Source organism: Oncorhynchus mykiss, chromosome 16, assembly GCF_013265735.2.
Source record: "Oncorhynchus mykiss isolate Arlee chromosome 16, USDA_OmykA_1.1, whole genome shotgun sequence".
Taxonomy (NCBI): Eukaryota; Metazoa; Chordata; class Actinopteri; order Salmoniformes; family Salmonidae; genus Oncorhynchus; species Oncorhynchus mykiss.
The window spans coordinates 70,152,525-70,224,613 of record NC_048580.1 but is presented as its reverse complement, the minus strand read 5'-3'; the positions used below and the strand labels follow the sequence as shown (position 1 = coordinate 70,224,613).

General features: G+C 43.5%; 2 protein-coding genes and 2 long non-coding RNA genes across 9 annotated transcripts; 2 read left to right on the top strand and 2 right to left on the bottom strand.

Moving 5' to 3' along the window:
* Positions 1-3,061: 3,061 nt before the first annotated feature.
* Positions 3,062-8,076, top strand: LOC110492660 (protein-L-isoaspartate O-methyltransferase domain-containing protein 2). 4 transcript variants are annotated; one of them, XM_036947688.1, is made up of 6 exons: positions 3,062-3,222; positions 4,472-4,819; positions 5,949-6,051; positions 6,206-6,377; positions 7,125-7,248; positions 7,424-8,075. In XM_036947688.1, exons 2-6 carry the CDS (start codon positions 4,513-4,515, stop codon positions 7,888-7,890), a joined length of 1,173 nt encoding a protein of 390 aa, XP_036803583.1. In that variant the 5' UTR covers positions 3,062-3,222; positions 4,472-4,512; the 3' UTR covers positions 7,891-8,075. The 4 variants fall into 4 exon arrangements, with proteins under 4 accessions (XP_036803583.1, XP_036803584.1, XP_036803585.1 ...); XM_036947689.1 differs by lacking the exon at positions 3,062-3,222 and adding an exon at positions 3,325-3,562 and having other exon boundaries at positions 4,508-4,819; positions 7,424-8,076; XM_036947690.1 differs by lacking the exon at positions 3,062-3,222 and adding an exon at positions 3,325-3,562 and having other exon boundaries at positions 6,206-6,341.
* A 3,821-nt stretch (positions 8,077-11,897) lies between these two features.
* Positions 11,898-26,176, bottom strand: LOC110492650 (kinesin-like protein KIF3B). Of its 2 annotated transcripts, none has more exons than XM_021567080.2 (9): positions 26,060-26,176; positions 22,695-24,223; positions 20,992-21,093; positions 20,648-20,770; positions 20,324-20,442; positions 19,882-19,998; positions 19,601-19,706; positions 19,086-19,285; positions 11,898-13,895 (listed from the first exon to the last, which is right to left on the bottom strand). In XM_021567080.2, exons 2-9 carry the CDS (start codon positions 24,111-24,113, stop codon positions 13,775-13,777), a joined length of 2,307 nt encoding a protein of 768 aa, XP_021422755.2. In that variant the 5' UTR covers positions 24,114-24,223; positions 26,060-26,176; the 3' UTR covers positions 11,898-13,774. The 2 variants fall into 2 exon arrangements, with proteins under 2 accessions (XP_021422755.2, XP_036803581.1); XM_036947686.1 differs by having other exon boundaries at positions 22,695-24,166; positions 26,060-26,152.
* Positions 26,177-30,183: 4,007 nt separating this feature from the next.
* On the bottom strand, positions 30,184-32,822 carry LOC110492666. 2 transcript variants are annotated; one of them, XR_002469055.2, is made up of 3 exons: positions 32,682-32,822; positions 31,978-32,253; positions 30,184-31,001 (listed from the first exon to the last, which is right to left on the bottom strand). It is a non-coding gene; the product is annotated as an uncharacterized LOC110492666 (long non-coding RNA). The 2 variants fall into 2 exon arrangements; XR_002469054.2 differs by having other exon boundaries at positions 32,585-32,766.
* A 3,933-nt stretch (positions 32,823-36,755) lies between these two features.
* On the top strand, positions 36,756-39,239 carry LOC118939578. The gene is made up of 3 exons (XR_005036612.1): positions 36,756-37,109; positions 37,350-37,394; positions 39,180-39,239. It is a non-coding gene; the product is annotated as an uncharacterized LOC118939578 (long non-coding RNA).
* Positions 39,240-72,089: the final 32,850 nt, after the last annotated feature.

Here is a 72,089-nt window from a genome sequence, read left to right as displayed (position 1 = left end):
TATTGCAGTTTGTGGTAGGCCAGGGTATACAAAGATGCTTAGTGTCCTCTCTTTAATGACCTTTGCCCTTCCTTCATCAGTTAAAGTGAGGACAGACAGAGTAGAGTACCCTGTAAACATGATAAAAGATAGCCCAAAGCACCCTATTCTGAGATTGGTACTGTACACATCTGAAGGCCCCTGAGATTGGTACTGTACACATCTGAAGGCCCCTGAGAATGGTACTGTACACATCTGAAGGCCCCTGAGAATGGTCCCCTGATTCTGTTCTGTCCAGCAAAGGGAGGTAGCCAATCATTAGGTGCCTATACTTCAAACATTATCATCCAATTTAAAAACACAAAACATAACAAATCAAAGTACATACATACCACACTAACATTTCCAGGAGAAAATCATATCTGGTAGAATGGTAAAAAGGTGTCATTTAGCTAATCAAACCAAAACCAAACTCCCTCTGTAGGTACTGTAGCTTAAAGCTGTGTGCTTTTATCATGTGTGCCTTTCTCTCTCCACTCATTGCAGGCAAAGGTATGTTTACATTTTAAGAAGCTGGCTCAAATCCTGCTCAGGAGGTTGGCAGAGGTGAAGACAACATTTTCAGGGGATCAGGGAGGATTGGGGGGGCTATTTAAAAAAAGAAAAACATATTAAATGTGTCTTTGACAGGCAGTAGAAGATACTATTGCTGTTGCCGTGGTGACACATTCATGTTGTTACAGAGACACAAAACATCAATATGATATAATGATAAGGAAACTGTGATCTAATTACGATGATTCAGGTATCTAACTGTATGGACGATTTCTGTGAAGGAAATATCCAAATGAGCATAACCTTTATTATAGATAATGCATTAGTGTTTAGGGCATTATTTTGAAGAAGAAATGTGTTTTTGTTGAAGTCTCTGTACATATTTGTATTTAAGGAACAATGTTATTGTTGTTGTATTAAAAGAAAATTTGAGAGAGAGAAAAAAAAAGTTTGTGACTAAATGCACAGCCAAGGGTTGTCCTGCTAAGCCCATTTTTACAGAGATGAGCTATTTTTACTGGGGATTTTCTAGGCATTCATATTATTAATACCCTTTTGAAAATTACAAACTTCCAAAATTACAAGCACTTCCACAATGATAGATAGTAAGGATTTTTGTTACTTTTGTAGAGGTGGTTGTTCTTTTGCTACCATTTTGTAAAGCAGGACAGGCCTTGGCTGTGTGGCCTCTGGGTCTCCTGTTTTCTTTTGGAGGTTAACTCTGTAGTTGGGCTGAAATTGTGACTCTGTGTTTTGTGTACTTGTGTACATGTTCCCATGTTCCCGTGTCAGTATTATAAACAGGATAAGAGATGTCAGTTATTGTTGGGGGTATCAACCATGTTATCTATGAAAAACATTAATAAAGAATTATAGACAAGTGCATCGGTCGCTGGCGTTAATTGGTGTGTGTGTGTGTGTGTGTGTGTGTGTGTGTGCGTGTGTGCGTGTATGTGTGTGTGTGTGTGTGTGTGTATGCCATACACTGTAGGCTATGGGTTGCCAGAGAAGAAAATAAAATAAAAAACATCTCTCTTGTTTTGTCGTTTGCCAAAATGGAGGACAACGTTTGATGACAGGCTGCACGTCACATGACATGGTTGACCACTGCCATCTGCGGGGCTACATGAAATAGTGTGCCACAGTCACGTGACATGGTTGACCACTGCCATCTACTGGGCTATAGTGTGCCACAGTCACGTGACATGGTTGACCACTGACCACTGCCATCTGCTGGGCTATAGTGTGCCACAGTCACGTGACATGGTTGACCACTGACCACTGCCATCTGCTGGGCTATAGTGCGCCACAGTCACATGACATGGTTGACCACTGACATCTGCCGGGCTATAGTGTGCCACAGTCACGTGACATGTTTGAGTCAGATATTTGCCAGGTCGTTATAGTAAATAAGAATTTGTTCTTAATTAATTGACCTGTCTAGTGAAATAAAAGTAAAATACATTTTAGTCAGTGAAATCTCCTCAGACTATTTTCTATAACGTGAACAAGCATGAACTACTATAACCTTTTAAAAGGCATGTTGCTGTTTGTGTATACATATAAATATAAATTACTATATGCTATTTAATTTAGACTGCTATAATAGAACAGGCAGCATATATAATTCCGCTCTGATAAAATATGATTTGCGTCATTTAGCTTCATGTCCACATCCTAGTTCAATCCTAACCCTATCCCTAACCTTAACCCTAACCTTAACCCAAACCCTAGCTTCATGTCCACATCCCGGTTAAACCTTAACCCTAACCTCAACCCTAACCCTAACCTCAACCATAACCCTAACCTTAACCCTAACCTCAACCATAACCCTAGCTTCATGTCCACATCCCGGTTCAACCCTAACCCTAACCTTAACCCTAACCTTAACCATAACCCTAACCCTAGCTTCATGTCCACATCCCGGTTCAACCCTAACCCTAACCTTAACCCTAGCTTCATGTCCACATCCCGGTTCAACCCTAACCCTAACCTTAACCCTAACCTCAACCATAACCCTAACCCTAGCTTCATGTCCACATCCCGGGTTCAACCCTAACCTTAACCCTAACCTCAACCATAACCCTAACCTTAACCCTAACCTCAACCATAACCCTAGCTTCATGTCCACATCCCGGTTCAACCCTAACCCTAACCTTAACCCTAACCTCAACCATAACCCTAACCTTAACCCTAGCTTCATGTCCACATTCCAGCTCAAGCCTAATCTTAAAGATAAATATAAAGCTTGCATTCAACAGATTGATGTGCTATATTAATCAAGATTATACATTTTTTTTTTAATCATAGTATTTCTATCCTATTCTGTAAACATATTTTATCTAGCAGCTTGCACCACATTCACTTCGGTGCACATTTACAGGTGGGCTTGTTCAATTACTATATTGTATGTTTAGGCCCATGATTTATTTTATTGTATCAATCAATAGCCAATCAAAATGATAATCAGATCTACATTGCTTTTTCTTACGTATGACGTAAGCGCGTCGACTGGTTGAACGTTTACATCGCAAATCAAAAGGTGTTTGTCATCTGCTCCGAATACAGCAGGCAACCCATTAATAAACCAACAATGCAGTTTTAAGAAAATATAGTTAAGAAAAATATGTAATAAATTAACTTAAGTAAAAAAGTAACACAATAAAAATAACGAGGCTATCGGTACAGGTTAGTTGAGGTCATTTGTACGTCGGTAGGGGTAAAGTGACTGCATAGATAATAAACAGCGAGTAGCAGCAGTGTACAAAACTCTTAAAATATTTTTTTTAAACTGAAAGGTGGGGGGGGGGTTCAATGCAAATAGTCTGGGTAGCCATTTGATTGTTCAGCAGTTTTATGGCTTGGGGGTAGAAGCTGTACCGTTTTGGGGGTAGAAGCTGTAACGTTAGCGCCTAGCTAGCACTAGCTGTGAACTATCTGAGCGCTACCGAACAAAAGCCTTAAAACAAGCTGATTTGCAGCGGCCATCGATATTTTAACACGGACAATTTTTATTATCAAGTTCTAGGTAATTATATTTTCCAATTAACGTTATGTTAGCGTGTGTCTGTCGACCTTGCCTAACGTTAGTCCCGAATCTTTGTTCTGCTTGCGTGGAAGACCCAGATTACGATTGGCTTTTTTTCTTCTTCACATTTCCAATGTGTCAACCACTTAAAAACCATTTAGATGCTAACTAAACTACTTAATTGACATGATCTGACACGTTTGCATATTTGTTGTGGATATTTTGCGCACAAATAGTAACTGCAACGTGTCTCGCGAAGGTCATCGGATGCATGTGGGGTAACGTTATTGTAGTTTTTACATTTCTTGCTAAATCATATACTGTTTTTAGCATGGTGTGGTTGTTTTTCAAGGTTTGTGTTAGAAAACGCAGCGTTCTTTTACAGGAAATAGTGTACTTTTCTCTTAAAACAAGGCAAAGGTCCAAGTCCCACAGCGCCATCTTTTGGTCGTGTATTTGTAATCGCTGTTGAAAAATAAATTCATAATGTTATTCAGAAATATTCACTACCATCGAGGATTTTCTCAAATAATTTATTGTGCATAAATTAGTCATTTTGCAATCAAACACAATGGCTGTTTTAGGCATCAAAGGAACCAAGCATCATTAAAGTGGCCAGGCTCCTTTGTTTTCTATTGCTTTATGACACAGCAGGCCAACTCAACATTTGGCTTGTCATCTCCCCATTGGCATTGTTCGCAGGGGCAGGCCACAGGAACAGCACTCACACCTAATGTGCTGAGGAAGTCTTTTCACAAAGCACTTTCAGTATGTCATTGGAAGGCAAAAAATGGGGATTGTTTACTCTGAAATGTACAAAATGTGAAGTGGAGGATTATGTTTTGTTAGTGGTGGCAATGCAACAAACTCTTTCAATTCAATTGCACACAACCTGTTTCTGTTCTTCAGATAAAGGCTCAGAAGTTTCCCCTTCTCTCTCGCCAGTCAAGATGGGAGGAGCTGTGAGCGCTGGCGAGGATAATGACGAGTTGATTGACAACCTGAAGGAGGCACACTACATCCATTCAGACCTGGTGGAGCGGGCCTTCAGGGCCATCGACCGGGCCGACTACTACCTGGAGGAGTACCGTGACAGTGCCTACAAGGACCTGGCCTGGAGGCACGGCAACATCCACCTATCAGCCCCCTGTATCTACTCTGAGGTGATGGAGGCCCTGGACCTGCACCCTGGCCTGTCCTTCCTCAACCTGGGCAGTGGGACGGGGTACCTCAGCACTATGGTGGGACTCATACTGGGTGAGTTGTTGTAACTGGTTTAGCCAGCAGCATACCACCCTGCATCCCACTGCCCGCTTGGTTCTGAAGCTAAGCAGGGTTGGTCCTGGTCGGTCCCTAGATGGGAGACCAGATGCTGCTGGAAGTGGTGTTGGGGGGGCCATTTGGAGGCACTCTTTCCTCGAGTCAAAAAAAAAAATATCCCAATACCCCAGGGCAGTGATTGGGGACTTTGCCCTCTGTAGGGTGCTGTCTTTCTGATGGGACGTTAAACGTGTGTCCTGACTCTCTGGTCACTAAAGATCCCATGGCACTCGTCGTAAGCGTAGGGGTGTTAACTCTGGTGTCCTGGCTAAATTCCCAAGCTGTCCCTCATACTGTCACCTAATCATCCCCAGCTTACAATTCATCTCATTCATCCCCCCTCCTCTCCCCTGTAACTATTCCCCAGGTTGTTGCTGTAAATGAGAATGTGTTCTCAGTCAACTTACCTGGTAAAATAAACACTCTGGGCCTGGGTGAGTTACTGTAGCAAACAGTACAACCACTCTGGGCCTGGGTGAGTTACTGTAGCAAACAGTACAACCACTCTGGGCCTGGGTGAGTTACTGTAGCAGACAGTACAACCACTCTGGGCCTGGGTGAGTTACTGTAGCAGACATTACAACCACTCTGGGCCTGGGTGAGTTACTGTAGCAGACAGTACAACCACTCTGGGCCTGGGTGAGTTACTGTAGCAAACAGTACAACCACTCTGGGCCTGGGTGAGTTACTGTAGCAAACAGTACAACCACTCTGGGCCTGGGTGAGTTACTGTAGCAGACAGTACAACCACTCCGGGCCTGGGTGAGTTACTGTAGCAGACAGTACAACCACTCTGGGCCTGGGTGAGTTACTGTAGCAGACAGTACAACCACTCCGGGCCTGGCTGAGTTACTGTAGCAGACAGTACAACCACTCCGGGCCTGGCTGAGTTACTGTAGCAGACAGTACAACCACTCCGGGCCTGGGTGAGTTACTGTAGCTGGACAGTACAACCACTCTGGGTCTTGTTGGAGTTGGAAAGGGGGAAATCAGCAGGCCAACTGATTGGAAAAGTTGATTGAAATGCATTGTGGATGTTATTTTTCTGTTGTAATCCTGGTTCCAGGTCCATTTGGTGTGAACCATGGGGTGGAGTTATATGCTGATGTGATTGAGTATGCCTATCAGAAGCTAGACTACTTCATCAAAACCAGCGAAAGCTTTGACAAGTGAGACTCTACCTCTGATTGCCTTTCCAGTCTACATCAGCCTTGAAGTTCTCTCTTGTCAGTAGACATCGTGGCTAGTTGAATATCAGGTGGGAGTGTGTAGCCTGTAAAATCTATTGTTTTTGTTTATACTATATTTGTGGGTTTTTTTTAGGTTTGAGTTCTGCGAACCTTCGTTTGTGGCGGGGAACTGCCTGGAGATCCCCCCTGAGAGCAGGCAGTATGACAGGGTGTACTGTGGCGCGGGAGTGCAGAGAGACCATGAAGAATACATGAAGAACCTGCTGAAGGTGGGGGGTATTCTGGTACTGCCTCTGGAGGAGAAGGTGTGTATACTCACACTAACTAGGTTTCCATCCAACCTTTTTATGCTTGTACTTGTCGGATAGAAAATGTCAATTTGTCGGTAAACTCAGCAAAATGTCGACAAAATAAAATACGCTAGAGGTGGTGTGATCTTTTCGTCTGTAAAATGTACTATGCGATAAATGGTGGCGGAAACGCCTTTATGCGCAAATATTGATATAATAACCATTGAATTGGAGTACATTTGGAGTCACACCATGATATGCTGTGTGGTCCTCCCACTACGACTCAGGCATGCGGTTTATTAGGCTACAGATGGAATAAGTGGTGATGAACTTCACAGCGTGGTCAACGTGCACGGTGATGAGCTTAAAGATAATGTGAAGGAAACCCATTGTATTTTTTTTATTCGTGGGAATTGAACAGCAAAATTATTATTATTTTTTTTAATGTGCAATACGTCATCATTGGATGGAAACACCCCTCTGATGAGAAAAATGTGCATATTTTAAAATATAATGCATGAAAATCTGTAGCCAATAGGATGGAGACCTAGCTACTGAAATACATGTAATTATGTCCCTTACACAAATAGGATGTGCTCTAATGCAGGGCTTCCCAAACTCGGTCCTGCCCCCCCACCCTGGGTGCATTGTTTTGACCTAACACTACACAGCTGGTTCAAATAACCATCTCATCATGGGGGGGGGCAGGACCGAGTTTGGGAAGCCCTGCCCTAATGTACCCTATTCTTGTACTCTTCCTAGCTGACCAAGATCAGGCGTACAGGCCAGAGCAGCTGGGAGACCAAAAAGATCATTGCTGTGTCCTTCGCTCCACTGGCACTGCCCCAACATAACACCAATGGTGAACCCAAGACAGTCCCACTACGTGAGTAACCTTGTCAGTTTGGGATTTTCTAACATAAAAGTCAGAAGAGATGAGTGAAAAACGCTAGAACCCCCCCCCCCCCCCCCCCCCCCCAGACATTTTGATCACCATCCAAAGCATACTAACGTTCTCTTAATTCTCTCTCCTTGCTGATCTCTGGTGACCCACGGAGCAGCCACGTTTGAGGTGCGGACGCTGCAAGAGCTGGCTCGTATAGCCATCCGCCACACCCTGAGAGTGACCACGGACAACGGGGGGGGTCAGCCACGGGGTCGGGGCTCTTTTGGAGGAGGCAGGGGCCTGGGGGTCAGTGGGCTCCACAAGTACGGCCCGCGTTTTAAACGCCGGCGAGTTCACCACCGCCGCCACTGCACCTCTGTAGTACTGGCACACAAGCCTGTGGTGAGCAATGCTGACCCCACCCCTGCTCCCCTGGACAACAACAACAATAACCACGGGGGGCAGGAGGATGGGCAGCGAAGGGCAGCCCGGGAGGAGGAGGAGGAGGAGGAGGAAGCAGAAAAGGAGACAGGGGAGCTACTCCCAGCAGAGCCACCTATAAACATCCTGAGAGAAAGGATTCTCGTTTTGCCCCTCCCGGAGCCTCTGAAGATGTACCTGCTGTACTGCCGGGAGAAATGACTTTTCCACAGATGCAGCACCCAGCAGAAACCAACAACCCCTGACTGGGTCTCTGTCTCTGACTGGGTCTCTGTCTCTGACTGGGTTTCTGTCTCTGACTGGGTCTCTGTCTCTGACTGGGTCTCTGTTACTGACTGGGTCTCTGTTACTGACTGGGTCTCTGTTACTGACTGGGTCTCTGTTACTGACTGGGTCTCTGTCACTGACTGGGTCTCTGACTGGGTCTCTGTCTCTGACTGGGTCTCTGTCTCTGACTGGGTCTCTGTCTCTGACTGGGTCTCTGTCTCTGACTGGGTCTCTGTCTCTGACTGGGTCTCATTTTCTGACCCCTGAATGGGTCTCTGTCTCTGACTGGGTCTCTGTCTCTGACTGGGTCTCTGTCTCTGACTGGGTCTCTGTCTCTGACTGGGTCTCTGTTACTGACTGGGTCTCTGTTTCTGACTGGGTCTCTGTTTCTGACTGGGTCTCTGTTTCTGACCCCTGACTGGGTCTCTGTTTCTGACCCCTGACTGGGTCTCTGTTTCTGACTGGGTCTCTGTCTCTGACTGGGTCTCTGTCTCTGACTGGGTCTCTGTCTCTGACTGGGTCTCTGTCTCTGACTGGGTCTCTGTCTCTGACTGGGTCTCATTTTCTGACCCCTGAATGGGTCTCATTTTCTGACCCCTGAATGGGTCTCTGTCTCTGACTGGGTCTCTGTCTCTGACTGGGTCTCTGTCTCTGACTGGGTCTCTGACTGGGTCTCTGTCTCTGACTGGGTCTCTGTCTCTGACTGGGTCTCTGTCTCTGACTGGGTCTCTGTTACTGACTGGGTCTCTGTTACTGACTGGGTCTCTGTTTCTGACTGGGTCTCTGTTTCTGACTGGGTCTCTGTTTCTGACTGGGTCTCTGTTTCTGACTGGGTCTCTGTTTCTGACTGGGTCTCTGTTTCTGACTGGGTCTCTGTTTCTGACCCCTGACTGGGTCTCTGTTTCTGACTGGGTCTCTGTTTCTGACTGGGTCTCTGTTTCTGATCCCTGACTGGGTCTCTGTCTCTGACTGGGTCTCTGTCTCTGACTGGGTCTCTGTTACTGTTTCTTACTCAATTCCTTTCCTGTCACTGTAAGGAGGAGACATATTTGACCAGTATGGGAAGGGTTTCACCTTGGATAGAAAGGTGTCTCTAGGCGCTCTGGTACTCAGTAACTTAGCTTTCTCAATGTTGAGGATGTTTAGACAGCCAAACAGATCAATTATGTGAATGGATTTTATTTTTTTGCAGTAGTTGGGAAGGGAGGATCTTTGTGATTTAACTTTTTCACTCAACCCAACAGAAGTTGTTTCCCTCTTAAGCTGTGTGTGAGAATGGGATCCATATATTCTGTGCTGAGTGAGCCCTAGACCTATGCAGGTGTCTGTTATCTGGTTGGAAGACCAAACTCTACTTATTGGACATCACCTGCAGCCACATGTGGACCAACGTGCTCTGGGACATCTTCTGTACCACGAGAGACTGGAAGAACCATCTGAGATTGCTATCGAGCCTTGTGCTTCATAAATGGAAGGAGAAGATGGGATAGTGTCAGAGTGGAGGAGAAAGTTTGTCATTTCAGTAGTGTCCAGAAGCCAGAGAGATGTTTGACCTCTGAAGAGAGGTGGTGTAGAGGTTGTCTGTTGATGAGGTGGTGTGGAGCTGGTAGCATGATGCCTGTGGTTTAGAGACACTTAAAGCGATATTATTGTTTGACTCTATTTTGTTAGCAGACTGGCAGTGGATATTAGGTGTTGTTTTGAGTTAACTTTCTTGAGAATAAATGCAGGAGACACTATGATGCCATGATCATGTCCAGCAGTCGTTTCAGTTTGAACATGACAGACTAGGGTTGACCATGCTTCTTCCATTGTTATGATGGATTCTGCTCAAATTCTCTTATATTTGTAAATGTTTACTTTTCCCTCTAAAATGGTTCAGTTCCATTTTTAATTCAGTCAATTCTGGAAAATAATTGACGTTTGATTCATAGGTAGATAAAAAAAAAAAAAAACTGGGATTTTTTTCACAATGAATTTCATTACCTTCTGAATTCATTTAAGATCAAATTAACGCCAAACTTGACATGTACATTTATCCAAAGCTGGTATTTTGGTTTACTCTGTAATCAATAGTGAAAGAAAGTTAGTTTACAGGGGATCATGTTTTTTTTTCTACATAAACTGTATATACAAAAGTATGTGGACACCCCTTCAAATTTGTGGATTCAGCTATTTCAGCCACACCAATCTCCATAGACAAACAGTCAGTAGAATGGCCTTACTGAAGTGCTGACGTCTGTGCCACCGTCATAGGATGCCACCTTTCCAACAAGTCAGTTCGTCAAATTTCTGTCCCGCTAGAGCTGCCCCGGTCAACTGTAAGTGCTGTTATTGCGAAGTGGAAATGTCTAGAAGCAACAACGGCTCAGCCGCGTAGGGGTAGGCCACACAAACTCCCAGAACGGGACTGATGAGTGCTGAAGCGTGTAAAAGTTGTCTGTTCCCGAGTGTAACACTCACTACCAAGTTACAAACTGCCTCTGGAAGGAACGTCAGCACAAGAACTGTTCATCGGGAGCTTCATGAAGTGGGTTTCCATGGCCATGCAGCCGCGCACACAAGCCTAAGATCACCACCATGCACAATGCCAAGCATTGGCTGGAGTGGTGTAAAGCTCGCCACCATTGGACTCTGGAGCAGTGGAAACGTGTTCTCTGGAGGGATGAATCACCCTTCACCATCTGGCAGCCCGGTGGACAAATCTGGGTTTGTAGCACTACCTGCCCGAATGTATAGTGGCAACTGTAAAGTTTGGTGGATGTGGAATAATGGTCTGGGGCTGTTTTATATGGTTCGGGCTAGGCCCCTTAGTTCTAGTGAAGGGAAATCTTAACGCTACAGCATACATTGATATTCTAGGTGATTTTGTGGCAGCAGTTTGGGGAAGGCCCTTTCCTGTTATAACATGACAATGCCCCCGTGCACAAAGCCAGGTTCATACAGAAATGGTTTGTCGAGATCGGTGTGGAAGCACTTGACTGGCCTGCAACAGAGCCCTGACCTCAATCTCATCGAACACCTTCGGGATGAATTGGAACGCCGATTGCGAGGCCAGGCCTAATCGCCCAACATCAGTGCCCCATCTCACTAATGCTCTTGTGGCTGAATGGAAGCAAGTCCCCACAGTAATGTTCCAACTTCTAGTGGAAAGCCTTCCCAGAAGAGTGGAGGCTGTTACAGCAGCAAAGGGGGGGGGGGGGGGGGGGGGGGACGACGACCATCTCCATATTAATACCCATGATTTTGGAATGAGATGTTTGACGAGCGGGTGTCCACATACTTTTGGCTGTGTAGTGTATCATGCCACTGCTGTAAACCTGTGAGAAGACAGGACAGGAAATGCATGTAGCTGTGTGCTGTCAAAACAGCAGAGAGAAAATGAAACCTTTAATTTCTGACTTATGAAGGTTTAGTTATACATTACGTGTGGTCTTCTGCATATAAATACAATTTTATATATATAGATATATATATTCTTTAGCTCATACTTGCTACAGATACCTTACAGACTGGATGTTAACTTATAGTCAGCCTCCAGTGTCACACCTACAGTATGTCACATGAAATTGGCATAATGGTCAAAATTATTCTGATTTGTCCTTTTAATATAACGCTTTCACATTGATTTCAAATGTTAAGTGATACATCTTTACTCCCTTGGCCAGGCAGATTGTGTTGTGATTTTTTTTTAAATATTTCAGTACTGTGGTAGAATATGAGCAATTAAAGGTATTTCCCAGTTTGCTTTTATACTGTAGAACCATTCCTTAAGTTCTGACAAATGTGTGTTGTGTTTACGGATGTTATTTTGGAATTTGAGCTGTACTTTTGACTGCTGTTAATAAAAGTCCATTTTATGCAAAAGTTGAATGTTTGATGTGAGATCATACACTTTAACTCCACCACACATCAGTTTCACTCATTTAAATTAAAATAGATCAATGTGTAATTAGGTCATCTTTATTAAAACTTTTTTTTTTTTTTTTACAAAAAGAACAGTTGACTTCTGCATTGCCAGTCACACCGATAGTAGTGCATCTGCATAATTTTAACATTTGGCAAAAACAATATCTGAATCATCTTATACATAAAGTTTAGATACGGTGACATGACAACGGGATAAATGTAGGGATTAATTTTAAATGCCGAATTCTATGGCTTGGTGACGTAAGAATTTTCTAGAAATCATGCTTAATTAACCCTATGGTCAGAAGTATTTAAAAAAAAATAGGGGCTAACCATTGTACAAAGATAACCATCTCATGCCAAATGCATACAAGTCTCAACACACAGAATCTGAGTGAACATCACATTTTAGGATAGAACGCATCCTTCCCATAAAACATCGTGCAACAGTTGATCCGACCTTAAAACAAACTCAAACACTAAAGCCATTTGAAATGCACGTAACAGAAAATTAAAGTGCACTTAAAATGATACAAATCCAAAAATAGTCCATTTCAAAGAAAACATTGTGTTTAAAAAAAAAAAAAATGGTATCTACATATGTATAAAAATGAAATAAAAGTTAACCTTTTTCAGTATTACATTTTTTTACAACTGCAAAAGGTGATATAGGACTTTCTATATCATAGTATACGCATATACTGTCACAGGGTAGTATAACCCTGCAGTAGCAGAGAGGGAGTGGGGGCAACGCTCAGATGCAGGTGTAAAAACAGTGAATTAAGACTGCATATTTATCCAAAACATACAAGAAAAACTACCTTCATTTTTTTCAGACCAAGTCCCATTTTGATCGAGGCCTCTTGACATAAACTTTCTACCTAAGGTACAACAAATCAGTTGATTCCAAGGAACACTCAGAGCCAGATCGAGAGGTCGGTAAAGATGAGGTTGAGGCAACACACAGCTCCCTGCCCCTCCTTTAGCCAGCCGCTGTAGGTCTGTAGAGTCTAGAGAATCTAAGGCACCTCAGAACCCTGATAGATGATTTGGCTTGTGTTGACCTCTAGTTCCCCTCTTCCATATCCCCGTCACCATATGTGCTCCAGGAAGAACAGCATGTTGTGATTCCAGCAGCGACCGGCCACATCGCGTGACGTGACAGACGTGTTGCAGCGTGCTTCACCCTCCGGCCTGTACAGTTAGTTCACCATGCAGTACAAACAAAACACTCCCCTACTTATTGAAGACAACAGAGACTTAAAGCACAACTGTGTACAGACAGACCTGGATAACAGCTTGTAAACCTAAAGTAGGGACATTGACAACCACAAACACTTCTGGGCAGACAAACCCCCCCCCCCACACAGCAAAGCATTTAGATCTGTCCTTTCCGATGCCAGCCCCTACCATGTCCCACATCTCCTCCCATCACACTGTAGACCTAGGAGGGGCCCAGGAGGACACATGCATAGTAGTGAACTAGAGCTCAAAAAATAATTGGTCTAGAGGACACCATCCTTATCTGTTAACATTAAGAACATGTGTGGGCCCCATAAGGGAAGGTAGTATTCAACCGCTTGTCTCTGGAACATCACGCACAGATGGCATAGTATTGTACTGCAGTAACCATGTGGGTTGGAAATTTAGATACAAATCTCTTTAAAAAAATGATAAGAGCTATGGTCTCAGGTAAAATAAAAATATATTTAAAAAAATAATTTTACAAAAAGTGCTTGAATCAGTCTGGAGTCTCTGTCACTTTCCCATGCTGACAGCAAAATCAGTCTGGAGTCTCTGTCACTTTCCCTTGCTGACAGCAAAATCAGTCTGCAAGACTCAGTAGAAAAACAAAACAAAAAGCAGTCTTCTCAATTTTGGGTCCAAAAACAGGAAATGTGTGGAGTTATCACTTGGGCACTAGCCCGCGGGATTGTGGGTATAAAGGATGTCCTGGGCTGGAGGGGCTGTATGGAGAGTTGGGGGTGCGAGAGGTAGGGGTACCAGTCTTCTTACCCGTTTTAGGTCGGCTGGTTGGAAGAGAAGAAGATAACGTTTTTTGTGTGTGTGTGTGTGTGTGTGTGGGGGGGGGAAGACATCGATGTGGAAACATCATTGGATGGCTTCTAAATTTGCTTATGATTATTGCTTTATAAACCCTGTGGTATCGAGTAGACCTGTTATACTAAACAGGAAGAAACCCTCCCTACTGAAATAACTAAGGACAAAACCCAGAATGGCACTGGAGGGAAGTGACCATTTTATAGCTCCTGACCAATTATGCTATTTTTTTTGCGCTGATCGTAACTTTTCTTTGCACATAATGTTGCCGTCATTGTTTCTTATGACAGAAAAGAGCTTCTGGACATCAGAACAGCGATCACTAACCTCGATTAAGAACGAAGATTTCTACTTCGAATGAGTCGGAGGTGAAAGACATTGGTTATATTTCAACCACATAAAATATGCATCCGGCCCAAACTGAACTCTTTTTTTCAGAAACATTGGGTCGTTTTCACAGCTTTCTACTTCCATACAAAACAGTTAAACTGATGTCGTTTGGACATTAGTTTTGTTTCTATTATTGTCTTTTATCCCCGGTCCCTAAACGTCTTTGCTCCACAAATGAAGATGACATCTATGAAGTTTCTGTCAACTAGATTGAAGCATTCATTCTATAAAATGTATGACATTCTGTTGAGTAATGGTTTATTTAATCTTCTAGGTCAACATACGATGTCAGAAAAGAAGCTGCACGGATCTAATTATAGACAAGTTGACTAACAAAATAGCCTACAGAAAATGTTGGAAATTACAAGCAGAAACATATCTAAAAATAAATAAATTAATAAATACATTTTAAAAAATCTGGGAAATTAAAAAAAATATTCTCCACCCCATCAAATATTAGTTCCACCGACTTGACTGTAGCCTGCAGTGCATTTTCTATATTAGCAGGACAGGGTTTGGTGTGGGCCTTAGGTTTTCACATGTAGTCAGGCGGTTGCGGATGGGTTATTAGCAATTGTGGGTGGGTGCAGCTAAATAAACAGCTGACCCACGCACCACATTATTTACCGAAAGATTTTCTTTCTTTTTAGTAGCTGTCCATTTACCACCACTAAGACCACACTCAAAGAGCGGTATAGGGCCATAAGAAAATGCTCACCCAGAGGAGGCGCTCCTAGCGGCCAGTGACTAATGCAGGGAAACTGAAAACCATTGACCTAATTTCTACCAGCATGTCACCTGTGCAACTAGAGGCGGGGGGGGGGGGGGGGGGGGGGGGGAACGGACGTACATATCCCAACCAGAAGCCATGGATTACAGACAACATCCGCACTGAGCTAAAGGCTAGAGCTGCCGCTTTCAAAGAGCGGGACACTAATCCGGACGCTTATAAGAAATTATTCTACGCCCTCCAACGAACCATCAAACTGGCAAAACGTAAATATAGGACCAAGATCAAAACCTATTACACCGGCGCGGACGCTCAGAGGTGGCAGGGCAACCAACACTGGCAAGCAACACAGCACCAGCTGTTCCGGACAACTGTGTGATCACGCTCTCCGTAGCCGATGTGAGGAAGACCTTTAAACACGTTAAACCTTCACAAGTCTGCAGGACCAGATGGATTACCAGAACTCAGAATGCACTGACCAGCTGGCAAGTGTCTTCACTGACATTTTCAACATCTCCCTGACTCAGTTGGTAATACTTACATGTTTCAAGCAGACCACCAAAGTCTCTGTGCCCAAGAACGCCAAGGTAACATGTCTAAATGACTATGGCCGCGTAGCACTCACATTTTTTAGCCATGAAAAGCTTTGAAAGGCTGGTCATGGTTCACAGCCTGGACCCACTCCAATTCGCATTCCGCCCCAATAGATCCATAGATGATACAATCTCGATTGCACTCCACACTTCCATTTCCCTTTTGGACAAAAAGGAACACGTTGGAATGCTGTTTATTGAAGGCTGAGCTGAGGTCAACACCATTGTCCATTCCTCTCCAAGCTCAGCACTAGCTAAGGACCCTGGGATTAAAATACCTAATCACTAAGGAATTATCATGGTCCACACACACCAACAGTTGTCAGGAGGCTGAAAAGATTTGGCATGGGCCCTCTGCAGCTGGGCCTTCCGAGTGGCGCAGCAGTGCTAGAGGCTTCACTATAGCCCCGGGTTCGATCCCAGGCTGTGTCACAGTCTGCCATCACCAGGAGACCCATGAGACGGTGCACAATTTGCCCAGCATCGTCCGGGTTATGGGAGGTTTTGACCGGCCGGGATTTTCTTGTATCATCGCGCTCTAGCGACTCCTTGTGGCGGGGCTGTGCGCCTGTAAGCTGACTTCGGTCGCCAGCTGTACACCGTTTCCTCTGACATTGGTGCGGCTGAAGAAATAAAAGCTGAAATAAAATCAATCATTCTCTCTACTATTATTCTAACATTTCACATTCTTAAAATAAAGTGGTGAGCCTAACTGACCTAAAAACAGGACATTTTTACTAGGATTAAATGTCAGGAATTGTGAAAAACTGAGTTTAAATGTAGTTGGCTAAGGTGTATGTAAACTTCCGACTTCTACTGTACATCAGAATGCTGTTCATTGACTATAGCTCAGCCTTCAACAACATAGTACCCTCAAAGCTCATCATTAAGCTCGAGGCCCTGGGTCTGAACCCCGCCCTGTGCAACTTGGTCCTGGACTTCGTGACGGGCCGCCCCCAGGTGGTAAAAGTAGGAAACACCACTGCTGATCCTCAACACAGGGGCCCCATAAGGGTGCGTGCTCCACCCCCTAATGTACTCCCTGTTCACCCATGACTGCATGGCCACGCCTCCAACTCAGTCATCAACTTTGAAGACGACAACAGTAGTAGGTCTGATTACCAATAATGACGAGACAGCCTATAGGGAGGAGGTGAGGGCCCTGTGGCAGTGTGGTGCCAGGAAAATAACCTCTCCCTCAATGTCAACAAAATGAAGGAGCTGATCGTTGAAAAAAGTGGAGGGGGCACGCCCCGATCCACATCAACAGGACCGCAGTGGAGAAGGTGGAAAGCTTCAAGTTTCTCTGTGTAAACGTAATTGACGATCTGAAATGGTCCACCTACACAGACAGTGTGGTGAAGAAGGCTCAGTGCCTCTTCAACCTCAGGAGGCTGAAGAAATTCGTCTCGGCCCTTAAGACCCTCAGAAACTTTTACAGATGCACAATTGAGAGCATCCTGTCAGGCTGTATCAACGCCTGGTACGGCAACTGCTCCGCCCACAACCGTAAGGCTCTCCAGAGGATAGTGAGGTCTGCACAACGCATCACCGGGGGCAAACTACCTGCCCTCCAGGACACCTACAGCACCTGATGTCACAGGAAAGCATAAAAGATCATCAAGGACAACAACCACCCAAGCCGCTGCCTGTTCACCCCGCTATCATCCAGACGGCGAGGTCAGTACAGGTGAATCAATACTGGAACAGAGAGCCTGAAAAACAGCTTCTATCTCAAGGCCATCAGACTTAAATAGCCATCACTAGCCAGCTACCACTCAGTTACTCAACCCGGCACCTTAGAGGCTGCTGCCCTATATACACATTGATTCCATGTCTAAGGCCACTTCCATAATGGAACACTAGTCACTTTAATAAGATTTACATACTGCTCTAATAATTTAATGTGTATATACTGTATTTTAGTCAATGCCACTCTGACATTACTCATCCTAATATTTATATATTTCTTTATTCTATTTTACATTTGTGTATTGTTAAGATACTACTGCACTGTTGGAGCTAGGAACACAAGCATTTCACTACACCCACAATAACACTTGCTAAGAATGTATGTATGTATGTGACCAATAAAGTTTGATTTGAATAGTTAGTCCGGGTAGTTATTTGGTTATCTGCATTAACCCTTTTTGCACCAAATCTTTTGACTCATCACATACGATGTGGTTAATGTTTATCATCTCTCCTGCTGCCTACTCACTTTATTCACTACATTAGTAAAAGTATGTAGACACCTGCTCGTCAAACATCTCATTCCAAAACCATTCATATGAAGTTGCTGCGGGGACTTCCTTCCATTCAGCCACAAGAGCATTACTGTGGTCGGGCAATGATGTTGGGCGATTAAGGCTGGCTCGCAGTAAGCGTTCCTATTCATCCCAAAAGGTGTTCGATGGGGTGGAGGTCAGCGCTCTGTGCAGACCAGTCAAGTTCTTCCAAACCGATCGACCAACAGGAAAGGGCCTTCCCCAAACCGTTGCCACAATGTTGGAAGCACAGAATAAATCTTGAATGCCATTGTAGGGTGTAGCGTTAAGATTTCCATTCACTGGAACTAAGGGGCCTAGCCCAAACCATGAAAAACAGCCCCAGACCATTATTCCTCTTCCACCAAACTTTACAGCTGGAACTATGCATTGGGGCAGGTAGCATTCTCCTGGTATTAGCCAAACCCAGATTTGTCAGTGGGACTGCCATCACTCCAGAGAACCGTTGGACTCTGGAGCAGTGGAAACGCGGTGGAGAGCTTTACACCACCCCCAGTCCACGCTTGGCTGCTCGGCCATTGAAAACAATTTCATACAGCTCCCGATGAACAGTTCTTGTGCAGATGTTGCTTCCAGAGGCAGTTTGGAACTCGGTAGTGAGTGTTGCAATCGGCGGCCCGTTCTTTGAGCTTGTGTTGCCTACCACTTTGCAGCAGAGCCGTTGTTGCTCCTAGACCTTTCTACTTCACAGCACTTAGCTCACGTGGACAGTCTAGCAGAAATTTGACAAACTGACTTGTTGGAAAGGTGGCATCCTATGACAGCAGTGCCACGTTGAAAGTCACAGATCTTCAGTAAGGCCATTATAATGCCAGTGTTTGTCTGTGGAGATTGCATGGCTATGTGCTCGATTTTATGCACCTGTCAGCAACGGTTGTGGCTGAAATAGCCAAATACACTTATTTGAAGGGGTGTCCACATACTTTTGTGTGTATATAAGTACATATCTACCTCAATTATCTTGTACATCCATTCAGGACTAGTACCCTGTGTATATAGCCAAGTGATCATTACTCATTGTGTATTTATTCCTTGTGTTACTTTTTTCTACTATTTCTCTATTTACATTTTATCCCCCCCTTTTCACTTTTAGTCTACACTTGTTGTTTAAAAAGCCTGTGACAAATACAATTTGTACAGAATGGGACAGAGCCTTACCCAGACTTTGGTTTCTTGACTGCCCCAGTGCTGGTGTGCTCGAGGCTGCTGTGGAACCTGGAGGCATCCACCTGGATTGCATCCTCTTCCCGCAGAGCATCCTCCAACGCTGCTGCTACCGTGGGCGCTATGACTGGCCCCTCGTACTCCTTAGTGGTCCGAGCGGGAAGGTCCATCTCCAGCATCAGGATATTCTCAGACTGGGGAAACAGACAGAGAGGAGGGGGACTGCTACCACTCAGAGGACAAGGCGTGAGTCACAGTCACCAGGGACAGAGAGCAGCGGGAGAGGAGAGAAGACAGAGGGACGGGAGAGAGAGCAGAGGGACGGGAGAGAGAGCAGAGGGACGTGAGAGAGAGCAGAGGGAGAGCAGAGGGATGGGAGAGGAGAAGACAGAGGGACGGGAGAGAGAGCAGAGGGACGGGAGAGAGAGCAGAGGGACGGGAGGAGAGCAGAGGGACGGGAGGAGAGCAGAGGGACGGGAGGAGAGCAGAGGGAATAAAGAAGATCATACCTTGTATCTGACGTCAGCCATCATCACCATGGACGTGCGGGCGTGCTGACTCAGGGGTCTTCTGTAGCCCACCGCTGACACTGGCCTGGTCATCATCTGCTGGTCACTGAGAGTTATCAAAAAAGACAGCCATACAATTTGTATGTGTTCCTTCCTACACGAGGGATTTGCCAACCACTTAGGTCAAACCCTGTGCATGTATGCATTACTGCAGCGTGTTTTGTACACATATTTGACCATGTGCATGTCTAACTACTACTGCATAATTCATGTGCACATACTCCTCTATGCGTGTGATGGGACGCATCTTCCAGTGGTCGTCTTCCTCGTCGAACAACGCCCTGTTCACAATCTTATTCTTCTCCACCATGGGGATGAAATTCTCAATGATGAGATGCCTGGCAGACAGAATAACAAGGTCAGGGGGACCTCCTAACAGCCTGAGGATACTATTACTGATAATAGGACGAAGCCTAGGCAGTCATGGGACGGGGGGAACCAACCGCAGTACAAAACCTCATCTAGAACAACTCTCCTTGTTACTTCCTGATATTCAAGGAAAAATCCAGGTCAAAGCTAATCACTCATGTTTATTCCAGGAATGTACTCATTGTCAGAGGGGAACAACTAAAATAGACTACATTGATTTTTTATTTTAATTATTTTAATAGGGTGTGTGAAATGAGAGATGTGTGCTGGTTGGTGGCCTGACAGGGTCCATACTTGAGTTTGAGGTCCCTGGTCAACTCGTTCTGGGTCTGTTCCAGCTCCTGCCTCTCCTTGATGTGGAACTCCTGGACCTCATAGATCTCAGTTTTCACTGCCTGCAGCTTCGCAAACAACTGGAGAAAAATCAGAGGGATAATGAGACCGAGCACAACAGGAGACGAAAACACCATAGTTTCAGTGTAAACAAACAAATGTTCCAGGGAAAACTGAACACGTTGTGCATGTCACAATCTAATTTGAACTCTAGTGAACTGACAACGTAAAGGACAGTTTTCTATGGAATCAAAAGGTGCTATTTTGCTACAGTTCCTGATCGACCTTTTTCAGCTTCTTGGTCTTGATGTCTACTTCCTGTTGTAGAGAGCTGTACGTCTCCTTTAACTCCAGGGTCTCCTCGTCACGATTCTCCACCTGCTGTTTCATCTCCCTCTCTCTGCGTTTCTACACGCACACCACACACACACACGCACACACACACACACACACGCACGCACGCGCACGCACGCACACGCACACACAGTAAGGGCAAGGATGTGTAATCCCACAAAGAACACTACTCACATAAATCATTTAACTCTTCCGATCAGATGGCAAATGAATACTATACAATTGAATGTTCAATTGTCTCCATCAATAAAAGTCCATCCATACACACATATCACCTGTTCAGCAATTTCCTGTCTCTTCTGTTCCAGGATCCTTTGTTGTTCGTTGGTGTGGTCCACAATGTTCTTCCCACCCATCAGAAGCTTACTCTCCATTGCCTGGGTGAGGACACAATCATGAGGTGTGAGGGGAAACACACAAAATAGCAGTGAAACGTTTGGACACACCTACTCATTCAAGGGTTTTTGTTATTTTAACCATTGTCTACATTGTAGAATAATAGTGAAGACAAACTATGAATTAAACACATGGAATCATGTAGTAAACAAAACAAAACAACAAAATAAGTGTTAGACATTCTTCTAAGTAGCCAACCTTTGCCTTGATTACAGCTTTGCACACTCTTGGCATTCTCTCAAACAGCTTCACCTGGAATGCTTTTTCCCCACATATGCCGAGCACTTGTTGCCTGCTCTTCCTTCACTCTGTAGTCCAACTCATACCAAAGCATCTCAATTGGGTTGAGGGCTGGTGATTGTGGAGGCCAGGTCATCTGATGCAGCACTCCATCACTCTCCTTCTTGGTCATATAGCCATTACACAGCCTGGATGCATGTTAGATCATAGTCTTGTTGAAAAACAAATGATAGTGGGACTAAGCGTGAACCAGATGGGATGACGTATCGCTGCAGAATGCTGTGGTAGCCATGCTGGTTAAGTGTGTCTTGAAATCTAAATAAAATCACAGACCGTGTCACCAGCAAAGCACCCCCACACCATCACACCTCCTCCATGCTTCGCTGTGGGAACCACACAAGCGGAGATCATCTATTCACCTACTCTGCATCTCAAAGACACGGCGTTTGGACCCAAAATCTCAAATTTGGACTCATCAGACGAAAGGACAGATTTCCACCGGTCTATAATGTCCATTGCTTGTGTTTCTTGGCCCAAGCATGTCTCTTCTTATTGATGTCCTTTAGTAGTGGTTTCTTTGCAGCAATTCGACCACGAAGGCCTGATTCATGCAGTCTCCTCTGAACAGTTGATGTTGAGACGTGTCTGTTACGAGAACTGTGAAGCATTTACGCAATTTCTGAGACTGGCATCTCTAATGAACTTATCCTCTGCAGCAGAAGTAACTCTGAGTCTTTCTTTCCTGTGGTGGTCCTCATGAGAGCCAGTTTCATCACAGCGCTTGATGGTTTTTGCGACTACACTTGAAGAAACGTTCAAAGTTCTTGAAATTTTCCGTATTGACTGACCTTCATGTCTTAAAGTAATGATGGACTATCATTTCTCTTTGCTTATTTGAGCTGTTCTTGCCATAATATGGACTTGGGCTTTCTTCTATATACCACCCCTACCTTGTCACAACACAACTGATTGACTCAAATGCAATTAGGGAAAAATAAATTCCACAAATTAACTTTTAACAAGGCACACCTGTTAATTGAAATGCATTCCAGGCGACTACATCATGAAGCTGGTTGAGAGAACGCCAAGAGTGTGCAAAGCTGTCATAAAGGCAAAGGGTGGCTACTTTGAATATCATTTTTATTTAATTTGTTTAACACTTTGTTGGTTACTACATGATTCCATAGTTTTGAGGTCCCCACTATTATTCAGCAACGTAGAAAATAGTACAAATAAAGAAAAACCCTTGAATGAGTAGATGTGTCCAAACGTTTGCCGTGTACTGTATAGAATAAAAAAAGAGAATGTTGGGGTGAAAAGGACCAGAATGTAGTCTCCTCACCTTGACTTTGGCAGTAAGCATCTCGCCTGCTTCCTGCTCCTTTTTCAGGGCGTCCATCTTCCTCTCCTTCTCCTTTAACAGCCTCTGTTTCTCCTCCGCCACCAGACTGTGATCCTCCATGATGGCCTTCCTCTCCCTCTCCAACTTCTCCTGCTGTACACGCCAATAATCTGCACCCACTTTATCAGCTGGTTCTACACCATCATCATCATCCTCCTCCTCCTCCTCCTCTCCATCCTCTATGTCCTCTTCTAGTTCATCCCCAGCTTCTCCAAACCCCCTTCTCCTCCTCCTCTTCTTCCCTGAGCGTTTCCCTAACTGTTCTTTGAGCCGAGCAATCTCTTCCTGGAACTCTCTGAGCAGAGCATCTTTAGGGTCCTCGTTGACGCGGGGCTTGTTCTTAATGTTCTTGGCCCGGTTTGAGTAGCGTAACGTGGTCAATGTCTCCTCCACGTTGTAAGATGCTGGTCCGATGTTAGCCACCATGACTGTGTGGGCATTGCCCCCCAGGGAGTCCTGTAGCAGGCGGGTGAGCTTGGAGTCGCGGTAGGGGATGTGGGTGCTCCTGCCATCCACCAGGGCAGAGATGACATTCCCCAAGGCTGACAGGGACAGGTTAATCTTGGTGGCTTCCTTCAGGCGCTCTCCTTGGGCTCCTGTCTTGGTCTGCCTCTCACTGCCAGCCAGGTCCACCAGGTTCAGTTTGCCCACTCGAATGTGGTTCTCTCCGTCGACGCCCAGCTCGCTGCACTCGATGGTAATGACAAAAATGGCATGTGACCGGGAACTGTGCTCATTCATATTGGTGGAGCCCACTGAGCGGTTCTGGTTCCCCACGTTCATCACGTGCTCTATTTCTCGTACACTCTTAGTGACGAAGGAGGACAGGTCCTTGACATATACACCCGTGTCTGGCCTCTCTTTCAGCTCCAGCCGGCGGGACTGGTCCTTGGACAGCAGGTCCCTGATCTCCTCCTGGTAGATCTCCAGGTACGAGGCCCTCACCAGGTACTGCTGGTTCTGGGAGCGGGAGATGTGTGTGAAGACGTGCTCAAAGGAATTGGGGATTACACCCCTTCTCTCTGGGTCATTGCGCACCCCCTCCATAGTGTAGGTCTTTCCTGTACCCGTCTGGCCGTACGCAAATATGGTACCATTGAAACCAAGTAAGACAGAGTCCACCAGGGGCCTGAAGGTTTCATCATAGAGATCCACCTGTTTGGAGTTCCAGTCGTACACAGAGTCAAATGTAAAGACCTTGGGGTGTTCGTGGGCTGCAGCCCCCCGGGGGTTTCGCACGGCCACCTGGCCCAGCTTTACATCCACCTGCACCACCCTCTCAAAGTTAGCAGCCCGCTCCTTCTCATTCATGGGTCGACAGCGAACCACCACCTTCACCGACTCTCTGGTCTTAGACATCGTGACTGGTCCCCAGGCAAACTGGCCTTGTCCCACTGGCTTGTGTTTCTTTCCTTCAAGTATTGTACAGAGTCAAGAGTTCACAATATCAGAGATGCCAACATCAGAATCTGTAAGAAAATATATATTTTTAAACACATATGATTATTTTCAAATAGCTATTGCCAACACGATTAGTTCATGTTTTCTTTTGTGATTATGAAGAACTTTCTGCACTGTGCATCAAACTTGCTTCCTGGCTACAACGTTTTCAGACAGATAGTTAGCAGCTACAAAACATGGCTAAGAGTACGTGGACACCTGCTTGTCGAACTTCTCATTCCAAAATCATGGTCATTAATATGGAGTTGGCCTCCCCTTTGCTGCTATAACAGCCTCCACTCTTCTGGGAAGGCTTTCCACCAGATGTTGGAACATTGCTGCGAGGATGTGCTTCCATTCAGCCACAATACCATTTGTGAGGTCAGGCACTGATTGGTTGGGGGATTATAGGCCTGGCTTGCAGTCAGCGTTCCAATTAATTCCAAAGGTGTTCGATGGGGTTGAGGTCAGGACTCTGCAGGACAGTCAAGTTCTTCCACACCAATCTCGACAAACATGGACCTTGCTTTATCTACAGAGGGATTGTTATTGTGCTGATTTAGCTTCCAGAGGCAGTTTAGAACTTGGTAGTGAGTGTTGCAACTGAGGACAGACTATTTTTTAGCTTGTGTGAGCTTGTGTGGCCTACCACTTTGAGGCTGAGCCGTTGTTGCTCCTAAACATTTCCACTTCACAATAACAACACTGACAGTTGATCGGGGCAGCTCTAGCAGGGCAGAAATTTGACAAAGTGACTTGTTGGATAGGTGGCATCCTATGAAGGTGACACATTGAAAGTCACTGAGCTCTTCAGTAAAGCCAGTCCACTGCCAACGTTTGTCTATGGCTGTGTGCTCGATTTTATACACTAGCCAGCAACGTTTTTTTATTTTATTTAACTAGGCAAGTCAGTTAAGAAAATGGTCATAATTTACGATGACGGCCTACCCCGGCTAAACCATAACGACACTGGGCAAATTGTGCACTGCCCTATGGGACTCCCAATCACAGCCCGTTGTGATACAGCCTGGAATCAAACCAGGGACGCCTCTAGCACTGAGATGCAGTGCCTTAGACCGCTGCGCCCCTCGGGAGCTGAAATAGCCGAATCCACTTATTTGAAAGGGTGTCCACATACTTTTGACAATGTAGTGTAGTTAGCAAGCTAACAAAACAACACAGTACCAGCTTGACCTTTCAGTGACATTGCTAGCTAGCTGGTTAATAAAACTAACTAGGCAAGAACACAACATAATTAGGTTAGCTAAACTAGCTACTGTAGTTAACGTTAAGTAATTTCGCTAGCAAAACTTTGAAAAAAGCATTAGTTATTGGCACACACACAAAGTCACGTTAGATTGGCAAACTAACTTGATAGTTATCGGTCAGTGCTCCTTAGTGAAAGCGTCGGAATATAATCAACTCTGGTACTTCCTATGCTAGCTAGCTAACGTTAGTTGATTTACGGTAACAAGCTAGCTAGCCAGTTCATCGCTGTGCACAGGCTAAAATAACAAAAATAGTCAAAGCTTTACGCTTATGATAATTATGGCAATTATAGCAACAATACGATATCTAGCTAACAAAATTGGAGAACATGTACACATCATCCGGAAACAAATTAGAAAATGTGATTTTGCTAGCCAACTCGTTTACAAAAGAATCGGGACAGCACCCCTAACAACCCTCGATCGGACGGCCTAGCAACGGAAAACGAACACATCCTTTCTCAGGAAAGGACAGTTTGATGATGAGAGGCATCTCCATGTACGAGAACAAGCACACAATTAAGGTGAAACTCAGTGACATTGTTCACTAGCTATAATGCAAAATTCACGACAGCATTAACATTGTCCGCTAGTTACCAGTCAATCCAGTGCTTCCACCCAGTCAGCCATTAGAGCAGCCGTTCCTTTGCATCCCAGAAAACTGTCCCGGATGGAGAGGTGCCGGTTATGGCTTTTAACATCGCAGCCAATCGGAGTCTTTGTCTTGTTATGTAACAGCTAAAGACCTCTCCTCATAATAAATTGGAACAAATGTATTTTACAAAATCGTGTCAATATAACTTGGGATATTTTTATATAAAAAAAAATGCATAGAAAATTTGAACATCTAAAAAGTGAGAACGTGCATTAATTAGTTTAGGCTACAGACATGTATCACCAGTGAAGCCTGAATCTTTTCCCTGTATCTGCACTGTGCACACGCAGGAAGCTCAGTCATCACCACATTTCAGGGTTACTTGCATAAATGCCACGTTACAAGTAATTTTCATCGAAGAGCAATAATACAACTAGTTGGTAGGTACAAAGCTTAAAAACATCAGAAACAGACACAGTAATCATGTTGTACACAAGTATAGTAAACATTTACTGTTGGCCTTATTAGTAATATCACATTACAAGAACGTATGAGGAAGACTGTCAACCTCCCACTATAACTAGTATCTGCAGGATCCGTTACTGCACTCCTGAGAGGTTTATTTTACACCCTCATCCACCAGGTCCAATTTACACAGTATTAAAGAAGAAAAGTAAGACAGGGACATTACACTGGAAGTCTTCTCCACCCAGGGTTCAACAGGGTGAACTGTTGGGGGTGGCAGGTAGCCTAGTGGTTAGAGCGTCGGGCAAGTAACCCGAAAGGTTGCGAGATTGAATCCCATTGCTGACAAGGTAAAAAATCTGTCGTTCTGAACCACCCACTGTTCCTAGGCTGTCATTGTGAATTTGTTCTCCCAAAATAATAGAAACGCTTGAGTAAATGAGGGATACAAAGTATATTGAAAGCAGGTGCGGTGCCTGAGTAATTAACATATATAAATCATTTATAAAAAATACTGGGTGGGCCATTGTTTTGGCTACGCCCCCATAGGATGACAATGGAGCATGAGTGGTTTGATGTAAATGTAAACCATATGCCAGGGCCATCCATCTCAGTCACCAGATCTCAACCCAATTGAACACTTATGGTCGATTCTGGATCGGTGCCTGAGACAGCGTTTTCCACCATCATCAACAAAACACCAAATGATGGGAAAATGGTGTCACATACCTTCAATAGAGTTCCAGAGACTTGTAGAATCTACGCTTCAATTGAAGCTGTTCTGACTCATGCCTGTATTAAGAAGTTGTTGGTGTTTCCTGTATTTTGGCAGTGACTTGTTTATAGCTGTGGCTATAAATAAAATACATTTTTATTGGTCACATACACATGGTTAGCAGATGTTAATGTGAGTGTAGCGAAATGTTTGTGCTTCTAGTTCCGACCTAGCAGTAATATCTAACAATTTCACAACTACTTTATACACACAAGTGTACATTAATGAATAAGAATATGTACATATAAATATATGGGTGAGCGATTTATTTTATTTATTTATTTATTTTACCTTTATTTAACCAGGTAGGCAAGTTGAGAACAAGTTCTCATTTACAATTGCGACCTGGCCAAGATAAAGCAAAGCAGTTCGACAGATACAACAACACAGAGTTACACATGGAGTAAAACAAACATACAGTCAATAATAAAGTATAAACAAGTCTATATACAATGTGAGCAAATGAGGTGAGAAGGGAGGTAAAGGCAAAAAAAGGCCTTGGTGGCAAGGTAAATACAATATAGCAAGTAAAACACTGGAATGGTAGTTTTGCAATGGAAGAATGTGCAAAGTAGAAATAAAAATAATGGGGTGCAAAGGAGCAAAATAAATAAATAAATTAAATACAGTTGGGAAAGAGGTAGTTGATAGGGCTAAATTATATGTGGGCTATGTACAGGTGCAGTAATCTGTGAGCTGCTCTGACAGTTGGTGCTTAAAGCTAGTGAGGGAGATAAGTGTTTCCAGTTTCAGAGATTTTTGTAGTTCGTTCCAGTCATTGGCAGCAGAGAACTGGAAAGAGAGGCGGCCAAAGAAAGAATTGGTTTTGGGGGTGACTAGAGAGATATACCTGCTGGAGCGTGTGCTACAGGTGGGAGATGCTATGGTGACCAGCGAGCTGAGATAAGGGGGGACTTTACCTAGCAGGGTCTTGTAGATGACGTGGAGCCAGTGGGTTTGGCGACGAGTATGAAGCGAGGGCCAGCCAACGAGAGCGTACAGGTCGCAATGGTGGGTAGTGTATGGGGCTTTGGTGACAAAACGGATTGCACTGTGATAGACTGCATCCAGTTTGTTGAGTAGGGTATTGGAGGCTATTTTGTAAATTACATCGCCAAAGTCGAGGATTGGTAGGATGGTCAGTTTTACAAGGGTATGTTTGGCAGCATGAGTGAAGGATGCTTTGTTGCGAAATAGGAAGCCAATTCTAGATTTAACTTTGGATTGGAGATGTTTGATATGGGTCTGGAAGGAGAGTTTACAGTCTAACCAGACACCTAAGTATTTGTAGTTGTCCACGTATTCTAAGTCAGAGCCGTCCAGAGTAGTGATGTTGGACAGGCGGGTAGGTGCAGGTAGTGATCGGTTGAAGAGCATGCATTTAGTTTTACTTGTATTTAAGAGCAGTTGGAGGCCACGGAAGGAGAGTTGTATGGCATTGAAGCTTGCCTGGAGGGTAGTTAACACAGTGTCCAAAGAAGGGCCGGAAGTATACAGAATGGTGTCGTCTGCGTAGAGGTGGATCAGAGACTCACCAGCAGCAAGAGCGACCTCATTGATGTATACAGAGAAGAGAGTCGGTCCAAGAATTGAACCCTGTGGCACCCCCATAGAGACTGCCAGAGGTCCGGACAACAGACCCTCAGATTTGACACACTGAACTCTATCAGAGAAGTAGTTGGTGAACCAGGCGAGGCAATCATTTGAGAAACCAAGGCTGTTGAGTCTGCCGATGAGGATGTGGTGATTGACAGAGTCGAAAGCCTTGGCCAGATCAATGAATACGGCTGCACAGTAATGTTTCTTATCGATGGCGGTTAAGATATCGTTTAGGACCTTGAGCGTGGCTGAGGTGCACCCATGACCAGCTCTGAAACCAGATTGCATAGCAGAGAAGGTATGGTGAGATTCAAAATGGTCGGTAATCTGTTTGTTGACTTGGCTTTCGAAGACCTTAGAAAGGCATGGTAGGATAGATATAGGTCTGTAGCAGTTTGGGTCAAGAGTGTCCCCCCCTTTGAAGAGGGGGATGACCGCAGCTGCTTTCCAATCTTTGGGAATCTCAGACGACACGAAAGAGAGGTTGAACAGGCTAGTAATAGGGGTGGCAACAATTTCGGCAGATAATTTTAGAAAGAAAGGGTCCAGATTGTCTAGCCCGGCTGATTTGTAGGGGTCCAGATTTTGCAGCTCTTTCAGAACATCAGCTGAATGGATTTGGGAGAAGGAGAAATGGGGAAGGCTTGGGCGAGTTGCTGTTGGGGGTGCAGTGCTGTTGACAGGGGTAGGAGTAGCCAGGTGGAAAGCATGGCCAGCAGTAGAAAAATGCTTATTGAAATTTTCAATTATGGTGGATTTATCAGTGGTGACAGTGTTTCCTATCTTCAGTGCAGTGGGCAGCTGGGAGGAGGTGTTCTTATTCTCCATGGACTTTACAGTGTCCCAGAACTTTTTTGAGTTAGTGTTGCAAGAAGCAAATTTCTGCTTGAAAAAGCTAGCCTTGGCTTTTCTAACTGCCTGTGTATAATGGTTTCTAGCTTCCCTGAACAGCTGCATATCACGGGGGCTGTTCGATGCTAATGCGATGGCCGAACGGCATTGGCAATAGATGGTATAGAGTACAGTATGAAATGAGTAATGTATGGTATGTAAACATTATATAGTGGCATTGTTTAAAGTGACTAGTGATACATTTATTACATCCAATTTTTAATTGTTAAAGTGGCTAGAGATTTGAGTCAGTATGTTGGCAGCAGTCACTCAATGTTAGTGAGGGCTGTTTAACAGTCTGATGGCCTTGAGATAGAAGCTGTTTTTCAGGCTCTCGGTCCCAGCTTAGATGCACCTGTATTGACCTCGCCTTCTGGATGATAGCGGGGTGAACAGGCAGTGGCTCGGGTGGTTGTTGTCCTTGATGATCTTTATGGCCTTCCTGTGACATCGGGTGGTGTAGGTGTCCTGGAGGGCAGGTAGTTTGCCCCCGGTGATGCGTTGTGCAGCATAGAAGTTATTGCGGAAATTGAACTTTTTTTTTTATTGAACCTCTATTTAACTAGGAAAATCAGTTAAGAACAAATTCTTATTTACAATGACGGCCTACCCTGGCAAACCCCAGGCGACGCTGGGCCAATTGGGCGCCGCCCTATGGGACTACCAATCATTGCCGGATGTGATGCAGCCTGGATTGTTGATGCTATGAAGAGTATAATAATGTCATGTATACAGCGTGTGTAATGATGCTACTGCTTGTTTAATAGCAGTGGTGTTGTGGAGGGTAAACACACATGCATTATTTTGCGTAAGGGTTTAGAGGAAACAAAATGGGAGCTTTACTTTATTTACCGCGAGCGGTGATCAGAGTTGACTAAAAAACATTTTTATCACTACATCACTGTAATAGTGAGTATGGATCACATTCCTACACTGCAATGTCCTCCTCCTCACCCAAGATTAAAAAGCCATTCTAAAAGCAATTTGTCATGGACTCCCCAGGAAGGGCAAAATCTTCACAGCTCGTCTTGCTTGTTACATTTTCCAGCTTAGTCCCTTCCCGAAGAAAGACGACGGCCGGGCATGGACATCACGGTCTTGTTTGACAAAAGCAGGAAGGAGGAGGACACACGATCCCCAACGAAGTGGTCAGGCTGGCTTATGATGTACAAGTCCATCTGGGCCAAGTCTGGCTTGAAGCTCACCACCTTCACCTGGGCTTGGACAGAAACAATGATACACTGAATATAGCAGTATACAAAGCATGTTAACCAACAGCTCAACACCTGTGAAAAATGGATGTACTGGGTATTTGTATTTATTTTTACTGTGAAGGGAGTCGTACACAGCCTTCATTTCCCAGAACAAGAATAGACTGACAGGTTTCAGAAGGCAATTTTGGTAATTTTTGGTAATTTTGAGCCTATAATTGAACCCACAAATGCTGACGCTCCAGATACTGAACTAGTCCAAAGGCCAGTTTTATTGCTTCTTTAAATCAGAACAACAGTTTTCAGCTGTGCTAACATAATTGCAAAAGGGTTTTTCTAATGATCTATTATCCCTTTTCAAATGATAAACTTGGATTAGCTAACACAACGTGCCATTGGAACACAGGAGTGATGGTTTGCTGATAATGGGCCACTGTACGCCTATGTAGATATTACATTTTTTGTCATCTGATGTTTCCAGCTACAATAGTCATTTACAACATTCATGTCTAAAGGAAATTTCCCCAAACTTTTGAACGGTAGTGTATGTAAACTCATTTGAGAACTAAATTTGAGAGAAATGTTTTTTCTTGTGCTTACGGATCATATCTGGTTTCTTTTATTTCAGCTCATGAAACATGGGACAAACACTTTCCATATTGCAATTATATTTTTGTTTAGTGTAGATGGTATGTGAGAGATGTGTGGGTAAATACAGTTATAGTAACAGTCCACCAGGGGGCAGTGTTTAACTGTGCCATGGCATTCTTTTCATAGGCATGAACACCACCAAATCAATGAATTAGTTACAAGAAGGGAATTTAAATTTGATATAAAAAGACAGACTGTCTGAATGCTAGGTCATGGAACAATCTCTCTGACCAGTTTCAAAGTGTATTTTTTTGGTAACTAGGCTCAATACCTAAACAACAGTCCTCAGTAATCATCTCTGACTCTACACCTCAATCACAACACTCACCTTCATGGGGCAGGACTTCTTGTCTTTACACTCCTCTGTGCAGCTGACTAAGTAGGCTGCCCTTAGGCCAGTGTTGGGGCCAGTTGCTTCATCAAGTCATCTAGGCTTACCACGCAGTGGGAGTGAGTCAGGGCCTCTAGCTGGAAGAACTAACTAACTAACTAACTACATTTGATTCTGGAGGAGCGTGGTGGCGGCACACTGCCATTGTGCAACTCAGCATTTTTGCGAATGTCAAAGACCCCAGAAAGTAGTCGGCTTGGTTTCCAAATCGACCTGAGGAACCAAATTGGCATTAGCAATTCATTATTTGAATTGGCTAGGCTATAGTTACACCAACTTCAACTATGAAGTTACCTGGTTTAATCACAATTTATATTTGTAAAATAAAAAGCTAGATAGCAATAAATACATTAATCTGCATGAATAAATCAAAGTTAAATAAACTTGACGTTGTAGGCCGTCACTGTAAATGAGAATTTGTTCTTAACTGACGTGCCTAGTTAAATAAATACAACCATAGCCTTACACATCACCAGACCATTATTCAAAAGACACCGGAGTAGCAAACGTTAATGTTTACAAGGACAGTTAAAACAGTTATTACCCATGCAAGGACAATATAAAATGTTGTCGTCACACGTTAACTCTGTAGCAAACGTTAGACTAATTTGTAGCAATATTGCTGTAAGGAAATAACAGACCACAAAAAAAGTTGCAAGTGATTCAGTTTCGCCGCCATTGCGCTTCATTCTCACATCCCAGAATGCATTGGATACTGAAAAAAAGTTTAACCCCCGAGGTGCTGATCTCCTTGTTCAGCTGCATCACTAAAACTTAAATTGATGTGGAATTGGAAATTCATATGATCTTCGATGGTATTTGGAATCTTTAGACACATGTGTGAAAGAGAGAGAGAGAGAGGGGGGGGGGGGGGTACTTTGGTAAAAACGTTTGATGAGATTATCACAGGATTTGTATGTGTAAGGTAAAACCAACCCATACCCATAGACTAGTAACACTTTGTTTGGGTGTGGCCTCAAACCACATTACATAAACTCTTAGAAAAAAAACGGTTCCAAAAGGATTCTTCAGCTGTCCCAATAGAAGAACCCTTTTCCTGTTCCACGTAGAATCTTTTTGGGGTTCCATGTAGAATCCTTTGTGGAAAGGGTTCTTCAAAGGGTTCTCCTATGGGGACAGCTGAATAACCCTTTCGGGTTCTAGATAGCACTTTTTCTAAGAGTGTAGTGCTGTGTGTGTGTTTAAGAGAGAAAGAGTCTGCCTGAATATTTGTGCATTGTATGGGGCATTAAAAACCCTCCCTGTCAATACTGCTGTCAATGAAGACATATGATCTAATTGGGTGATAATCTAATCTTGTTTTATAATTATTGTAATTTAGAAGACAGCAGAAGTTACTGAGGTGTCTTTAGCTTTAAATGTTACACTGAACAAAAATATAAACGCAACATGCAACAATTTCCACTATTTCGCTGAGTTACAGTTCATAAAAGAAGATCAGTCAATTGAAATGAATAAATTAGGCCCTAATCTATGGATTTCATGTGATTGGGTAGGGGTGCAGCCATGGGTGGGCCTGAGAGGGCATAGGCCCACCCACAGCCAATCAGAATGAGTTTTTCCCCACAAAAGGGCTTTATTACAGACTGAAATACTCCTGTTTCATCAGCTGTCCGGGTGGCTGGTCTCAGATGATCCCGCAGGTGAAGAAGCTGGATGTGGAGGCCCTGGGCTGGTGTGGTTACCTGTGATCTGTGGTTGTGAGGCCGGCTGGATGTACTGGCAGATTCTCTAAAACGATGTTGGACACTGCTTATGGTAGAAAAATGAACATTCAATGCTCTGGCAACAGCTCTGGTAGACATTCCTGCAGTCAGAATGCCAATTGCATGCTCCCTCAAAATTTGAGACATCTATGGCATTGTGTTGTGTGACACAACTGCTCATTTTAGAGTGGCATTTTATTGTTCAAGGTGCACCTGTGTACTGATCATGATGTTTAATCAGCTTCTTGATATGCCACACCTGTCAGGTGGATGGATTATCTTGGCAAATGAGAAATGCTCACTAACAGGTACTGTATGTAAACAAATTTCTGCACAAAATTTGAGAGAAATGCACTTTTTGTGCATAATGGAACATTTCTGAGATCTTTTTTTTTTTCAGCTCATGAAACATGGGACCGAGACTTTACATGTTGCGTTTACATTTTTTGTTCAGTATAATAGACAGACTAACCGTGAGCAGTTGATATGTTCAGTGGTGAAATCTCCCAACCCCCTTCTTCCGCAACCATGTGCAGATATGCCTACTCAAGCAGACCAGATACACACACGCACACACACACAGATATGCGTACTCATGCAGACCAGATACACACACACAGATATGCGTACTCATGCAGACCAGATACACACACACAGATATGTGTACTCATGCAGACCAGATACACACACACAGATATGCGTACTCATGCAGACCAGATACACACACACAGATATGCATACTCATGCAGACCAGATACACACACGCAGATATGCATACTCATGCAGACCAGATACACACACACACGCACACACACACAGATATGCCTACTCAAGCAGACCAGATACACACACACACGCACACACACACAGATATGCCTACTCAAGCAGACCAGATACACACACACACACGCACACACACACAGATATGCGTACTCATGCAGACCAGATACACACACGCACACACACACAGATATGCCTACTCATGCAGACCAGATACACACACACAGATATGCATACTCATGCAGACCAGATACACACACACAGATATGCGTACTCATGCAGACCAGATACACACACACACAGACATGCGTACTCATGCAGACCAGATACACACACACAGATATGCCTACTCATGCAGACCAGATACACACACACAGATATGCCTACTAATGCAGACCAGATACACACACACACACAGATATGCGTACTCATGCAGACCAGATACACACACACACACAGACATGCGTACTCATGCAGACCAGATACACACACACACACACACACAGATATGTGTACTCATGCAGACCAGATACACACACACACACAGACATGCATACTCATGCAGACCAGATACACACACACACACACAGATATGTGTACTCATGCAGACCAGATACACACACACAGATATGCGTACTCATGCTGACCAGATACACACACACAGATATGCGTACTCATGCAGACCAGATACACACACACACACAGACATGCGTACTCATGCAGACCAGATACACACACACAGATATGCCTACTCATGCAGACCAGATACACACACACAGACATGCGTACTCATGCAGACCAGATACACACACACAGATATGCCTACTCATGCAGACCAGATACACAGATATGCGTACTCATGCAGACCAGATACACACACACAGATATGTAGGTACAGACTTTCCTCAAAATCCTTCTGCCGTTCTATATGTATGTGAACCTTTCTTACTCTGAATGTAGTTCACTCATTGAGGTCCATGACATGTATGTGACCGTGCAGAATACCAAATGAAATATGTGCTGTAATGAGCTCTGGTCAATCGCTACCAGGTTGTGGAACTTGATGGATTGGCTGTTCGTCCCATTACTTGAGAGGAAACTGCTCAAAGCCCACTCTTACAGGTTCAAATTCAGTCATCGCAATTCAAGGTATTTTCTCAGTCTCTCTTTCATGTGTTTTCTTCTGTCTCTTCGCGGCCTCTTTCTCTGTCTTTCTCCGCTCCACCCCCATCTCTTGAACACACACTGTTTTTCATTGTTAGAGATGACAGTGATGATAAGAATGCAGAGAGACACAACTCCCCACCCTGAGACCTCCTTCAGATGGATAACTGAAATAGATTAACAGACGACGGGCGGCGTATGTTTGTTATTTATATTTATGTCTCTTGTCTCTTTTAGCCTCACTATTTCTCTATTTTAGCTTCATAAATGAGAGATTTACAAATGCTAGGTATGGGAACTTTAAGCCACAGGAAAGGTTGCAGAGCACCGATAAGACAAAAACATTTCCATAATCTGCAAACCTCTATGTATCTATTTGCATTAAAAAAATACATTTTATGTGGATGTCTTTCCATCTGTTTCTATGCTTACTATTGTCTTATCTACCCATCCCCCTCTCTCTACCTTGTCTCTATGTAGTCCCCCTCTCTCTACCTTGTCTCTATGTATCCCCCTCTCTCTACCTTGTCTCTATAAAGTCCCCTCTCTGCCTTGTCTCTATGTAGTCCCCCTCTCTCTACCTTGTCTCTATGTATCCCCCTCTCTCTACCTTGTCTCTATGTAGTCCCCCTCTCTCTACCTTGTCTCTATGTATCCCCCTCTCTCTACCTTGTCTCTATGTAGTCCCCTCTCTCTACCTTGTCTCTATGTAGTCCCCTCTCTCTACCTTGTCTCTATGTAGTCCCCTCTCTCTACCTTGTCTCTATGTAGCCCCCTCTCTCTACCTTGTCTCTATGTAGTCCCCTCTCTCTACTTTGTCTCTATGTAGCCACCTCTCTCTACCTTGTCTCTATGTAGTCCCCCTCTCTCTACCTTGTCTCTATGTAGTCCACCTCTCTCTACCTTGTCTCTATGTAGCCACCTCTCTCTACCTTGTCTCTATGTAGTCCCCCTCTCTCTACCTTGTCTCTATGTAGTCCACCTCTCTCTACCTTGTCTCTATGTAGTCCCCCTCTCTCTACCTTGTCTCTATGTAGTCCCCCTCTCTCTACCTTGTCTATATGTAGTCCCCTCTCTCTACCTTGTCTCTATGTAGTCCCCTCTCTCTACCTTGTCTCTATGAAGCCACCTCTCTCTACCTTGTCTCTATGAAGCTCCTGTCTCTCTCCAACAGAGTCTTATGTCCTCCTGCGTATATGGAAGAGGTGGTTGACCTTTGACCTTTCCTCCCCGTCGACTAGCAGTGATGTCACACCGTCCTTGCTTTATTAACACTCCCCAGAGGACCAAAGAGGACAGCATGTAGACTGAATACTTTTTTAAAGCTATACTTGTGTGCTCAACACACAACACACTACATTGCTAGCATGGAAAGAGACTGAGCGATAAGGAAACCAGGTAGATCAAAGATATTTATCTTATTTCAGTGTTGTACTTTACTGACATCAGGATTGGTTTCCCCTCTTGCGGCATGACAAGGTTATGATGTATTTCTGGTTTGACAGGCAATACTGGGTCCACCCTTTTGCCTTATCAACCTACCGCAGACTGCTGGTGTAGACCGTCTCTTGATGATACCACACCTCATCAAAAGTACTCAGTCACTATTAACCTCTCTCACGATACCTCCCTACCTAGGTCATTACCAAGCCAACTCAACAAATGTAGGGGTATGTTGTCATTGTGAGTAACTATTACTTGTTACCATACTACCACTACGTTATTACATATTTATTCTGCCTTGTAATATAAAGTGTGCACTTCCACAGAAAGTAACATTCATTCAATCTGACATCAAAACAAGGTCTCAAACCCTGTTTAACAGTCACTCCTAAAGCAAGGTCTCAAACCCTGTTTAACAGTCACTCCTAAAACAAGGTCTCAAACCCTGTTTAACAGTCACTCCTAAAACAAGGTCTCAAACCCTGTTTAACAGTCACTCCTAAAACAAGGTCTCAAACCCTGTTTAACAGTCACTCCTAAAACAAGGTCTCAAACCCTGTTTTACAGTCACTCCTAAAACAAGGTCTCAAACCCCGTTTAACAGTCACTCCTAAAACAAGGTCTCAAACCCTGTTTAACAGTCACTCCTAAAGCAAGGTCTCAAACCCTGTTTAACAGTCACTCCTAAAACAAGGTCTCAAACCCTGTTTAACAGTCACTCCTAAAACAAGGTCTCAAACCCTGTTTAACAGTCACTCCTAAAACAAGGGCTCAAACCCTGTTTAACAGTCACTCCTAAAACAAGGTCTCAAACCCTGTTTAACAGTCACTCCTAAAGCAAGGTCTCAAACCCTGTTTAACAGTCACTCCTAAAACAAGGTCTCAAACCCTGTTTAACAGTCACTCCTAAAACTAGGTCTCAAACCCTGTTTAACAGTCACTCCTAAAACAAGGTCTCAAACCCTGTTTAACAGTCACTCCTAAAGCAAGGTCTCAAACCCTGTTTAACAGTCACTCCTAAAGGGATTTAGGAAGTTATTTCGCCACCTCTCCTGAGTGTAACCAAATATGTTTTGTGAAGAGACCTGCAGCTGAACTGCTATAATTTCCTTTGTGTCTCCCTTAGTGGCTTACAAAGTGTATGTGGCTCTATTGTATTGGTTGGTGTTACTCAAAAGGGCTTGTGTGTGTGTGTGTGTGTGTGTGTGTGTGTGTGTGTGTGTGTGTGTGTGTGTGTGTGTGTGTGTGTGTGTGTGTGTGTGTGTGTGTGTGTGTTTGAAGTCTGAATTCATGCACAAGTACAGTTGCTAGTGTTCCACTGTTGCTAATTACAGCTTTAGCCTAACTTGTGTGTCTGTTGAATATTGTTAACACTGAATGAAAGTGATTTTGGGGGGTGGAGTGACGCGTTCCCTATAGAATCACAGATAAATGAGCCAACATGCTACTGTCCTGTCACTGGAAAACCATTGTCTAAACACAATTCTGGGAACTAGTGTCACGGTCGTGTGTAGAAACGGACCAAGGCGCAGCGGATGTTGTGCTCCACATGATTTATTATAGTGAAACTTAGCACAAAACAATATCCCACAAACACAGGTGGGAAAAACAGCTACTTAAATATGATCCCCAATTAGAGACAACGATTACCAGCTGCCTCTAATTGGGAATCATACAAAAATAAACTAGAACACCACATAGAAATAAATAAACTAGATCACTCCCATTCATGTCCTGACCTACTTCACCATAGAGAAACAATGGCTCTCTATGGTCAGGGCGTGACAACCAGATACAGGTGATTGAGGGAGGGTTGGGAGAAAAGGGTGAGGGGAAAGAAATTCATCAGTGTCTCCTGACCCCTCCTGTCTCAGCCTCCAGTATTTATGCTGCAGTAGTTTATGTGTCGGGGGGCTAGGGTCAGTTTGTTATATCTGGAGTACTTCTCCTGTCCTATTCGGTGTCCTGTGTGAATCTATGTGTGCGTTCTCTAATTCTCTCCTTCTCTCTTTCTCTCTCTCGGAGGACCTGAGCCCTAGGACCATGCCTCAGGACTACCTGACATGATGACTCCTTGCTGTCCCCAGTCCACCTGGCCGTGCTGCTGCTCCAGTTTCAACTGTTCTGCCTTCTTATTATTGGACCATGCTGGTCATTTATGAACATTTGAACATCTTGGCCATGTTCTGTTATAATCTCCACCCGGCACAGCCAGAAGAGGACTGGCCACCCCACATAGCCTGGTTCCTCTCTAGGTTTCTTCCTAGGTTTAGGCCTTTCTAGGGAGTTTTTCCTAGCCACCGTGCTTCTACACCTGCATTGCTTGCTGTTTGGGGTTTTAGGCTGGGTTTCTGTACAGCACTTTGAGATATCAGCTGATGTACGAAGGGCTATATAAATAAATTTGATTTGATTTGATTTGATCAAAATCTGTTTATTTTGCTCTCTCTGAAAGTGTAACACAATGTCTTCATTCTTACTGTACATTACGTAGTGTACATTATCTTACTGTACATGACCACAACCATGATTACCGAGCATTAGAATTCTACGAAAACATAGCAATCAAACACATATGAATATGAGCTGGGGAAATACGTTTCTCACATCCATTGAAGCATAAGCAAGGCTGGGAACACATTTACTCAAAATGTGGGATAGAACAACCAGGGCAAATGGCAGATCCTTCTTGCATTGTACATGGACAGAGAGCCAAACACTTTCCCTCTCACCGTATCCTAACATCTCTGGCGCTGGCAGGCGGTGATGGCTCTTTTGGTGGTTATGCTATGCGTCTAAGCTGTTCATCGCCAGCCTCTGGTAACATAAACCACCCGTCTGTTTTAATACCAAACACATAAAAAATTAAATAAAAAGCCAAACTAATTTCCCAACAATCGAGTACTCTGGGCCTAAACGAAGGGATGGTTGAGTATTCCACTGTTGAGGAAATACACTCCAGATGGGAACAAATCGTCCCCTACTAATTGCCATTGTATTCATTGATGCCTGTTTTTCTGGCTTTTTATTCTGAGATGGCAAGGGGGCCTGGGAAGGGAACACCACCAGTTTGGGATGTGGCTGATGTTTAGAAAGAAGCTCAAAGTAGAATGTGAGGAAGAGGTAAATTGGGATAACACTAGAAACCGTTTGGGATTAGACTACTGCATGGCTACTGATCTTTACAGATTGGGATTAGACTACTGCATGCATACTGATCCTTACAGTTTGGGATTAGACTACTGCATGGCTACTGATCCTTATAGTTTGGGATTAGACTACTGCATGGCTACTGATCCTTACAGTTTGGGATTAGACTACTGCATGGCTACTGATCCTTACAGTTTGGGATTAGACTACTGCATGGCTACTGATCCTTACAGTTTGGGATTAGACTACTGCATGGCTACTGATCCTTATAGTTTGGGATTAGACTACTGCATGCATACTGATCCTTACAGTTTGGGATTAGACTACTGCATGGCTACTGATCCTTATAGTTTGGGATTAGACTACTGCATGGCTACTGATCCTTATAGTTTGGGATTAGACTACTGCATGGCTACTGATCCTTACAGTTTGGGATTAGACTACTGCATGACTACTGATCCTTACAGTTTGGGATTAGACTACTGCATGGCTACTGATCCTTATAGTTTGGGATTAGACTACTGCATGACTACTGATCCTTGCAGTTTGGGATTAGACTACTGCATGGCTACTGATCCTTACAGTTTGGGATTAGACTACTGCATGGCTACTGATCCTTACAGTTTGGGATTAGACTACTGCATGGCTACTGATCCTTACAGTCAGTTTGAGATTAGACTACTGCATGGCTACTGATCCTTACAGTTTGGGATTAGACTACTGCATGGCTACTGATCCTTACAGTCAGTTTGGGATTAGACTACTGCATGGTTACTGATCCTTACAGTCAGTTTGGGATTAGACTACTGCATAGTTACTGATCCTTACAGTCAGTTTGGGATTAGACTACTGCATGGCTTCTTATCCATAAACACATCCATATGTTCCCAATGCCCCACAACTCTATTGGGTTTATTTAGGCAGGTCCCTTTCTTGTCTCTTGTCATCATTGCATCTGAAAGCCCAAAATGCTGGCGTCCCAGACCCAACATTTTATCAGAGTTAATTAGGTGTGTGGTATAGGCTGGGCTGAGACTGGGGAGTGCCTGCCCTGCTTTGAAACTCACTCTACTCTTGTTGTTCATGGTGGTTTGTATGAGCAGTTTTGGGATGGAGAGAGTAGGGAGGAAGAGGAGCTAGCTACCATGGCAGGCACTATGTGGCGTTCCATAGGGTAATTTAAAATCGATCTACAACTCTAAATGACAGACCACCACTCAACAGCAATCAACCTGAATGTGGCCCAACCCCACAGTAAGAAATAACCAGTCACATAATGAAAGCAGACATGTTCTGCTGGGAAATCGTTTCTCTCTTCCTCCTCTCCCCACTCTCTCTCTCATGTATTCTTATAGGCTACACTTTCTATTCGGTATTTAGAGTCTTCAAGGGGAAAGTAGCACAAACATTTTCACTAAGTAATGTGGGAACCTTTATGTAAAACAGCAGCAGCAGCAGGGGATAAATTAGTTTGATACACAAACAGACTTGTTTCTGTCTACACGCTTAGAAATCAAAGAGTGCTATGTGGCACCACTTGTCCCTGTAGGAAAACCCTTGAAGTCTTTTCGGGTCAGATAGAACCCGAGGTTCCAAATAGAAACTTTTCAGAGGATTTCCCTACATGGACAAGCGGTGTCAGACAGCACTCTGTTTTTTAAATGTGTTATTTTCTGAGAGTGTAATGTGTGTGTGATACTCACCCATCTCCCACGTCAGTCTCTCAAAATCTTCCTGTCAAAAGTTGTGCTGCGGGATAGATTTTCTATTGTCCTCTTCTTTAACTACAAGTATCAGAACATATTAACTGTTGGAATCACTTTACTGGGATATTAATATCCTACATTCACATGTTTATGTTACTGTAACATATGTTTAGCATAAAGCGATTTGTCACTATGGAATTTCTTATAATTGATTTGAGAAGTTTAATTGTTTGAATTAGAAGAGTTTTGGAATCTAAAACCTCTCTTGGTGTGGTTTTAGTTTGTTATATACTATTCTATTACTTTTTAAGGTTTAAAAGGCTAAAGGTAAGGTGTGAATTTCTTCATCCACACTGTAATCTCACTATAAACTCCTCCATAATATAATCTCATGTTGAAGTTGGTAAACTCCATTTTAAACATTGTAAAATAATAATTAATAGCCTATAGGTGTTTGATTACTAAATAAAATACAAATGGATCACAAAAGGGACCTCTCAAATGAATAAAATATCAATACATTACTGAAATGAAACAGATTTTTATTATAGTTATTATCAAAATTGTTATGTCATTATGATTTGTCAGTTACATCAATTCAGTGAATGACAGGGAATCATAAATAGTTCCTGTATGGTACATCCCATGATTCCACGTTCCAAATTCTATCCAACCAGTTTAACCTAGATCCAAATATTTTAAGGGTTAAGAATCCCAATATTTAATGGGAAACATGAACATCAGAGATATTCATCATATTAGTACTGCAACGACTTTAATCACACAGAGTACAAAGAAATAGATTCCCTACCACAGTACTTCTTTCTTAATCTTACCTTTAATACAAAAATACTCAGCTCATTTGAAAACATTTTTTTTTCCTAACAGGTAACTTTGTACAAGACATACAAGGAACAAATTACTGTAAAACGTCATTTCTATAAAGCCATGAGAAGGTATGAAGATCGTGTTGCACAATTCACATTCTACTTGTTGAAAGATGATTTAGAATAGGCTATTAGTTGGTTTGAGTTGGAAATAAGTATGGGCTATTTGTTACAAAAATATGTTTCTATCGATACTTTCAAAACTTAATCCAAATACATGTATATTTGCATAAATTACGAATTCGTTTAGGCTACAGTAGACTATTCATGATGCTGTGTATTTATCCAGATCTGCCACTAGTGTGGTTCGTGACTACAAACTATACATTTTAGTTTTCCAAAAGCTCATAAATACGCAAAAGTTAGTTAAAAGTGATTTAAAGTCGTTTGACATAGTTATTCCGAACATTTCTTCCAATCACAACACATATCAACACCACCTTTTCAACATAAGCCTATTTTGTCCCAACAAACCCCCGACTATTTGGTGTCCAACTATCAGATGTTTTTATCAGTCCAAATTATGAATCGTTGTCTTGATACTTTTTAATTTGCCTTTGGACAAGACATTGCAATGTATTATCTTGTTATCCATATTAGTGAACACTGTTGGAACAGGTAAGCTAATATGGTTAGGAGGTATTTCCTTGGCTACCAACAAAAATGTGTTTTCCTCCACTCCATTGAACCAAAGGCTTATTGAAGACTTGCTCCCCCACCCCCTACTCTCTCTCTCTTATACACAAACACATCCATCCGCGGTTTGGAAGCGTATGGGGAGGGGGGTTGGGGTGATGAGGAAACGGGTTGATATGCCCTGGAAGTAATTCTTTCGCCCCAAAACACAAGGTGAAATGGGACCACCAGAGCATCGCACGTGGGACCCGCACTACACATTCCAGAGCTGATGGCATTTGAGTGAAGAGCTGAACTTCTCGCACTTCTGTGTGTGGTGTTATTTTTGTAGCAGTGAATTTAAGTCCCCTAAAATATGAAAAGTTGCTGGAGAATAATACATGTTTAGATGTGTTCATTATGTTAAAAAAATATACATCATAATTTAGCTACTCAATTTAGTACAATGTCTGATGGTGTGCATGCACAGTTAATTAATGAGTTACTTATGAAATTACATGAGACGAGATGTCATACCCTTAAACATTTTAATAAGCTTTTTTTTTATTTTTACAATTTTAAAACATCTATAGGCCACTTCAAATTATATTTCGAAGAGTTACTTAATGAAATTACATTAATTATGAATAATTCCACAAACTTTAAACTCTATATATATTTCTAAATGATTCGTTCAGTATTATAAAACATAAACATAAACGAATAAACAGACCAATATGAATAAAGCAATGAGTGTGATTACTTGCAAAGCACAGAAGTAGGCTATTAGTTAGTCAAACATAGGCTACCTACAGGCCTATACACTTTCCTCTGGATATAATCCATGTGTAATGGTTGATTAAGCAATATTGTCCAAATATTTGAGATAGGTGTTTTGACATAAAACACGTCTTTATTCAATACATATGCCTCACTTATCATATTCACCACAAACAATTCCAAATCAATAGGCTATAATAAAATTGACATCGAAAATAACATTAATATTCTTCAAACATATAGGCCTAGTGATCAGAATAATATATAGACTATAATTATTATACATGTGAAATTGTAATATAAATGCTTATTTATCTTGCTTTGTTTACCAATTTATTTATTATCATATTAAGTCTGTCTAAAGTTTAAATATCTCTGTTAGTTATGTAGGGTAGACTGCAGTTGAATCAATTATATATTGCCATAACAGTTATTGGGGAAAAACCAGTCAATCTAGCGACAAAAAGAGTAATCTGCATGTCCCTAGTAAAAAAAAGTTTGCGAAAGTGGCCTGACGTCACACTCCCACAATGCTCGCGCCCCTTAACTCTGCTGCAGCCTCAGAGCGAGACAGACAAACTCAGGCCCAGAATATAGAAAAATTATTGAAAAATTTTGAAAAAAATAATAAAACAACAGATCGAGGGGAGAAAGACCGTGAAAGGTGGCGTGGGGTCTCCCACCGTAGGTTTGCGAAAAGTCGGTGATGGAATGTTACCGGGGTTCCATGAGAAATTGACTAATGCGGCGCTGGAAACTTTTTGGTGGGTAACTGCTCGTTTTTTTTGTAAGATCTCATAATGTGGCTGCACGTTCTGATGTGTGCATGTTTTGTTTAATAAGATTTCAGATTATTAAAGCAACTTTCTTCAATGATAATCGATAGATTGACGTTCACGACATTTTAATTAACACGGATCTGTTGTAGATGTTCTGCAATCGGACATGTTTTAATTTAGCTTATTTTGTGGAAGTATGTAAGCGTCGGGGTATTTAATTTTTAATTACCCGATCGTCTCTTCGCTCGAAGCTGTGTCGATAAATGTGTTACAAATGTAAATCATTTAAGTTGTAAACATTATGCATTGTGTCAATGATGGCTTTGGGAATGATGATTGATGTTCGGTGCAAGTTTTCTGCGTATGGCAGAATTTTAAACAATTTCCGAATATTTATGGTGGTGAGCATGCTACTGCAGAAGAGCGAGTGAGATAGAAGAGGGGACGTCCCTGTTGTATTTGAAAGAGTAAACAACTCTGAAAAAAAGTACCTACACATGTCACTTTCGATGTATCCTTATTCGTGGAAGTTGTTGCTTGATTTCTAGGCGCTCAAAAGGCGTCACATTATAGAAGTGAAGAACTATTTCAGTGTTTTCCTTCGACTGTTCGTCCATGCTGTAATGGCTTGTGTCATTTGTTTTTGTCGCTGATCGGATGTTTCTGGCGGATTGAGGGGCTATGCGACTTTTGTGTCTCTTGCCTTGTATGTTCCTTGTAAGGGCTACATAATATCCCTTTGGAAGGGGGCAGGGTTATGTTATGGATGTGGGGGCTCAGCTCATTTAATTTCATATGCACACTAATACATTTGTGATTGTTTTTGCTGTTTTGTTGTTCTGTTGTTGAACTTTGCTATTTCGTTTCTAACTGTTTCGTCAAACAACATTAGGCTCTAAGAAAAAAAACACATTCTGAGAAGCAGAATGTCAGCAATGTCATCTATTTAAATAGTTTGAATATTTTAGACATTAGGCCTACTTTTGTATTTGGAAGTGTTTTAGATCACTTTCGTGTTTTGATGTAGCCTACATTATACACGCAAACATAAGACTTCCTGTAATTATTATGTCAAGGATCAAAATATTAGTCTAATATTACGTGCATTACGTTGTAAAAACAGAGAACGTAGTGTGCTGATAGATACGCTGTTTGATTAGTTGTCATCAATTGGACCAACCCATGTTGCAATAACAGAATGGAGCCTGAAACATTGAGCAACATGTCAAAACTCCTGTGACTTAGTGCCTGTTTGGAAACTCCAGTTTACTTTTAGTATTTCCAGTAATTTTGACGTTACTAAACTAGTCTACTTTATTATTAGGCTGCTAACTGCTTATTGAGTGTTCGACGACCTATACAGGCTATGCGTTCCGCGTGAAAGTAAGGCTAACATACTTGCTTTAAAGTAAGCCTTTAGTTACAATGTTACTTCATTTGGCAACAGTGTTGCTTCATTTGGCAACATTGTATGCTAAATAAACAACACGCGTCCTTGAAAAATGAAACAGCCTACTGTAGGCTACATTTATGGTTAGTTAGCCCAATGTCTAGCCCAGCCTTCCTACTAATCACCACCAAGTCTTGGAGGCAACAACAAAAAATCCTCCTCGCCGCCATGGCAGGTCTGACACGAGCATGCTCCCTCCGTCAAGGCCTCACTTCCACTGCCTCGAGACACATAATAAGGAAATGGAAGTGAGAACGTCACGAGACAATGCTTTTGTTATTGACAATAACAGTACAAGTACAAGTTGAGACGCATATGTAGTTTGTTGTTTTTCCACATTATTTCTGTGTGAGTATACCCCCCAAAAAAGACCCAAATTCTTGACAGCAAGACTTAGATCAAACTAAAGTTTTTTTTAAACTACAACAACAACAAAAAAAACGTGTTAACATGATGCACGTGTATGCTACAAAGTCATATGGAATAGATACATATATTGTGGCTATAGTCTACTTCTGCAAAAGTATATTTGTAACTCCACAACAGATTAACTATGTTTTTTCCCCCCCTCTCTCCAATAGTCAAAACTAACCATTGTGACTAGGACAATTTGAACAGAAATGTTTATTTACACATTTCAAAGTTAACAGCTTTTAGAAGCACATGTTCTTTGTGGAAAATACAGTTTATGACTTACAAATAACTTGGTAATATCATATTACATTTGACTCAATATATTGTTTTTTTTCTCACCCTTGTTTATGTAGATAAAGATAACTACGTTTTCTTTAGCAGTAGTGAAGTTGTCATGGATAAACATTTGGAAACACTATAGTCAAACATCTTCTTCTGATTACCTTACACATGAATTTAGCCCGTGTGGTTGGAAGGCAACAATCTACATGTTTGCCTTGGTGATCGAGAAATGTGTTTGCGTGTATGTGTGTGGTGGAGGGAGGGAGGTCTCCTCTCTTCCTCTGGAAATGTCCCACAATCCCCTTCATCTCTGTGGGTATGAGGCTGATTTCCATGAGAAAAGGTTAATGGGAAGGAGAGGGCACATGGCAGTTAATAACCAGAGGAGAACAGGAACATCTCTGATACTATTCTTTGTATTTCTTCACCTTCTGGGGAGGTGAAGGGGATTGTGGGACATATCCAGAGGAGTGGCGAGGAGTGGGGACAGTGGGTTCATGTGAGAATGGATGTTAGCATCAGGGCGGCAACAAGATTGTTCTATTTGTTATTTTCTCAGCATGAGAACAACACTCAGATTGGGAGCCTGAGAACTGCTGCGGATCATGGGTATCAGTGGCAGTCTGTCCCTCAAAATGTGTGCGCGTGCGCGTCAACCCGAGAAGGCAAAGATTATTTATTTGTGTTACGCAACGTTTCGCACACAGTAGCCGGGCTGACTGTTGAACCCTGTGGTTGTTTAGGTCACTCCAACTCAGCCCATAAAACTGGAAAAGGATGAAGAGGGTGAGGGAGACGGAGATAACATCAGAGCCATGTTCACAGGGCTAATATCACTCCCCAACAGATCCCCTGTGAGAGCTGCTGAACAGTCCACCAACATAGAGATAGATACCCATCTGTCAGGGTCAAAACGTAGCGATGGGCAACATGATTCATCACACAAACAATTCTGTTGTGTTTATTTCATCAATGTAGTTATGGAATCATCTTATTCTAAGATTCAGTTAAGATGTGACGTTTTTAATGTTTGGATAGCACAGTTTTATTTTCCTAAAGCGTTTGTCACTCCCCTGATTCTTCTGTCAGCTTTGTTTCTGATTCCAAGCTGTTCAATACCTGTTATTGTAACCTTTTAGTTATGGGTAAGCTACTGCCTGTTATTTCATTTTGGCGAAGACAAGAGTTGGTGAAACATGAGAACGCTCTCAGAATGAATGCCGTTGCTGCCCTCAGGACATGATCCAGCCAGTTTTCCTTCAATTCTCAAAGAGGTTTTAGAACATTCTTTCATGGCATTGCCATGGCAGAGAGAAGAGTGATGCTGTCTGTCTGGATTAAAGACTGACAGGAAGCAGAACTCCTGTAAGCATATGAGAACACACGTGTATACAGGCACGACGCTCACATGCAAGCACACGCACACACACACACGGACACGCGCCACGCAAGGACACACACATCACGCAAGGACACACACTCATATGTAAGCATGTGTTCTTACATACAAGTGTCGGATCTTAATTTGAGCCAGTTTGCTACAGCAGGAAAGTAATCCTGCAGCAACATGATATAATAATTATTATGTGAATTATAATTAATGGACATTCTTGTAGGGGTTGATACATTTTTTCTTCAGGGCATATCAAGACTAACATTTTAAAGTGGAAATGACAAACTTCAGAAGCCTTTTTTAACCTGGAATACACTAGAAGTTTGCATTTCCTGCTGTGCAGTAAAATTCTCAGCAACAAAAGAGTGATCAAATTAGAATCCTACATCTGTACACTCATAAACACATGACACACTCGGCCACATACACATTTACTCACATACAATACATGCAGAGTGGTAGACGTTTCTTTGGGCCCTTGCAGTGTGCCTGAAACGGTAAGAGGACGCTACATGCTTGAACCACATACTGCCACTTTTCCTTGTGGAACTTTTTCTGGGAAGAACGGGGCAGCTGTGGCTTTTCAGGACCTAGTTCCATCCATCATAAAGCACCCATGGTTTACACACACTTACACCCCTCCTTTCCCCCTGTCTCTTGGTCTCTCTGTCTCTCAGTCTGTCTGTCTGTCTGTCTGTCTCTTTGTCTCTCTCTCTCTCTCTCTATCTCTCTCTCTCTCTCTGTCCTCCTCCATCCATCTCATCCAAAGACTGGGGCTTACACCCCTCCTTTCCCTCTGTCTCTCTGTCTCCCTCTCTCTCTCTCTCTGTCCTCCTCCATCCATCTCATCCAAAGACTGGGGCTTACACCCCTCCTTTCCCTCTGTCTCTCTCCGTCCTCCTCCATCCATCTCATCCAAAGACTGGGGCTTACACCCTTCCTTTCCCTCTGTCTCTCTCCCTCTCTCCGTCCTCCTCCATCCATCTCATCCAAAGACTGGGGCTTACACCTCTCCTTTCCCTCTGTCTCTCTCCCTCTCTCCGTCCTCCTCCATCCATCTCATCCAAAGACTGGAGCTTACACCCCTCCTTTCCCTCTGTCTCTCTCCGTCCTCCTCCATCCATCTCATCCAAAGACTGGGGCTTACACCCCTCAGGGCCACTTCCTCCATGGTCTCTTATCTAGATTTATTGCCTGTCTTTTCTTTCTGCAGTAAACACATTGTTGGTTTTAGGGGGCTTCGCTGTAAGTCCATTGTTTGAATAAGAGTTTAAACCTCAAAACACACTGGAGCGTCTCAAGGTTCTTTCCAAACATAATGATGATGAGAGCAGTTCATTTACAACTGGTATCTGAGGTTCCAAGTTGGTAATTGATTAAGCTGATGTACAGTTCTAGTCAAAAGTTTGGACACACCTGCTCATTCAAGGGTTTTTATTTATTTGGACTATTTTCTACATTGTAGAATAATAGTGAAGACACCAAAACTATGAAATAACACATATGGAATCATGTAGTAACCAAAAAAAGTGTTAAACAAATCAAAATATATTTTATATTCTTCAAAGTAGCCACCCTTTGCCTTGATGACAGCTTTGCACACTCTTGACATTCTCTCAACCAGCTTCATCTGGAATGCTTTTCCAACAGTCTTGAAGTTCCCACATATGCTGAGCACTTGTGGTTAAGTGTGGCTTGACAGTGTCACCAGCAAAGCACCATCACACATCCATGCTTCCATGCTTCATGGTGGGAACCATCCGTTCAACTACTCTGCATCTCACAAGGATGCGGTTGGAACCAAAACTCTCAAATTTGGACTCATCAGACCAAAGGACACATTTCCACCAGTCTATTGTCCATTGCTCATGTTTCTTGGCCCAAACAAGTCTCTTCTTCTTATTGGTGTACTTTAGTAGTCATTTCTTTGCAGCATTCGACCATGAAGGCCTGATTCACACAGTCTCCAATGAACAGTTGATGTTGAGATGTGTCTGTTACTTGAACTCTGTGAAGCATTTATTTGGGCTGCAATCTGAGGTGCAGTTAATTTGAGTTAACGTATCCTCTGCAGCAGAGGTAACTCTGGGTCTTCCTTTCCTGTGGTGGTCCTCATGAGAGCCAGTTTCATCACAGCGCTTGATGGGTTTTGAGACTGCACTTGAAGTAACGTTAAAGGTTCTTGAAATTTTCCACATTGACTGGCCTTCATGTCTTAAAGTAATGATGGACTCTCATTTCTCTTTGCTTATTTGAGCTGTTCTTGCCATAATATGTACTTGGTCTTTTACCAAATAGGACTATCTTCTGTATACCACCCCTACCATGTCACAACACAACTGATTGGCTCAAACACATTAAGATTGTCATGTACTGTCATGTTGTGTCTTGTTTCTGTCCTTTCCCTTCACCCTGTCTCCCTCTGCTGGTCGTTGTTAGGTTACCTTTTCTCCCCCTCTTTCCCCCAGCTGTGCCTTGTCTCCTCCTAACTACCTCGTCACCCCTTTTCCCACCTGTTCCCTTTTTCCCTCTGATTAGTCCTCTATATCTCTCTCTGTTTCTGCTCCTGTCTTTGTCGGATTCTTGTTTGTGTTGTTCATGCCTGAACCAGACTATCGTCATGTTTGCTGCAACCTTGTCCTGTCCTGTCGGAACCTGCCGGTCCATCTGAGCCTACGTTTTGTTTTGTTATTAAAGAAGCTCTGTTTACGTTAATTCGCTTTTGGGTCCTCATTCACGCACCGTAACAAAGATGGAAAGAAATTCTACAAATGTACTTTTAACAAGGCACACCTGTTAAATGAAATGATTTCCAGCATTCAAGCTGGTTGAGAGAACGCCAAGAGTGTGCAAAGCTGTCATCAAGGCAAAGGGTGGCTACTTTGAAGAATCTCAAATATAAAATATATTTTGATTTGTTTAACACTTTTTTGGTTACTACCTGATTCCATATGTCTTATTTCATAGTTTTGATGTCTTCACTATTATTCTACAATGTATAAAATAATTTAATAAATAAAAACCCTTGAATGAGTAGGCGTGTCCAAACTTTTGACTGGTACTGTATATATAGATAGATAGACATTAGGACTCAGCTCATTTAGTCGACTGGGTCCATTGTTTGGACAATAGGCTGTTGGTCGACCAATATTTGTTTTAGTCGAGCAGTTGCAAAAAAATAAATGCAATTATGACAGACTTGATGCCTGTCTCAGTGGACTAATCCATTGTAGAGGACTGGCTCAGTGGACTAATCCATTGTAGAGGTCTGTCTCAGTGGACTAATCCATTGTAGAGGTCTGTCTCAGTGGACTAATCCATTGTGGAGGTCTGTCTCAGTGGACTATTCCTTTGTGGAGGTCTGTCTCAGTGGACTATTCCATTATGGAGTCCTGTCTCAGTGGACTAATCCATTGCGGAGGCCTGTCTCAGTGGACTATTCCATTGTGGAGGTCTGTCTCAGTGGACTATTCCATTGTGGAGGCCTGTCTCAGTGGACTAATCCATTGCGGAGGCCTGTCTCAGTGGACTAATCCATTGCGGAGGCCTGTCTCAGTGGACTATTCCATTACGGAGGCCTGTCTCAGTGGACTAATCCATTGCGGAGGCCTGTCTCAGTGGACTAATCCATTGCGGAGGCCTGTCTCAGTGGACTATTCTATTGTGGAGGCCTGTCTCAGTGGACTAATCCATTGTGGAGGCCTGTCTCAGTGGACTAATCCATTGCGGAGGCCTGTCTCAGTGGACTAATCCATTGTGGAGGTCTGTCTCAGTGGACTAATCCATTGCGGAGGTCTGTCTCAGTGGACTAATCCATTGCGGAGGCCTGTCTCTGAGGACTAATCCATTGTAGAGGACTGGCTCAGTGGACTAATCCATTGTAGAGGCCTGTCTCAGTGGACTAATCCATTGTAGAGGACTGGCTCAGTGGACTAATCCGTTGTGGAGGCCTTTCTCAGTGGACTAATCCATTGTAGAGGACTGGTTCAGTGGACTAATCCATTGTAGAGGCCTGTCTCAGTGGACTAATCCATTACGGAGGCCTGTCTCAGTGGACTAATCCATTATGGAGGCCTGTCTCTGAGGACTAATCTATTGCGCAGGCCTGTCTCAGTGGACTAATCCATTGCGGAGGCCTGTCTCTGTGGACTAATCCATTGCGGAGGCCTGTCTCAGTGGACTAATCCATTGCGGAGGCCTGTCTCAGTGGACTAATCTATTGTAGAGGACTGGCTCAGTGGACTAATCCATTGTAGAGGACTGGCTCAGTGGACTAATCCATTGTGGAGGCCTGTCTCAGTGGACTAATCAATTGCGGAGGACTGGCTCAGTGGACTAATCCATTGCGGAGGCCTGTCTCAGTGGACTAATCCATTGCGGAGGCCTGTCTCAGTGGACTAATCCATTGCGGAGGCCTGGCTCAGTGGACTAATCCATTGTAGAGGACTGGCTCAGTGGACTAATCATTGTAGAGGACTGGCTCAGTGGACTAATCCATTGCGGAGGCCTGTCTCAGTGGACTAATCCATTGCGGAGGCCTGTCTCAGTGGACTAATCCATTGTAGAGGACTGGCTCAGTGGACTAATCCATTGTAGAGGACTGGCTCAGTGGACTAATCCATTGTAGAGGACTGGTTCAGTGGACTAATCCATTGTAGAGGACTGGCTCAGTGGACTAATCCATTGCGGAGGTCGTGGGGATGGCACACCAGTATCACTAGTTGTACATTTAGCGTTAATTCCCATAATTCCTTATCTACAATGTTTTGTATTCAATGCATTCAATGTGTTATTATTCCAGTCTTTTACAGTTCATATCGTAGGAGTGGACACGTTGTTTGCAGAGCGTACAACCTATTCTACACTTGTGAGAAACAAGTTTTGGTTTATTTCATTTCATTTACGGAGTTGTCAATTTATTCATTGGGCTTTGTTTGGAGGGCTCCAAACGCTACCTGGCCTGCACACAAATGTAGGCTTATAAATGTGCCCATGTGGGGCACTGATAGTATTTTCTGTTAGAAAAGTCATAAAATAGGCCTACCTGAATACTTCTTATCCTTTGCGCAAATGGACTATAGCTGTGTCTGTCTGAAGCTCACTGGGGCATGACACTGAGGGTCCAATTATACAATGTTGCAAGGGTAACCTTTATTTAACTAGGCAAGTCAGTTAAGAACAAATTCTTATTTACAATGACGGCCTACACCGGCTAAACCCGGACAATGCTGGGCCAATTGTACGCCGCCCTATGGGACTCCCAATCACGTCTGGTTGTGATACAGCCTGGATTCAAACCAGAGTGTCTGTAGTGACGCCTCTAATGCTGAGATGCAGTGCCTTAGACCGCTGCGCCACTCGGGAGCCCAAACGTGCTGGACCAAGTTGGTAGTTGATACAATGTTTCAAGTTCCTTGCAGACAGGCCATAGCCAAAGTTATTTATTTTTATCAGGATATTTTCTACCTGCAGGCTGCAATGTTTTTATTTGTTGGCTTTATGTAGGCTATTCTTATAATGTCAATGGAAGTTACTTTTAGATTTGTATAATTTTCATTTAGATAGAATTTTGAATCACATGACAATGATTTTGAGATAGGAAGAATTTATTATAAATCTGTTCCACAAAAAGGTGCAAATGAAAATCATAACCGGCACGCAGATCGGTAGAAATGGTAAGATAAATTGGCACTCCCGAATGGAAAAGTTTGCCGAACCCTGGTGTAGCCTATTACCAGTAACTTCGCAGATTCTGCCATTACGCTCCCGAAAGCCAACAGCTGTTCGGGAACAGGTTTATTTCTTCTGATTGGGATATATTGATCTCTAGCTCCCGCTTTAGTCATTTGTGTGTCTTAATTATTTAATCACAGTGTATTTAAAGTATCAGATAAGCTCCGTACGTATATCGTTGATTTGATTAAAACACATAGGGTGTGTCTATATATGGACAAATAAACATTCAAAAATGTCGACCAGTCAATTGGTCGAAAGAACAGACGACTCTTGGTCGACCAAGATGTTTTTTAGTCGGGGACAGCCCTAATAGACACATGTCAGAGGATCTATCAGAAACGTTTTTGCCCTGAAGTCAAATGTATTGATTCTGTTGTTTAGTACTGCTGTGATTTCCATGGCAACCACTCAGACAATAACCAAGTCAGAGGTAAGAGCCAGGTTCAATTGCACACGCCAATGTTTACGCAATATCTTTGTTTACGAACTACTGCCTGCAGACACGTTCACACTCTGAAAACGGATACCTGTGAGGTGAACCTACCTGGCAGTTGTATAATGTTTTACAGCACACAAAGGGATTCGACGATTTAATATGACCACGGGGGGAATAGATTTAGTGTGTAAGAACTACAAAGCAGGTTCAATTGTATTGTGCCCTAACCAGGACCCTCGCTCTGGAGGGTAGTTCAGACAGACTGGATCCTGAGCTTCACTATGCAAAACCTAGTATTCTCCATTCTCCTTTCTACAGATGCTACGTTTAGCTAAGTGGCAGGAGAACATGTAGGTTTGGATTAAAGGGGTTTTGAAATAATAAAACGTTAGTCAAATGCCCGACTAAGGAGGGAGTTATTTGTCTTAGCTTTGTAATACGTTAAATATGCTGCAGTTCAGTTACGCTATCTTATGAGTCAGTGAATCAGAGGAAACCTGAAGGGAGGAGCCAACGAGTGGAGCGGCAGTAGTGAGAGTAACTCCTGCTTCACACTCCGAGCAGAGTACTGTCAGACATCGGGTCTGGTGACACATTCACCCCCCCCCCTTCCTCTCAAGTGATTTTTAATAACCCCTCTACAACCCCACCCTGCTAAACAATCCCAAATGCCAAAAAAAAAAAAAATATATGCCAATGAAAACGTTCAACTCCCTTCTCAGACAAAAGACCAGAAAACGTCTCTCCCTAATTAGAAAGGTTTAGAAAAACATAGAGTTTTGGAGATGACTTTTAGACCGTGTGAAATTATGCCTTATTATTTGGTAACTTTCAAATCTCACAAAATTTGGCCATAAAGTTTGAGGAAGAGGAATGGCGAAGGAAAGGATGCATTAAGATGAGCGATTATGAAAACTTTCTGAACGTTGCATTGATAAATATGGAGAGAACTTCAATATGGAGAGAACTTCATTGAGACATCAGAGTGTATGGGAGATGGAAGATCCATCAGGTTCCGCAGCTTTGCTCTGTGTTTAGGTGAACATGTGCTCTGTTCATTCAAACCCACGTTTGACTACATTCAGTTTTAGATCTAAGTCGGTCTAGAACATGTCTTCATTTTGAACGGCTATAAATGAACTTACTGAATGAGCCTACATTTAATGAGTGGTTCATAGTTATAACGGTTGTTCTATACCTGAGAGAGAGAAGAGAAGTGCTGCATGTTCAGTGAAGCCACGAACAGCCTACCTCTCTTTTGGACCAGGCTTCCTAATTGGCTGCTGTCATCCTTCTCTTTCTCTTCTCTATTCATCTGTCCTTTGTCAACTTCCTCTGATCTCATCCCACCATTCTCATCCCCTCTCTCCAACCAGTAGTGTTGCTCCTCCTATCGCAGTGCTAGCTGTGCCACTAGAGATTCTGGGTTCAAGTCCAGGCTCTGTTGCAGCCGGCCGCGACCGGGAGACCCATGGGACGGAGCACATAATTGGCCCAGCGTCGTTCGGGTTAGGGGAGGGTTTAGGGGAGGGTTTGGCCGGCAGGGATGTCCTTGTCCCATCGCGCACTAGCGACTCCTGTGGCGGGCCGGGCGCGCTGACACGGTCACCACGATTGGTGCGGCTGGCTTCCGGGTTAAGTGGGCATTGTTTCAAGAAGCAGTGCGGCTTGGTTGGGTTGTGTTTCGGAGGACGCATGGCTCTCGACCTTCGCCTCTCCCGAGTCTGTACGGGAATTGCAGCGATGAGACAAGATTGTCACTACCAATTGTATACCATGAGATTGGGGAGAAAAAGGGGTAAAAGTAACAATGAAATAGTTGCTCCTCCTCCTCCTCACCTGTCCTCTCTCCTACCAGTGTTGCTCCTCCTCCTCACCTGTCCTCTCTCTCCTACCAGTGTTGCTCCTCCTCCTCACCTGTCCTCTCCCCTACCAGTGTTGCTCCTCCTCCTCACCTGTTCTCTCTCCTACCAGTATTGCTCCTCCTCCTCACCTGTCTTCTCTCTCCTACCTGTGTTGCTCCTCCTCCTCAACTGTCCTCTCTCCTACCAGTGTTGCTCATCCTCCTCACCTGTCCTCTCTCCTACCAGTGTTGCTCCTCCTCCTCACCTGTCCTCTCTCCTACCAGTGTTGCTCCTCCTCCTCACCTGTCCTCTCTCTCCTACCAGTGTTGCTCCTCCTCCTCACCTGTCCTCTCTCCTACCAGTGTTGCTCCTCCTCCTCACCTGTCCTCTCTCCTACTAGTGTTGCTCCTTCTCCTCATCTATCCTCTCTCTCCTACCAGTAGTGTTGCTCCTTCTCCTCATCTATCCTCTCTCCTACCAGTAGTGTTGCTCCCTCTCTACCTGTCCTCTCTCTCCTACCAGTGTTGCTCCTCCTCTCCTCTCCACCTGTCCTCTCTCTTCACCTGTCCTCTCTCTCTTCCTGTCCTCTCTCTCCTCCTCTCCTCTCCACCTGTCCTCTCCTCTCTTCCTGTCCTCTCTTTCCTCCTCTCCTCTCTTCCTGTCCTCTCTCTCTTCCTGTCCTCTCTCCTCCTCTCCTCTCCTCTCCACCTGTCCTCTCTCTCTTCCTGTCCTCTCTCTCCTCCTCTCCTCTCCACCTGTCCTCTCCTCTCTTCCTGTCCTCTCTTTCCTCCTCTCCTCTCTTCCTGTCCTCTCTCTCTTCCTGTCCTCTCTCCTCCTCTCCTCTCCTCTCCTCTCCACCTGTCCTCTCTCTCTTCCTGTCCTCTCTCTCCTCCTCTCCTCTCCTCTCCACCTGTCCTCTCCTCTCTTCCTGTCCTCTCTTTCCTCCTCTCCTCTTTCTGTTCATCCCATCTTGTCGTCCTGCTGGTACATCCTCTTCCATCCCTCCTCCTTCTCCTTACCATTTTCTTCTTTCCTTCTCTTCCCCCTCTCTCCCCAATTCTTCTTTCCTTCTCTTCTCCTCCCTCTTCAAGTGCTTCTCTTCCCCCTCTCTCCTCAACTTCAGATTCCCTCCCTCTCTCTTATCTTAATACTGCAATACTACCCCATTGACATTAGTACACTTCATGAACACACACGTGGTTGACTGCATGTTGTACCGCCCAGATGCACATACCTCCCCTCTCTTTTTCTCCCTCTCACATTTCTTTATCTCTCGCTCTCTCCCTCTAACATTTCTTTCTCTCTCGCTCTCTCCCTCTCACATTTCTTTCTCTCTCCCTCTCCTCAAAGTCTTGGACAACAACAACATAAAAAATGTAAGTGGAGTGACAACTGTGAGTTCTTTTCTGTGTCCCCTCCAGGGTCAGTGTGAAGTTTTCAGTTTGATTGAAGGTCCCTTTTCTCTGGTGTCTGGTGTGAAAGCTGTCCTAATTGAATGATAAAGTGCCCTGAGATGGAGTCCGGTGAACAGGCAACAATGCCCAGCCTGTGTGTGGTAGAGGGATTTTGGTTCACATCCAGCCTTTGCCTCTCTACTCCGAGAGAGGGCCTATTATACAACTCTCTGCTGGACTAGGTCACGTGACTGCCTCTCTCTCCCCTCCCCCCTCTGTACTGTGCCCTCCCTTCCCCAGTGTGGGCTGACCAATCACGGGCCAGTGTGTCCTCTTCACACTGGCCATGTTGGTTGAATGGCCTCATTTTGCCAGCGAGTGACTTTCTGCACATATCTCTGTGCTCACTACCTCAGCTGCCTGCTGGACGCCACAGTGACAGGGGGGGAACAGATCCTTATCCAAACATGTTCAGCTCATAGAGATACAACCGCCAGAGAGATTCTGCAAAACTCACCAGCTACAAATACCCTAAAATACTCTAAACTACACTAAAATACCCTAAATTACCCTAACATACCCTAAAATACCCTAAAATACCATAAATTACCCTAAAATACCCTAAATTACCCTAAAATACCCTAAATTACCCTAAAATACCCCAAAATACCCTACATTACCCCAAAATACCCTAAATTACCCTAAATTACCCTAAAATACCCTAAATTACCCTAATATACCCTAAAATACCCTAAAATACCATAAATTACCCTAAAATACCCTAAATTACCCTAAAATACCCTAAAATACCCTAACATACCATAAAATACCCTAAAATACCCTAAATTACCCTAAAATACCCTAAATTACCCTAATATACCCTAAAATACCCTAAAATACCATAAATTACCCTAAAATACCCTAAATTACCCTAAAATACCCTAAAATACCCTAAAATACCCCAAAATACCCTAAATTACCCAAAAATACCCTAAATTACCCTAAATTACCCTAAAATACCCTAAAATACCCAAAAATACCCTAAAATACCCTAAATTACCCTAAAATACCCTAAAATACCCTAAATACCATAAATTACCCTAAAATACCCTAAAATACCCTAAATTCACATTATACAGTTTTGTCTTTATCTACACTATTAGCAACAAAATAAAGGTGCTATCTAGAACCTAAAAGGGTTCTTCGGCTGTCCCTGTAGGAGAATCCTTTGAGGAAACAATTTTGGTTCCAGGTAGAACGTCATTGGTTTCCATGTAGAACCCTTTCCTCAGAGGATTCTACATGGAACCCAAAAGAGGGTTCTACCTGGAAACAAATAGGGCTCTCCTATGGGGACATCTGAAGAACCCTTTTGGAACCCTTTTTTCTGAGTGTATAGTAGAATGTCCTACCGTGTAAATGGGGGGGGGGGGGGGGGGGGGGGGGTGTTTAGGTGTGTTTTCTGGCTGCATCCCCTTAGTTACGCCTGGTTTTGTCCATTCTGTTTTGGTCTGTAAGCTGTTTACATACCAATGGAATTAGATTTGTTGTAGCTGTTTATTTATATATATATATATTTTGTTGTTGTTGATATATTCACAAATACAGGAGATACTTGAAGATAAATGGATGAAATAGACTTCATCTTAACACCACACTGAGACCAGAGATGTTTATTTAGTTGGCCTCTATTTAGCTCCCCTGTCCAAGTACTGAAGTACTTGCCGTTTTTTTTTTGCTAAGGAGATAGGTGACCAGCTGATTTCCCATAAGCCGGCGGCAGGGTAGCCTAGTGGTTAGAGTGTTGGACTAGTTCAAATCCCCGAGCTGACATGGTACAAATCTGTCCTTCTGCCCCCCTGAACAAGGTAGTTAACCCACTGTTCCTAGGCCGTTATTGAAAATAAGAATTTGTTCTTAACTGACTTGCCTAGTTAAATAGAGGTAAAATAAATAAAAGCCTCATCTAGATGTCATCACTGTGGTGGATGAAGATTTCAAATAAATCAATGCTTCATTTGTATTTGACATGTTATTTGGAAAGTGAAGTTACTAATACCTGTTCCTAAATGTAATGAATAGTACGGAATGGGGATAATCAATGATTTGTATGTGTCCAGTGTTTCCCCTAGGATCTTTTTCAGCGGCGGTGGCAAAGTTACAAAATGTTGTTGTTTTAAAGCACATTTCCTACAATTCTACACATTATGTCATGGGGCAGACAGAACGGGTTACAGTTTCAAAGCACATTTCCTACAATTCTACACATTATGCCATGGGGCTGATAGAAAATCTGCAGTTTTAAAGCAAATTTCTTGCAATTATACTTTTTTTTTCTTCCATGGCTTATGCCTTGTTCTTAAGCTATTTGAGTGACTCAAACATTATAACAAAATCAATGGGGACCCCATTGATTTGGGGAATTTTCTATTCTCCCTGACTGTCTAGTTTTTATTTTGCCAATTGTTAGAAATTATAATTGCAGTGGCGGCCACAATTTAGCAGTGGTGGTGGTGCGCCACGGCTAAATACATATAGGAGAAACACTGTGTGTATATGATGATATTTTCCTGGCATTTATTATGTGACATTTTATGGTAATTACTGAAAATCATATATCTATGTTTAGGGGCCAGTGACGAAGAGATGTACTGTACACAGAAGTTCATTTGGCATTGAGCAGGACCTCTGGTTAACTATTTTACCCCTCACCTGAAACCTAAACCTCCCTTTCCCTGAGCAGTGCAGGGTTCCAAGCATTCTCTCCTTACACACACACACGCACGCACGCACGCACGCACGCACACACACACACACACACACACACACACACACACACACACACACACACACACACACACGCACACACACACACACACACACAGTTGTACTTGCAGTGTGCTGGAGGTAGTGCAGTGGAATGCCATTTATTGTAATGACCGTGTGTGTTTATCTCTGAGAAGATAGGAGGAGGAAAGTGTTCAAATGTGGTAATGAAAATCTCCTGATCTGGGGGTCCCCCGGCCCTAATTCTCTCACTCTCACTCTTTTTCTTTCCTACACCTGTTGCATTTCCCCTTCCTCTTGCCAACTCTCTCACACACGCCGATCCTCTCGTAAACACTGAAGAGAAATTCGCCTTTGGAGTTAGTCCCTTTGCCATCACTTGATCATGCAGGGGGATAGCCTGCCTCTGGTATTCCTTATGGAAGAATGGCTACTTGCTCTTTGTAGTCGAGTTATCACCCTTCCTTCTCCCATATGTCTACAATCCTGAGCAGCTCACTACTGATCTCCCCATGTTTACAACCTCTTATCCAATGAGTGTAGCTCTGTGTCCTGTGACTGACCAGTGAGCCAGCTCCAGGTCATCTGTGTCCTGTGACTGATCAGTATATATACAAAAATATACAACAATATATATACAAAATATAGCTATATATTATTTTGAATTTTGTTAATACTACTAAAAACAACAGATTAAACTAATTTTGGCCAAGGTATCCGAGGAATAAGTTTAGAGGGTGTAATGCAATACAATGATTAAAAATATAAATGCAACATTTAACAATATTTTACTGAGTTAAATGAATTATTTATAATATTTTACTGACTTTGAGTTAATTTAAGGAAATCAGTCAATTTAAATAAATTTATTAGGCCCAAGCCTATGGATTTCACATGACTGGGAATACAGATATGCACCTGTTGGTCACAGATACCATTAAAAATAAGAAAAAGACAGGGGCGTGGATCAGAAAACCAGTCAGTATCTGGTGCGACCACCAATTGCCTCACGCAGCGCAGCGCATCTCCTCCGCACAGAGTTGATCAGGCTGTTGATTGTGGCCTGTGGAATGTTCTCACGCTCCTCTTCAATGGCTGTGCGACATTTCTGAATATTGGCGGGAACTGGATGATGCTATTGTACACGTCGATCCAGAGCATTCCAAACATGCTTAATGGGTGAATGTCTGGTGAGTATGCAGGCCATAGAAGAACTGGGACATTTTCAGTTTCCAGGAATTGTGTACAGATCCTTGCGACATGGGGCTGTGTATTATCATGCTGAAACATGAGGTGATGGAGGCAGATGAATGGCCTCAGGATGGGCCTCAGGATCTTGTCACGGCATCTCTGTGTATTCAAATTGCCATCGATAAAATGCAACTGTGTTTGTTGTCCTTACCTTATGCCTACCCAAACCATAAACCCACCACCACCTGAGACGGTTTCTGACAGTTTGTGCAAATATTCTTCGGTTGTACAAACCCGCAGTTTCAACAGCTGTCCGAATGGCTGGTTCCAGACGATACCGCTGATGAAGAAGCCAGATGTGGAGGTCCTGGGCGGGTGTGGTTACACGTGGCCTATTGGACGTACTGCCAAATTCTGTAAAACAACGTTGGAGGCGGCTTATGGTAGAGAAATTAACATTCAATTATCTGGCAACAGCTCTGGCGGACATTCCTGCAGTCAGCATGCCAATTGCACACTCCATCAAAACTTGAGACATCTGTGGCATTGTGTTGTGTCACAAAACTGGATGGATTACTTTGGCAAAAGAGAAAAATCTAACAGGGATGTAAACAAATTTGTGCACAGAATATGGAGAGAAATAAGCTTTTTGTACGTATGGAACATTTCTGGGATCTTTTATTTCAGCTCATGGGAGAGCACTTTACACCGTTGCGTTTATTTTTTTAATTCCATATAATTTTATTAATCTATAATTTATGTTCTTAACCCTGGGCAACCTGGGCCTGGGAGGCTCATTATCAGGGCACAAGGCGAGACCCAGATGCAGACACAGGAAGCAGATGGTTGGACTCTAAAGGGGTAGGCAAGAGAATGGTTGTGGACAGGCAAAAGGTCAAAACCAGTTCAGAACCCAGGAGGTACAGAGTGGCAGACAGGCTCCAGGTCAAGGCAGGCAGAATGGTCAGGCAGGAGCATAGAAAATGAAAAGGCAGGAGCACAAGACGAACCGGCTCAGAGAGACAGGAAACACAGGGATAAATACACTGGCTCAGAGAGACAGGAAACACAGGGATAAATACACTGGCCCAGAGAGACAAGAAACACAGAGATAAATACACTGGCTCAGGGAGACAGGAAACACATGGATAAATACACTGGCACAGAGAGACAGGAAACACAGGGATAAATACACTGGCACAGAGAGACAGGAAACACAGGGATAAATACACTGGCTCAGCGAGACAGGAAACACAGGGATAAATACACTGGCTCAGAGAGACAGGAAACATAGGGATAAATACACTGGCACAGAGAGACAGGAAACACAGGGATAAATACACTGGCTCAGAGAGACAGGAAACACAGGGATAAATACACTGGCTCAGAGAGACAGGAAACACAGGGATAAATACACTGGTACAGAGAGACAGGAAACACAGGGATAAATACACTGGCACAGAGAGACAGGAAACACAGGGATAAATACACTGGCACAGAGAGACAGGAAACACAGGGATAAATACACTGGCACAGAGAGACAGGAAACACAGGGATAAATACACTGGCACAGAGAGACAGGAAACACAGGGATAAATACACTGGAACAGAGAGACAGGAAACACAGGGATAAATACACTGGCACAGAGAGACAGGAAACACAGGGATAAATACACTGGCACAGAGAGACAGGAAACACAGGGATAAATACACTGGCACAGAGAGACAGGAAACACAGGGATAAATACACTGGCACAGAGAGACAGGAAACACAGGGATAAATACACTGGCACAGAGACAGGAAACACAGGGATAAATACACTGGCACAGAGAGACAGGAAACACAGGGATAAATACACTGGCACAGAGAGACAGGAAACACAGGGATAAATACACTGGCACAGAGAGACAGGAAACACAGGGATAAATACACTGGTACAGAGAGACAGGAAACACAGGGATAAATACACTGGCACAGAGACAGGAAACACAGGGATAAATACACTGGGGAAAACAAGCAACACCTGGAAGGGGTGGAGACAATAACAAGGACAGGTGAAACTGGTCAGGGTGTGACACTCATAGTGATATTGATATCCACAGTACTCCACCAAATATAAATTCTTCAACTCAATACTCTAAACATAAATTCACTGTAATTTAAGCTATGAAAACTTTTCTCTTAGCCTCATGGCAAAATGTGTAGGATTGTAAGAAATGTACTTGAAAAATGCAAGGTTTTTTCTCCGATGCCAAGAGATAGACCTTTCTAATGTTCCTTTCTAGGGTCTGAGAGTTGGTTTGTTGGGCCATGCACTGCCAAAGTCATAGTACAACTCCTTGTATGCTATTTTTATTGCATCATTTCTGATATATCACATGCCTTTTCTTGTTCCTCTACTGCCATTAATTCCAATTACACTAGTTTGAATTTCTCCCTGACCAATATGTCTGCCATTTTCACCCTATTCTGGAACTTTGAGGGTTTATGACATAGCCCCTCTAGTAATTTAATAGGATCTTTAATAGGAACTCCATTTCTCTGGTGGTGCTCTCTTTCTCTCTCTCTCGCTCTTACCCAAATCAAAAACCGTGGATTGATGGCACCTTTTCGGGAAACTGAAGGAGAGAGATGCTGTTTATAAACACGGCAAGGTGACCCGGGACAGTAGTATGATTGAACAGTACAGATATGATCTAGGCAGATCCATCAAGATGGCGAGACACAAGTATAGGGACGAAGTGCAGGAACATATTCAGAGGGTCGGACATGAGGCGTATGTGGCAGAGACTTCTAATGATCAGGGATTACACAAAGAAAGCCAGTCACGTCGTGGACACCTTCTTCTTATGCTTTGAGCATAACGACTGAGCTGTCGAGAAGAGCCCCCGAGGACAATGAGGGTTACATGCTTATGGGCTCCCCGGAGGACTCTTATGTAAGTCATTCAAGCGTGTTAACCCTTGCAAGGCTGCCGGCTCAGATGGCATCCCAAGCCACGCCCTCAGAGCATGTGCAGACCAGCTAACTGTTGTGTTTTCTGACATTTTCAATCTCTCTCTAGCTCAGGCCGTTATCCTCACCTGTTTCAAGATGTCCACTATCACTATCAGCCCGGCAGCCTTGCAATAACATGTGTTGTTATAATCTCCACCCTGCACAGCCAGAAGAGGACTGGCCACCCTGCACAGCCAGAAGAGGACTGGCCACCCCTCATAGCCTGGTTCCTCTCTAGATTTCTTCCTAGGTTCCGGCCTTTCTAGGGAGTTTTTCCTAGCCACCGTGCTTCTGCACCTGCATTGCTTGCTGTTTGGAGTTTTAGACTGGGTTTCTGTACAGCACTTTGAGATATCAGCTGATGTACGAAGGGCTATATAAATAAATGTGATTTATTGATTAATCACCGTGCCCAAGAAAGGGAATGTAACTGAACTGAATGACTACCGACCCGTAGAACTCACGCTTCGAATGGCTAGTCAAGTGCTTCGAATGGCTAGTCAAAGACGATACACTTGACCATCTCCCATTTGCTTACCAGATTCACGGACGATGCAGTCGCCATGGCACTGCACATTGCGTTCACCCAGCTGGACTAAAGGAATGTGAGGATACCGTTCATCGACTACAGCTCGGCCTTCAATACTATAGTGTCCTCTAAGCTCACCATAAAACCCATGGTCCTGGGACTCAACTCCTCCCTTTGCAACTGGATCCTAGACTTCCTGACGGGCGGTCCCCAGGTGGTGAAGGTAGGCAACGTTACCTTGTCCACACTGATCCTCAACATGGGGGTCCCACATGGGTGCGTCTTCAGTCCCCTCTTGTACTTCCTGTATACCCACGACTGCGTGGCCACTGACGACACGGCAGTAGTAGGCCTGATAACCAACAACGACGAGACAGCCAACAGAGATGTAGGCACTCTGACGTCGTGGTGCCAGGTAAACAACCTCTCCTTCAATGTCAGCAAAACAAAGGAGCTGGTTGTGGACTTCAGGAGGAACCAGGCTGGGCATGCCCCCATCCTCATCAATGGGGCTGCCGTGGAGACAGTCAAAAACTTCACAGGAGCTGAAATGGTCAAACCACCCCGACACCGTGGAGTGTTCTATAGGACTACCATTAAGGGCATACTGTTGGGCTGCACCATCGAGGGTATACTGTCGGGCTGCACCATCGAGGGCATACTGTCGGGCTGCACCATCGAGGGCATACTGTCGGGCTGCATCACAGCCTGGTACAGCAAACTCAAAGTGTTCTATAGGACTACCACCGAGGGCATACTGTTGGGCTGCACCGTCGAGGGTATACTGTCGGGCTGCATCACAGCCTGGTACAGCAACTCAAAGTGTTCTAAAGGACTACCACCGAGGGCATACTGTTGGGCTGCACCGTCGAGGGTATACTGTCGGGCTGCACCATCGAGGGCATACTGTCGGGCTGCATCACAGCCTGGTACAGCAACTCAAAGTGTTCTATAGGACTACCACCGAGGGCATACTGTTGGGCCGCACCATCGAGGGCATACTGTTGGGCTGCACCGTCGAGGGTATACTGTCGGGCTGCATCACAGCCTGGTACAGCAACTCAAAGTGTTCTAAAGGACTACCACCGAGGGCATACTGTTGGGCTGCACCGTCGAGGGTATACTGTCGGGCTGCATCACAGCCTGGTACAGCAACTCAAAGTGTTCTATAGGACTACCACCGAGGGCATACTGTTGGGCCGCACCATCGAGGGCATACTGTCGGGCTGCACCATCGAGGGCATACTGTCGGGCTGCATCACAGCCTGGTATGGCAACTTCACCGCCACTAACCACAAGGCTAAACAGAGGGTGGTACGCTCAGCCGAACACACCATTGGGTGAACACTGCCTGTCCTCCAGGACACCTACAACACCAGGTGTCGCAGGAAGGCCAAGGAAATCATCATGGGATCTCAGCCACCTGAGCCATGTTCTACCTATAGTCTGGGTAGAAGCTATTGGCCAGTCTTACAGTTTTTGCCATGATGCTCCTGTACTGCCCACGTCTGAGTGATGGAAGTGGGGAGAACAGGCCGTGGCTCGGGTGGTTGAGGTCGTCGATGATATTCTTGGCCTTTCTGCGACACCTGGTGTTGCATAGACACCACTAGGTAGCTAGCTACCTGCTCCCCCTGGACCTCCTCTCTGTCATATCTCTGGCTGAGCCTGCACCCTCTGGTTAAAGAAATTCTAAGAATGCAAGCTGCCCAGTGCCCATTACAAGGTCCTGTATATACAAGAATCCCCTCTGCACATCCTTAACAAGCAGAAGGAAATCAACATGAGAGTATATTTTCAAACAGCTAACAAAAATAAGGGAAAATTGAATTTGATTGACAGGAGCAAGGATAAAGCTCTCCATTGAAACCTGTTGATTTCTGTAAACAAAACCTGGTGAACAATGCCTGTTGTTTTGTAGGCCCAGCTGACATTGCCAAACTTAGAGATGGTTTGTTGCTGACCCCGTATGAAAAAGAGAGAGCGCAAGTGGCGGGGAAACGAAAGTGTGAAAGTCCCTGCGCCCGGCGGCCTGTTGCCATGGTCGTGGATATGTTAGCTCTCAGACAAAAAAACACAATCCTGTTTTCTGTGGGATAGTTTCCTCATCATTCATTGCACACATTCACAATTAATGGTTTCAAATGAAGAACTGTGTGTGTTTGTTGGTAATACCATTTATGTAGAGTTTGTAAGTAACCTAATGAACTAGCTTCGGACGACCAGTGTCACCAACCTTTTTCTCTTCAAGAGAGTTACATTTCCCCAGAACAGGTTGGTTGGTGGCACCTCAATTGTGGAGGACAGGGTCGTGGTAATGGCTGGAGCGGAATAGGCGGAATGGTATAGCATACATCAAACACATGGTTTCCATGGTTTCCATGTGTTTGATGCCATTCCATTTGCTCCATTCCAGCCATTATAATGAGCCGTCCTCCCCCTCAGTAGCCTCCACTGCCCCAGAACAATGGAGATGATCATTAGAAATCACAACCTCATCGGGTTGCTTGGATTGACCAATCAGCACACCCGCCAGAAAAAGATAGACTGCTATTGTCTTAGGAAAGCGGCTGAATAAACACTGCCTTTATTATTGTCTGTGATCAGAGGCTTTATGCCTCTGTCCAAGTACATCCTATCATCTTCTATCGTATATGTCGACCAAAACCATTTGTTGATTTGTACCTTTCATCCTTTGAATCCTTTAAAATGAGAAATGTAAATGGTAATCTATTTATGTTTTTGTATTTTTTATTTCACCTTTATTTAACCAGGTAGGCTAGTTGAGAACACCTTTATTTAACCAGGTAGGCCAGTTGAGAACATATTTATTTAACCAGGTAGGCCAGTTGAGAACATATTTATTTAACCAGGTAGGCCAGTTGAGAACATATTTATTTAACCAGGTAGGCCAGTTGAGAACACCTTTATTTAACCAGGTAGGCCAGTTGAGAACACCTTTATTTAACCAGGTAGGCCAGTTGAGAACACCTTTATTTAACCAGGTAGGCCAGTTGAGAACACCTTTATTTAACCAGGTAGGCTAGTTGAGAACACCTTTATTTAACCAGGTAGGCCAGTTGAGAACATATTTATTTAACCAGGTAGGCTAGTTGAGAACACCTTTATTTAACCAGGTAGGCCAGTTGAGAACATATTTATTTAACCAGGTAGGCCAGTTGAGAACACCTTTATTTAACCAGGTAGGCCAGTTGAGAACACCTTTATTTAACCAGGTAGGCCAGTTGAGAACACCTTTATTTAACCAGGTAGGCCAGTTGAGAACACCTTTATTTAACCAGGTAGGCCAGTTGAGAACATATTTATTTAACCAGGTAGGCCAGTTGAGAACATATTTATTTAACCAGGTAGGCCAGTTGAGAACATATTTATTTAACCAGGTAGGCCAGTTGAGAACACCTTTATTTAACCAGGTAGGCCAGTTGAGAACACCTTTATTTAACCAGGTAGGCCAGTTGAGAACACCTTTATTTAACCAGGTAGGCCAGTTGAGAACATATTTATTTAACCAGGTAGGCCAGTTGAGAACACCTTTATTTAACCAGGTAGGCCAGTTGAGAACACCTTTATTTAACCAGGTAGGCTAGTTGAGATTTTATTTTATTTTATAAACTGATACAAATTGTCAATTTCTAAACCATGAAAAATGTAGAGATAATCTGTTCTTGACCTAGTGTAGGTCTACCGTTCTGAGATGCCTGTCAGTTAGAACAACACCAATCGGTAGGTCTACCTGAGAGGAATCTCTGAATTTGTGAGGGGATTTGTGTTTTGTACATAATATTTGAGCATACTGCATGTGTTAAGGGAACACACCAGTGTGGAGGAAAGGAGGGAGAACAGGGGATTGAGAGAGAGAGAGAGGGGGAGGGGGGGGGGGGGGGGGGGGGGGGGGGGGGCGCTGGCGTGGCGCCCGCTGGCAGTATGCCCACTGCTTCGGCTGGATAACTATGTCACGGCCAGGCCTCCCTGCCAAAGGGGGTTTCCTCAGACTCACGGCCACACACACACGTGCGAATGCACACACACCCAAACACACGTGCACGGAAGAACACACGTGCACACGTACACAAACACTGTTCCCATCTCGGCATTTCAATAGTTCCTCAAAACCTTTAGTCAACTTCTTGCAAATAGGTGATTCTTATTGCGTGCCAATAAACGCAGTTTGATGAAGTGTCGCTTACTGACACGTCATTTGGGTTAAGCAATGAATATTCAATAATAACAAAAAAATATGTCTATCTTCATGAAAGAGTAAGATTGAGATACAGGCAGCTATACACCACCCAAAACAACACTCGACTCCTATCAAACTCTTTCCTGTGGGTGTGACTGAAAGCGCTGGAGGTTGGTAGAGAGATACTGAGCAGAGGAAGACACCCCCCCCCTCCCCCTCCCTCTCTCGTCCTTGACTATTGTTCCCCACAGATGAATGTTAGTGCAGGAAGAAGGGGCAGGGAGGGAGGGAGGGAGGGAGGGGAGTCCTGTGTAATTCGTATTTGTTTGTGGAGCCTGTTAATTTTCTAATTAGTCCTGTTTCATCCCGTGCCATCGTTAAGAGGACGCCTTGTGTCGTCCAGATGTCTCTGTCCAGTGAGTTCTGAGTAGACTACAGCACATTGAGAGTTCTCAGTAGACTACAGTACATTGAGAGTTCTCAGTAGACTTTACAGTACATTGAGAGTGCTCAGTAGACTACAGCACATTGAGAGTTCTCAGTAGACTTTACAGTACATTGAGAGTTCTCAGTAGACTACAGTACATTGAGAGTTCTCAGTAGACTACAGTACATTGAGAGTTCTCAGTAGACTACAGTACATTGAGAGTTCTCAGTAGACTACAGTACATTGAGAGTTCTCAGTAGACTACAGCACATTGAGAGTTCTCAGTAGACTTTACAGTACATTGAGAGTTCTCAGTAGACTACAGTACATTGAGAGTTCTCAGTAGACTACAGTACATTGAGAGTTCTCAGTAGACTACAGTACATTGAGAGTTCTCAGTAGACTACAGTACATTGAGAGTTCTCAGTAGACTACAGTACATTGAGAGTTCTCAGTAGACTACAGTACATTGAGAGTTCTCAGTAGACTATACTGTACATTGAGAGTTCTCAGTAGACTATACTGTACATTGAGAGTTCTCAGTAGACTATACTGTACATTGAGAGTTCTCAGTAGACTACAGTACATTGAGAGTTCTCAGTAGACTACAGTACATTGAGAGTTCTCAGTAGACTATACTGTACATTGAGAGTTCTCAGTTGACTATACTGTACATTGAGAGTTCTGAGTAGTGTCATGACTCTCCATGAGAATCCAAATAGGTCAGATCAGGTTTGCAATTCAAAACTTCAATCAGACCCCCTCTCACACGTGGTGGAGGAAGGAAAGATCTAGTGGGGATTAACAACTCACGTCCTGTTATAAATCAGTGGAGAAGATCCAGTCGTGTGCTCTCAAATTTTACCAAAGGATTGTGCTTTGTCTCAACAGACCTTTTCCCTCTGAAGCTCTTAACACTTTCAAAAGCCAAATACTGGAACAATATTTCTAATATAGAATGTGGGGAATGGTCAGAGGCGATCATTATGTTTGTTATTTTGTGATGTCATTATAATGTTATAATGGAAATACTGTAACTTGGAATGTATACACACTACATGGATGAAGTTTCCATACTGTGGGTTATGCATGTAACATGGAAAATGACGAAAGTGTTTTTGTTAAGAGAGGGATGTGATTTTGAGAGATAATTGTTTTCCATAACTTTACACAGTGAGTAATCACTGTCCCGGAGTCAGGGAGGGTGCCAACTTGCTGGAATCACCGCTTTCGAGCAAAAAATATAAATGATGGGTTAACTTCTCTAGGGTAGGGGCCAGCATTTGGAGTTTTGGATGAAAAGCATGCCCAAATTAAACTGCCTTCTACTCGGACCCGGAAAATATAATATGCATATAATTAGTAGATTTGGATAGAAAACACTCAAAAGTTTCCAAAACTGTTAACATAATGTATGTGAATATAACATAACTGATTTGGCTGGTGAAAACCTGAGAAAAATCCATTCAGGAAGTAGGACTTTTATGTGTAGTTTTCTATTCAATGCCATTACAGTATCATTTGACTTAGGACTCAAATTACTGTCCCTATGCCTTCCACTAGATGTCAACAGTCTTTAGAAATTGTTTCAGGCTTGTATTCTGAAAAATGAGGGAGTAAGAGCAGTCTGAATGAGTGGACCCTGCCGTGTCACAGAGATTTTTCATGCGCGCGACCAGAGAGAGTGCCTTTCTTGTTTACCTTTTTTTTTTTACAAGGTTATTATCCGGTTGAAATATTATAGATCATTTAGGCTAAAAACAACCTGAAGATTGAATATAAACATTGTTTGACATGTTTCTATGAACTTCTACGAATACAATTTGGATTTTTTTGTCTGCCTGTTGTGACTGCGTTTGAGCCTGTGGATTACTGAAGAAAACGTGTGAACAAAACTGAGGTTTTTGGATATAAAGAGAGACTTTATCAAACAAAA

Coding starts and splice junctions, on each gene's coding strand:
- LOC110492660 (XM_036947689.1), top strand. CDS start 4,513: ATGGGAGGAGCTGTGAGCGCTGGCGAGGATAATGACGAGTTGATTGAC. Junction 4,820..5,948: donor TATGGTGGGACTCATACTGG/GTGAGTTGTTGT, acceptor TCCTGGTTCCAG/GTCCATTTGGTGTGAACCAT. Junction 6,378..7,124: donor TACTGCCTCTGGAGGAGAAG/GTGTGTATACTC, acceptor TACTCTTCCTAG/CTGACCAAGATCAGGCGTAC.
- LOC110492650 (XM_021567080.2), bottom strand. CDS start 24,113: ATGTCTAAGACCAGAGAGTCGGTGAAGGTGGTGGTTCGCTGTCGACCC. Junction 21,094..22,694: donor TGCTTACTGCCAAAGTCAAG/GTGAGGAGACTA, acceptor GTCCTCACCCAG/GCAATGGAGAGTAAGCTTCT. Junction 20,771..20,991: donor GACAGGAAATTGCTGAACAG/GTGATATGTGTG, acceptor GTGTGCGTGTAG/AAACGCAGAGAGAGGGAGAT.